This window comes from Erinaceus europaeus, chromosome 18, assembly GCF_950295315.1.
Source record: "Erinaceus europaeus chromosome 18, mEriEur2.1, whole genome shotgun sequence".
In the NCBI taxonomy this organism is placed as follows: Eukaryota; Metazoa; Chordata; class Mammalia; order Eulipotyphla; family Erinaceidae; genus Erinaceus; species Erinaceus europaeus.
The window spans coordinates 11,550,629-11,622,717 of NC_080179.1; positions in this window are offsets into that span (position 1 = coordinate 11,550,629).

Genomic DNA, 72,089 nt, shown 5'->3' on the forward strand with positions numbered 1-72,089 from the left:
CACTCAAGGGGGTCAGGCGGTGGCACAAGTTAAGCACACGTTTCACTATGCACAAGGACCCAGGTTCGAGTACCTGCTCCCCACCTGCAGAGGGAAAGCTCTGCAGGTGATGAAGCAGGCCTACAAGTGTCTACCTTTCTCTCCTCTTTTCTTTTTTTAAATTTTTTAATTTTTATTTATTTATTTTTTTAAATAGGTCCAAGAAGGATGACAGAGGCCCTAGTGGGGGTTGTATAGTTATATGGGAAACTGGGGAATGTTATGCATGTACAAACTATTGTATTTACTGTTGAATGTAAAACATTAATTTGCCTGTTCCAAGTTCTTAACCACTAGTTTATACCACTTTCTCACATCCACAGATTTTTTTTATTTATAAAATGGAAATATTGACAAGACTATAGGATAAGAGGGGTAACCACACAGTGACTACTCCCAGAGCTCCATATCCAATTCCCTCCCTTGATAGCTTCTCTATTCTTTATCCTTCTGGGAGTATGGACCCAGGATCATTATGGGGTGCAGAAGGTGGAAGGTCTGGCTTCTGTAATTGCTTCTCCACTGAACATGGGCATTGACAGGTTGATCCATACTCCCAGACTGTCTCTCTCTCTCCCCCAGCAGGACAGGGATTGGGGAGGTGGGGCTCCAAGACACATGCTGGGGTCCACTGCGCAAGGCTATTTTAAGAAGTTTCATCCAACTATAAAGACTGTGTATTCCCAAGAAAATTTTTTCTGTCATAAATTTTACTAATTTTTTAATACAAACCATTCAGAAACTGCTACATAAAAATAATTATTTAGTTTATTATTTTTAATATTTATTTATTCCCTTTTGTTGCCCTTGTTGTTTTATTGTTGTTGTTATTGGATTCAACAGAGAGAAATAGAGAGAGGAGAGGAACACAGAGAAGGAGAGAGAAAGACAGACACCTGCAGACCTGCTTCACCGCTTGTGAAGCGACTCCTGGAGCTCGAACCAGAATCCTTACACAAGGATGCTGGTCCTTGTGCTTTGTGCCCTGTGCGCTTAACTGGCTGCGGCTACCACCCAACTCCCTTTAGATTATTTTTTAAACTAAACAGCCTTCCATGAAGACAGACTCTGCAAAGCCTGGGTTAAATTTAAATTCAACCCAAGTTGAAAAGGGTTTGTCATTCTCCTGAGTGCTACCATTTCTATGGAGTTGCTGACCTAGTTCCAAAGTAAGGGATAAATTCGCATAGCATAAATGTGGTCTTCAGAGAAGGGGTTGAGTCATTGTGCAGGTTCAACTTGTACAGAATGCTGAACTTTCAAAATGATTCATTTCTTTTATAAAGTTTAAAGAATAAAATAACTGTGCTTATACTTTAATGATAATTCCTGCTACATCTACCTTGATTTTGTATGTTATGGTTAGTATATTCTAATTTGGGATCAGTTTTAGACGACATAACTATATTTCATGTTATAGAAGGTAAAATATCACAGACCTAACCTATATGCCTTTAATGTGAAGGATATAATGGGCAGAGAATAATATAGCTCTCTCTACTTATACTAACTCTAATAATTATAACCTATGAGACAAGTTTCAGAATATGCCTTCAAGCTTCATATTGTTTTATAGTATTTATAAAGAAAGAACATTTAAAGGAACATTATAGAATTTAAGGATTGTCAGACATGGGTTGTCAACCCTTCACCCTCATTACTTGGTGAGACCTTTCCTTTCATAGGATTCTCTAATTCCATTCCAGGTGGTTCACTTCCTAACAAATTCCCGAAACCTAGATATATACCAGGTCCCGTGAGATAGAGCATATGTTCACATGTATCCATAAATTAGGACAAAATATATACCTGAAAGCAAAAAAACACAATAGTCTGCAGTGAATCAGTATGAAGTTCATAATGAAATAGTTTCTACTTAGACTTAGATACCCTCCTCACCTACTTCCTATTATAGTTCCCTCACTCACTCCAAAGCTAACCTTATCAAAGTAATGACTGCAAAAGCTGAATAAGGGCAAGAGACTGGCATACTTTAATGATGACTCTTTAGTCACTATCGAGCACACATCCCCCGGGCTCTACATATAGGGGGAAAGCTTTGCAAGTGGTAAGGCAGTACTGCAGGTGTCTCTCTGTCTCTCTCTTTCTCTGTCTCTCCCTTCCTCTTCTCTCCCTTCCTCTTGATTTCTGGCTATCTCTATCCAATAAATAAAGATAATAAAATTTTTACTAAAAAAAGAATATCTCCCCATTATATTTCTAGTATTCAACTATTAAACTATTATATAAAGTACCTCACAATACTATTTTTAAAAAAATAGGTACTATTAATTTTTATTCATTATAGAAGTCCTTCTTTAAATTTTCTGTATACTATCTATAAATTATTTTCTATGTCCTGTAAAATGCTTAGTTTACAGGAAGTAATTTTTCACAAAGGAATCATTTTAAATTCACTGATTTTAATTTTAATTTAGCTCTCCTCTATCTTTCAGCCTATATGTTGTATTAAGTGGCCATTTTGTAAAAAGCACCATCCATAGAAATGCAATCTCATTTTAGACTGATTGTAAATAGTGATTAACTTTCTATTTTACTCTTTTTTTTCTACAATTGCCTATCAGATGAAGAAATACGTACATGGATTGCTAAGTCCTTAGATAATTGAAGATTGATTACATTTCTGATTAATTTATCTATGTTAATTGTTTCTCCTCTGCTTCTATAGTCATTTGCTTATGGAATTCCTTTAGCAGGCTTTCTTTGTGTAATTTGAAATAGAAAAAGGAAAAAACCTAACATTTTAATGTAATTAATCACTAGAGTCATCTTGAATTGATATTCTCGCTTTAAATGAGATTAATTAAAGGAATTTGGATTTTTTATTTTCAGATTTTGTGAAACCTAATTTACTGTTATTTTAATTAACAGTGTTTCTGTGGGTGAAAAGACTACCAACAAATATTTAGACAATAGTAATAAGCAGTTAGTGGATTTCAAATTAAGCGTGTCCTTTCTCTAAATAGATTATTAAGAGTTGTTTTATTTATTAAACAAAGTTAATTATTTATCTGGAATTTTGACCCATTTTCTTCAAAAATACTTATTAATACTTAGCTACTCTGACTTTCCTTCTAGAAATATTAGAAATAATATTCATTTAACATTACCACATTTTGAAAATTTATTCACAATATTTACTACAAAAATGATGACCACTTGTAACACAAAACTAAAACATTCCTGCCTTCAACTTCAGATGTTAAAACCTCTGGTGGTGGAAACTATATGGAACTTTGTATCTGTTATCTTACAATCTTGTTAATCATTATTAAACCACCAATAAAAATTTTAAAAGGGGGAAAAAGCAATAATATGAAAACTGTTGAGTCAAAACTTGTAGGGCCTTATGCCAGCCCCCCCCCCCGACTCTGCTCCATCCTCCATTGCTGATACTATGGTCTATTTACATAATCATTGTTTTGCCTGAGACCCGCCCTGCCTGCAGGGTATTAATTAATCCCACCAGTTAAAACCTTCACAACTGTTGTTATGGAAGTTTTCTACCTTCCAGCTCTTTCCTTTTCTCCACCCCCTTTCCTAGCCATTTCCTTTTCCAACTTGCCACTTCCAGTTCAAAATATATAAAAGTGTGGTATCTGATCAATAAAGACACATTGTGTTCTCACTCCACCACGAGTTCCTGGTGTCTCTTCCATGTTGCTGAGTAAGCAGCAGCCCAGCTTGGCTCCAGTCGAGTTCGCTCAAACTCAGAGACCATGTGCCCAGGAAGAAACACCCTCACGCTAGCCTGGCATCTGAAACCAGAGTATGTGCGTAAAGAATAGAAAATATATAGACTAACACTATAGATATAGAACTAACTTGGAAAGTTGGGGGAAGACAAAACAGTTGCTAAGATGTCAGGACCCAATATTCTTGTTCAGGAGGGAGCAGGTTGAGGATATTAAGAATTGGAAGTGAGGGGCCAGGTGGTAGTGAATCAGGTTTACCACACATGTTACCATGCACAGGGACCTGGGTTCAAATCTCTAGTCCTCACATGCAAAAGTGGAAACTTCATGAACAGTGAAGCAGTGCTGCGGGTATTTCTTCTTCTCTCTTCTTCTCTATCCCCCTCTTTTCCCAGTTCCTCTTCTGTCTTATCAAATAAAAATAAATCCAAAACATTTTTAAAGATGGGTTTTTTTATGTGGTGGTCTGGGAGGTGGCACAGTGGATAAAGAATTGGACTCTCAAGCATGAGGTCCTAAGTTCAGTCCCTGGCAGCACATGTACCAGAGTGATGTGTGGTTCTTTCTCTCTCTCCTATCATTTCTCATGAATCAATAAATAAAATCTTTAAAAAAAATAATAAATAAGTAAGTAAAAAGAGTTGAGGCAGTCAGACAGTAGTGCATTGGGTTAAGCACACATAGTATGAAACACAAGGGCCCACACAAGGATACCGATTCAACCTCCCCACCAGCAGGAGGGTCACTTCACAAGTGATGAAACAGGTCTGCAGGTGTCTCTCTGTCTCTCTCCTTCTCTATCTCTCTCTCCCCTCTCAATTTCTCTCTGTCCTATCCAAAAATGAAAAATGGCTATCAGGAGCAGTGAATTTGTAGTGCCAGCAACAAGCCCCAGCAATAACCCTGGAGGCAAGAAAAAAAAGAGTTGAATGTGGAATGATGGTGGCTGTCCCAGTCTGGACTACATAGTGTACTGAAAATAATATAGATAAAAATGCCTATCTGTTGGGGAATTCTGAATTAGCTGTGAGGTATTAATGAAGATAAGGAAATGTACCATATCTCCTTCATCAACAACAATAAAGCACTTCTGCTTCCAAAAACATGTAATACACATTATTTTCCCTATTCCACCTTGCTACAATCTGGAGTGGTGTGTGTGTGTGTGTGTGTGTGTGTGTGTGTGTGTGTGTGTGTGTGTGTGTTTTCTCTGAAAGTTAGAGAGAAGAAGCCTGGCCAACTAGGGACATTAGGATTCAAGGAATGATGTGGTGGTGAATTTTCTAAGTTTTATTTCAACCTTCTACATGTCTACATCCTTGACTTGGAGTAAAAGATGCTGACAACTTGGAATTTTTCCCAAAGACACAGAGAAAAAAAAAAACAATAAAATTCTTCCTTCTCTAAAAAATAGCTATAAAGAGACAGAAAGAAAACAGAGAAGGGACAAGGCCTCTCTAAAAAGACAGAAAACTATTAAATACAACTGTTGTACTCTAGACAAATATGGAGTGGGGGTGAAAATCCTATGGCCACACTCCCACATCATTGCAGAAAAGACTGGGCAGAGTATAGACTTCCAGCTTCATCAGGTGTAATGAGGAGGTGATTCTTGCTAGAATGTGTCAGAGAAAGTCAAAGAAAGAGCAAAGGCTTTCTATTTCCCTGCAGCCAACCTTTCCACATCTAAGTGAACTTCCACTTCCACCTGGAAGTAATAAGGTATCTCACCACATCTCTCCTAGAGTCCCGGGAGGCCTGCTTGAGGGAGTTGAGTGTGCAACATTGCCAAGCGGTTTCAAGGCAATGCCTCAATACAGCACCAATGGAAAGCACATGAAGAACCAGAACTCACACCCTCACCTCAGTCTTAGTGCAGATATGATGAAGACTTAAATTTCTACCTCAACCAGAAATTCATGCACCAGCATTCTAGTCTCCATTCCCAAGCCAAAGCAATGTTAGGATAACCAGACAGTTTTAAATAAAAGTCAGATATTTATAATAATGAGAACTAACAAATTTCTAGTAAGACTGTCAAAGGACAAACAGACAAGACACAAACTACCAAAGCGTTATCTTCCTGTACCATAGGACACTTCAGTGATAGATGAGGGGTGTTGGCACAAGGTTGAGGGAGATGTGAAGTTGTGACCCCAAGACAGCTTTCTTATAAAAACACTTTCCCAATAAAAACAAAGCAAGTTTAAAAAGATACAAATTATAAATAACAGGGTGAAACACAGAATGTCACCACAGGCTTTCTAGACATTAAAATGATAAAAGTACACTTGTACTATGAACAATTCAATACACAAATATGACCACTTAGATAACAGGGACTAATTCCTTGAAAAAAAAATACCATTAGATCCAGAGCAATAAAAGGAATAACTCAGCCGGCAGAGAACAGATCTGTGTGACTGATGCTCCTGGTTCATGCAGTGCCGTGCTGGTGCTCCGTCTTCCCTCTCTCTCATAGGAAACTTTCTGTCTCATATAAAATTAACCATTCCACACCCTGTGACCTCTGCTGGGTAACAGGCACTCAGGAGTTGAAGGACTGGGAAGGAAGGCCGATACGGAAATAGTGTGCGTTCATGCACTGACCAGAAACAGCAGAAACGTGATCGTTTGGCTCCTGGCTAGGTGGGAGCTCTCTCTGCTGAGACAATGGAGTTTGAAATCTATGGGGGGTTGGGGAAGGCTTGATTTACTTTAAATACTGTGAACTCTAATCTAATATTTTTAAACTTTAATTTCCTTAAGTCTGTTATTTAAGTCTTTGTTTTGCATATTTCATAGAACATGCATCTTTAAGCTTTATCATTGCCAATATGTACAGAGAGAGAATAAAAATCTAAGTTTATGAATGAAAAAAAAATTAATCTAAAGAAAAAGGCTACTAGAACTCATTCAATGTGAAATAGGTCATTTCAGCAGTCCAGTAATATCAGTAATATTAAATGGTCAAAATGAGCATTTCCAAGAGAAGTGTCTTCAATTGTTTCTGTCAGATGTTTAAAGAAAATGACATCAATTCTGCATCTCTTCCAGGAAGTAGAAGAGAGACACTTCCCAATAGTGTTTCTATATACATACTTTATTTTATATTTTATTTTATTTTATTTTATTTTATTTTGCCTTCATGGTTATTTCTGGGGCTCGGTGCCTGCACCACAAATACACTGCTCCTGGAGGCTATTTTTTTCCCTTTTGTTGTCCTTGTTGTTTTATGATTGTTGTGATTATTGTTATTGTTATTGATGTCATTGTTGTTGGATAGGACAGAGAGAAATCGAGAGGAGGGGAGACAGAGTGGGAGAGAAAGATAGATACCTGCAGACCTGCTTCACCGCTTGTGAAGCAACCCCCCTGCAGGTGAGGAGCCTGAGGCTCGAAGTGGGATCCTTAAGCCAGTCCTTGCACTTTGTGCCATGTACATTTAACCTGCTGCACTACCGCCCGACCCCATATATATATATACTTTTAAAAATAGATTTTAATGAAAGAAATAGAGAAAGATACAGAGAGAGACCAAAGCACTGCTCAACTCTGTCTAATAATGATGCTAGATATTGATCTTAGAAACTCAAAGCATCAAGCATGAAAGTCTTTTTTTTTATTTTATTAGAAGCTTAATGGTTTACAGTACAGTCTTTGACACATGATTATAGTTTCTTTTATATATATATATTTATTTATTTTATTTATTTTTTCCCTTTTGTTGCCCTTGTTGTTTTATTGTTGTAGTTATTATTGTTGTTGTTGTTGTTGGATAGGACAGAGAGAAATGGAGAGAGGGAGGGGAAGACAGAGAGGAGGAGAGAAAGACAGACACCTGCAGACCTGCTTCACCGCCTGTGAAGCGACTCCCCTGCAGGTGGGGAGCCGGGGTTCGAACCGGGATCCTTATGCTGGTCCTTGTGCTTTGTGCCACCTGCGCTTAACCCGCTGCGCTACAGCCCGACTCCCATGAGTATAGTTTCTTATCTTCTCATGATAATTGTCTACAAAATATTCTTACCCCAAACTTAAGTTTTATGAAGCAGATGTGAAAGTCTTATCCTGTGACCTTGTGACCAGGGCACTGAGCTCTGTAAGGGAGAGATCAATACATTTAGCACATCTTTTTCTCCTCTCCCATGCTCCTTATGTTTCTCCGACTCTGTCTTTGTGCTTTCTGTGTTTTAAAGAATTATTTCTATAATTGTGGGTTCCCGTAGCTTTTTGTAATTGCCGCCATCTTGAATCTCTGTCTTCAGGACAGTTACCCCAGAGCTGTTAGTGTTAGACATATGCCATCTTGAGTCTCTGTCTTCAGGACAGTTACCCCAGAGCTGTTAGTGTTAGACATATGCCATCTTGAATCTACTCTCAAAGATACCTTTTCAACCAGTGATGCTGGAAATACTAAATATCCATTTACAAAACAAAAACAAAAACCTCAATGTAATTATTATGCCTTGGACAGAAAATTCACTCAAAATAGGCCATGGATTTAAATGTATAATGTAAATCTTTAGAAAAGAAAAAAGCACAGAATACCTTAGAGTGCTAGGCTAAGCATAGCTTTTAGATTCAATGCCAAAAGCATGAAGCATAAATATGAAAATTTATACTTCAGACTTCATCAAAATTTAAAAATTTCACTCTATAAAAAAACTAGATAAGATTGAAAAAAGATACAAGGGGAGAGAAAACATTTGCAAACCACGTATCTCCCACAAGACTAGACTCTAGAATATATATATATATATATATATATATATTTTTTTTTTTCCTCCTCCAGGGTTATTGCTGGGCTCGGTGCCTGCACCATGAATCCACCACTCCTGGAGGCCATTTTTATCCCCCTTTTGTTGCCCTTGTTGTAGCTTCGTTGTGGTTATTATTATTGCCCTTGTTGACGCAATTCGTTGTTGGATAGGACAGAGGGAAATGCAGAGAGGAGGGGAAGACAGAGAAGGGGAGAGAAAGATAAACACCTGCAGACCTGCTTCACCGCCTGTGAAGTGACTCCCCTGCAGGTGGGGAGCCGGGGGCTCGAACCGGGTTCCTTACGCCGGTCCCTGCGCTTTGCTCCACATGCGCTTAACCCACTGCGCCACCGCCCGACCCCCCTAGAATATATTTTTAAGAATTCAAAATTTAACATTAAATAGCAAGCAAGCCAATTAGAAAACATGAAGATGTATACAAAAGTAAAATATGCAGATATCAATGAACAAATGAGAAGTTACTTAACCTCATTAGTCATTAGAGGAATGTAAATTAAACTATAAAGATATGTCTATACACAAAGGCAGAGGAGGCATCATAATGGTTATGCAAAAAACCTTCATGCCTGAGATTCTAGAGTCCCAGGCAGCACCATATGACAGAGCTGAGCACTGCTCAGGGTAAGAAAAAGAAACAATGACTAAAATACTAGTGGAGATAAGAAAGGCTCGAACCCTTCATACTCACTGGTGGCAATGCACATTAGTGTTGTTCCTCTGGTAAAGAGTTTTATATTTCTTTAAATGTTGAATATTCTAACTGCTTCACATACACAGAGGTCATCTAAAGGCCAAAGAAAGGAAGAGGCAAAGGAAGCTAGCATAGAAATCTTGTTTTGGATGGCTGCAAGAAAGGCAGATCTTCACAACTGCCCACCAAATCTTTAAAATTTACAGAGACCTTGACTGAGTTCTGCCATGTATACTGTCTAGATAGTTTCAACACTACCTTACTGTCTCAAGGCTGTGTCCTGGCAAGCAGAAGGCACATTCCAGGGGTGGGGGAGGTGATTTCTCTGATTGCCAAACCTAAGTTTTCATGTCAACTGACAGTCATGCCATTGTGATGACCTCCTTGAACATTGAACACCCAGCAATCACACTCCTGAGTGCTTATCCTAAAGAAATGGAAGATATATTCATGAACAAACATGCTCATGACTGCTTAGCACAAGTTTATTAATAATAATCAAACCCAGAAACAATCTAAATGTCTTTCAATAGTGAATGCTAGAACACACTGGTATGTTTATACCATGAAACACTACCCTGTAATAACACACAACACAAGATCAACACACCACAACAACTTAGATGAATACACAGAGGCTTTTACAAGGAAAGAAAAATGAAAAATACCATCCCTAAAAGTTTACAAAATATGTGACTTTTTTAAGGAGGTAAATTTTTTTGGAAATCATAAAATCATAGAAAGTAGAAAGTAGATAAAGACAAGGGAAGATAAAGTTAATGTAGATGTGATTGTAAATGGGTAGTATGAAGGAAGGATCTTTTGGTAATAAAAATGTTCTGTCTCCTAGAGTATCAGATACAGTTCTGATATGTTGAGTAATTTCATAATACATTACCTTAGGAGGAAACATTATAATACATTATAATAAAACATTATAATACATTACATGAGGTCATTCTGTATTACTTTGTATACCTCTATGTGCACCTACGATCAACTCAAAATAAAAAAATTTAATTGAAAAATTACATATAAAAAAATAGCACACTGGGGGTCAGGTGGTAGTGCAGTCAGTTAAGCACGCGGTGCAGAGGGCAAGGACTGGCGTAAGGATCCCGGTTCGAGCCCCCGGTTCCCCACCTGCAGGGGAGTCGCTTCACAGGTAGTGAAGCAGGTCTGCAGGTGTCTGTCTTTCTCTCCCCCTCTCTGTCTTCCCCTCCTCTCTCCATTTCTCTCTGTCCTATCCAACAACGAATGACATCAACAATGGCAATAACCACGAGGCTACAACAACAAGGGCAACAAAAGGGGGGGGAAAATGGCCTCCAGGAGCAGTGGATTCATGGTGCAGGCATTGGCCCAGCAATAACCCTGGAGAGGAAAAAAAAATAGCACACAAGAAATATTCTATGTCTGATTAATGAACAAGGGGTTGTCTTGAAACTGAGGTTTCCTGATATTTTTTATTGCTAGATGTATTTTATAGTAGATCACACAGAGGAATAAAAAAAACTTTATTTTTGTAAAGGATAAAACTGGGATGAAGATCTTAACTTAGAAGACTATAGATGGGGAGTCGGGCTGTAGCACAGCGGGTTAAGCGCAGGTGGCGCAAAGCACAAGGACCAGCATAAGGATCCCGGTTTGAACCGGGGTCCCCACCTGCAGGGGAGTCGCTTCACAGGCGGTGAAGCAGGTCTGCAGGTGTCTATCTTTCTCTCCTCCTCTCTGTCTTCCCCTCCTCTCTCCATTTCTCTCTGTCCTATTCAACAACGACAACAACAATAATAACTACAACAATAAAACAACAAGGGCAACAAAAGGGAATAAATAAATAAAATAAATATTAAAAAAAGAAGAAGACTATAGATGAAGTTTCAATACAGAGAAAGAGCTTTTCATTTACAGACTAAAATGTGTCCAAGACTGGAATGGGCTGTATAGAAAAGAAATGAAGTTCCATGTAATGTATTCAAATAGGAAGAATACTTGCATTTGGCAGAGGCTGTACACCATCAGAAATCACAAATTCAAATGTCAACAGGGACTCAGTTCCATAATAAACTAAATAATGGCGTCTAAAGCATACTGGGAAGAACTCAGTATTTCTTAGAAACTATGACTTTAAGAAAAACTGCAGATGGTATATGTAGGTCTTTGAATAACATCACTTTTTTTTTTTCAGTATAAGCTGGGATTTCTTTTTCTCATCAACATTGTAATGAAACTGTTGATTGAAGTATTATTTCTATCTTCATACAAAATATACAGCGATATATTGTGTTTCATTGCTCAAACTGTTTTCATGACCTCACAGAGTCTTTTCTCCTGCTATGACTAGAACTTTATCAAAAATATCAAGTCCTACTTTGTGTGTCATATTGCCATATGAAGGAGCCAAGTTCAAGTACCCACTTCCCACCTGCAGTGGGAACTTCATTAAGTGATGAAACAGTGCTACAGGTGTTTCTCTTTCTCCCTTTTTATCTCCCTCTCCCCTCTCAAAGTTTGTGTGTCAACAATAAAAGGTGTAAAGGTGTAGTGCTTTGATCAGCATGCACTAGTTAAGTAAGACTACTGAGTTTTCAAGACTACTTAGCTTTCATTGCACTATTGCCTGAGCTGGTTGTATCATGTCCTGTCTTTCCTCAAAAAAAAAAAAAAATGCTACTTTTAACTTATTTCATAGCCTCCTTAAATTTCTCTTTTTTAAAAAAATTTTTTAGATGTTTTTAATATTTATTCCTTTTTGTTGCCCTTCTTTTATTGTTGTACTTATATTTGTCGTCATTGTTGGATAGGACAGAGAAGAATGGAGAGAGGAGGGGAAGACAGAGAGGGGGAGAGAAAGATAGACACCTGCAGACCTGCTTCACTGCTTGTAAAGCGACTTTCCTACAGGTGGGGAGCCAAGGGCTGAAACCCGGATCCTTACACAGGTCCTTGTGCCACCTGCGCTTAACCCGCTGCCCTACCACCCGACTCCTGCCTCCTTAAACTTCTTTACACTTACTGTATTCCTTTGCCTAACTGTTCCTCCAACTAGAACAAATAAATATCTTCCTTCTCTGCTAATGTTTTAACTGTATTTAGTCTTCATTAATATACATTTTACAAGAAGAAAACAAAAAGGTCTTTATCCTACTGAGTATTTCAGCTTTAAAAATGAGTTCTAAGGACACATGCTGTTTTAGAATTGACTGACCAAAATTCTAGGCATTGTAGTATGTAAACCTTAATATTAAACGTGTTCTCAGATCCTGAAATTCTACAAATAATTCAAAGGAGAGAGACATGTTTTCTATTTCATGTAACCTTTGAGTCCTGAAAGGAAAAAAAAGTTTTTTCAGACAGTAGATCATCTTTTCAAAGTACAACTCCCTTGCTGACTTTTGAGTATTAGATCTACGTCCAATAAAAGCAAGTAGGAGCAGTGTTACTTGGGATTTCCAGTTTTGTTCAGTTTACAGCAAAAAAAAGATAATGTCTTATTTACTTAGATTACAAGATTAATCTCTTTCTTAAATTTTTATTTGGGGTTTAATAGTTTACAGTTGACAGTAAAACACAACAGTATGTACATGCATAATATCTCCCAGTTTTCCACATAACAACCCCCACTAGGTCCTCCTCTGCCATCATGTTCTAGGATCTGAACCCTCCCCCCCCAGTGCAAAATGCCAACTCCAGTCCAAGTTCTGCCTTGTGTTTTCCCTTCTGATCACAAGATTAATTTCTTAACTGTTCATCAACTTCTTCCCCAGCTTCCTTTGTATCCTCCCATCTGTTCTCTAAAAGCAGCTAGGGTGAACTTTATTCACTCAAAACTGCAACAGCTCTGCCTTTCAGTTGGGGGTTCAAGCCCAAATTCTATTCAATGCACTTGCATTCCCACTTACTGTGTTGTCCTCAGCTCTACCCCCACAGCTCCCCTACTCCAACATACACACCCATTACCCATCTCCATCCAGCTCTTGCTGTATGTGGAAAAGGCAAGGCAAGCTCTGGAAGCAGAGCATCCGTCTTAGCTAATTCTTCTGCTGGGACCACATTCATAGATGTCACTGCCTTTAAGATTTGCTTAAATAGCCACATCTCAAACTTGGTGATATCACTAAAAAATCAAAGTCTAGAGCCAAGAACTAGTTCACTAGGTATTTTGTGAACTTCCTAATGTGAGTGATCCAGGCTTGAGGTCAGGCACTACAGCACTAGGGGGAAACTGATAGATATAGTCATGGAGGGGAGTCGGGCGGTAGCCCAGCGGGTTAAGCGCATGTGGCGCGAAGAGCAAGAACCAGCATAAGGACCTTGGTTCGAGCCCCCGGCTTCCCACCTGCAGGGGAGTCGCTTCACAGGCGGTGAAGCAGGTCTGCAGGTGTCTGTCTTTCCCCCCTCTCTGTCTTTCCCTCCTCTCTCCATTTCTCTCTGTCCTATCTAACAACAATGACATCAATAACAATGATAATAACTACAACAACAATAAAAAAAACAAGGGCAACAAAAGGGAAACTAAATAAATATTTAAAAAAATAAAATAAAAATAAAAAAATTTTTAAAAGTCATGGCATATTTTTCTATGTTCTTATATGCAAAAATGAATCATGAATTCTCTCTCTCTCTCTCTCACACACACACAGTGAAAAAAATCAGCCTGAGAGTGGTAAAATTACACAGGTAGGAAGAAATGGTATAAAAGATAAGAAAGTTCTTTTTTTTAAATCTAATTTATTACCTTTCCATTCCTTTAGTCCTTACATACTTTTCATTTGTCCCTACTACTTATTAGATATGACTTATTTTATCCTTGTATTTTATTCTTGTATTGTCAGCTTAAATGGAAATCTACAAATGCAAGTAACTTTCTTTTATTTACCCATTTAATTCAACCACTTAAGGCAATATTATATATATATATATATATGTATATGTATATATATATATAATAAACAGTTAATTATATTTGTTGAACATTGCAGCCAAGAAGTAGCACAAGGGCCAGAGAAATGAATGTGAGGTTCAGAGTTTGACATACGGCACTTCATGTGTCAGAGTGATGTTCTGGTTCACTCTGTGTGTATGTGTGTTGGTGTGTCCCTCTTTATTTCTCTTTCATTTATAAATACATCTTTTTAAGAAAATGAACAATTAATGGTGAACTGACTTTTGTTCTTTGAAGATAATTGAAGTACTAGCCTGGAAACATATTGGTAACAAAGTCATTGAAATTCAAAATGATTGAGTAATCAAAAACAAAACTTAAATCTGAATTCAAACTTAAGGACTTTTGCTTTTCCCCAAAGACACATGGAAAAATCCAAACACCCCTAGGACAAAAGAAAGCTACCAAGCACTTGTTGATTCTGAATTAGCAAATGAGTTGAAAATCTGGAGAATATTTTAATTGCTTTAGCTATGAAAATTGGTTCCTCTTTATTCATAGATTAACAGTCCACCTTCATCAGTAAAAAGTATGGGAACTGGAATTTTGGTTATCTCCTAGAACTTTGGTTGAACATTAAGAATTTTTTCCAGCTGCTTAGTACATACTTCAATTAATCAACTTTCTTCTGGAATCTGAAACTTTTTCGGGCATGATTTCCCAGTCTAATATTGGGCTTGTGCCCTTGACCTATACTCTCTGAACTCCTGGTGATGTTTTGCTTTTTTTTTTTTAACCTTCAATTTTTCCTAATTTCCTTGTTATTTAAATCTCTTGATTCTGTAGACCCCCACCCCCTTGATTTTTTCCTTGATTTTCAGCTGACATGCCAGATACTGATCTATGGGATAGAAAACTACATCAACTAGATTTGCCTGCCCAGAAATACTAGTTAAGAGGGCCAGGTGGTGATGCACCTGGTTAAGCACACACATACCACAGTAAGCAAAGACCCAGAATCAAGCCCCACTCTATACCTGAAGGGCGGAGCTTCACAAGCCATGCAAGTGCGGCAGGTGTCTCCTCTTTCCTTGTCTCCCACCCCTTCCTTCTCAATTTCTCTGTCTCTATTCTAAATTAGTTCATTTTAAAAAGAAAGTTTTAAAAAATATTTTCTGACAAGCTTTGAATCATATGGTCAGTAGATAGTTCCAACCTCCCAGACACATGAGGAACTTCTTGGGTTCTAGTAACTGACTGGCCTAGGTTTTTCCCTTTCTTGAGTACGTGCCCAATGATAAGCCTCTAAGAAGTAGATCTTAGTCCAGAGGACGCTATACATTGTTCAGAGCCTTGCCAGGCAATTACTGCTATCCAACCTCCTTCTGTTCTGTTTTGCTTTTACTTCTTTCCTTTATACATACAGATCTTTTCCAAACACTACTTCTGGAGAACTCACTAGGAACTACTTCAACAATGAATAGAGATTTCAAAAATGTGGAACTTAAACTGGCAGAAAGTGAGGCAGAGTCTATGTGAGCAGCACTCAGGGAGCAACATATAGTGCACAAGAGACATATCTACAACGAAAGCAATGCTAGTAACACTGATGAGTCTTCATATTATATGTTCGACATGAACTAATTAAAGAGCTTAGCTTTTAACACTTGAGTCAAAACTGTCTTCTAACTTAGCCTCCGGAGTAATCTTCATTCTAAGTTAATTCTTCTACAAAAGAAAGAAAGAAAGAAAGAAAGAAAGAAAGAAAGAAAGAAAGAAAGAAAGAAAGAAAGAAAGAAAGAAAGAAAGAAAATTCTGTAGATACGGAACTAGGAGAACCGAACATTCTGTGTTACAGAACACATAAGAGTGGGGGTCGGACAGTAGTACAGTGGGTTAAGCGCACTTGGCGCAAAGTGCAAGGACCGGCCTAAGGAACTGGGTTAGAGGCCCTGGCTCCCACCTGCAAGGAGGTCGCCTCAAAGGCTGTGAAGCAAGTCTGCAAGTTTCTGTCTTTCTCTCCCCCTCTGTCTTCCCCTCTTCTCTCCATTTCTCTCTGTCTTATCCAACAACGAACGACATCAACAACAACAATAATAACCACAACAAGGGCAACAAAAGGGGGGGGGGATGGCCTCCAGGAGCAGTGGATTCATGATGCAGGCACCGAGCCCCAGCAATAACCCTGGAGGCAAAAAAAAAAAAAAAAGAACACATAAGAGTTTAAAGCGGTAATTTATACATATAAATGTTCATCAGAAATTCACTTATACCTACAGATATTTTCTAGTTTTAAAATACTTCATGGGCTTGGCAGAGTTTGGTGTATTGCACAAAAGCAAAGGACTCTGGAAAAGAAGGTTAGGGAGGGGCCAGGGGGAGGATAGACTGGGCTTCAGAGTCCTTATGCATGATGGTGTAAAAGGACACAAGTTGAAGTGTGAGCGTTTTGAAGACACCTATCTCGGTAAGATGAGAAATTGTACCCAGGTGAGAACAACTGTCCATAAACTATCAACCCCCCACTAGCATGATAAACTAACACTTCTAGCATCTGTGGATATGGCTCAGCTGGCAGCGTACCAGTCTGAAGTTTACAGTTCAATCCACAGTGTCATATATGCTCCAGGGATGTTCTGACTTACCTCACTCATCTTCTCTCTGTCTCATATGAAACTCTCTCCCTCGTATGTTGCCGGGATAGCCTGAGGGTACTTCTTCCCGAGCTAGTGCTCTCTGGGTTGGAGATCACTCAACTGGAGCTGATCTAGGCTGCTGTGTGGGAGAGGGATCAGGAACTCGTGCTGCACCAACTTCCGCAGGAGATACACTCTGGAACTCTCGGAGCCGGAAAGCAATTTCCAAGTGTCTTTAATCAGAAGAGCAGCTGTTTTTATACTCTCCAAGTAGGGTGGAAACAGGATGTGATATAGAGAGGGTGGAGAGAAAAGTGACTGGTGAAAATCAGAGTGTGACAAAGAAAGGATCAGTGTGTGACAAGGAGGGGGTGGAGCAGGAGAGAATCCTATCATAGAACCACCAATGCCCTGGAGTGCTTTATGTAAAAGTGATTTATGTAAATAGACCAAAGCTTTGGATCAGTAAAATCCCTATATAGGCATATGGTTAAGCAGAAGCCAGGGGGAGATGGCAACTACCCAACAGTATGTAATAAATAAGGTGTTAATAACATTAAGAAAACAGTTCTTGGGTAGTGTTTGGGTCTTCTGTATGTCTAAGATACAATACATTTATTAATATTTCTGTTGCTGATTGGTCTTTTAGTATCACTATTTTGACTGGAGTACTACCTACTTTATTATTTAACTTCCTGTGCTACCCAAGGTAAATTTACCTTTGATCCAGTCCATTTAATATCTAGGAGACATCTTAACTAGATCCACAACTAAGTATCAGCGCTGCCTCCCTTTTGGTTGAGAATGAATATACCTTGTTCTATCTAAAGTCCCTCGAGTTACCATGAGATCATTCTGAGTGGCTCATGTCGTCTATGCCAAGCCTGTTTCGTTTGGCTCCTTATGCATGGTTCTGAATTCCAAAGACTGCTTGTTTGAAAATTCATGAGCTTTTCAATGATGCCATTCCTTTTTTTGGCTGCCCCACTGCTCAGTTAGTTCAGACGACAAGCTGCTTAGGGATGGATAATTTTTCCTGTCAACTGCCAAAACTTTGGGTGGGGGAGGGGCTATATTTTACTACTACTGTGGAATTTTCAGAAGTTTGGAAAACAGAGGGTTTTATTTTTTGTTTTGTTTTGATATAGGACATTTTGACAATGGCTTTGGCAGGGATACAAAAATCTCCATGCTTGTAAACCAGAATAACATTTGCAGCCATCTGGCTTGCATGCAGCAGTCTACGAGTGGGAAAAATATAAAAATGGTTAGCAATTACGAGGTTTAAAATGACTTTCTCATTAGTTTCCAAACTTAACTATCCCATTATAAAGAGATAGTAGGCAATGAAAGGGGTGCAGATTCCTGTCAGCATTCTTTCCATCATGATAAGATGTGTCCGATGCCTCTATTCTTTAATTTCTCAGTTTCCTCCACTGCTCACCACCATTTGCTCAGATTCCTGAACTCAATCTTTTTTTTTTTTCCTTAAGTATAGCTTCACAAATAAAACTGCAAAATCCATTAAAAATTCACTAAATGCCAAGTTAGGTTAATTATTAATTTTGATTAAGATATGAGTCCAAAGAACACAGGAAAACTCCTAAGACTGCATAACAAAATAACTATCTCGTAATTCTTAAATGTCAAAGTTTAATTTTATACAGTAAATGTTAGCTATTTTATTATGATACTTTTAGGGTAAAACATAGAAGAAAGTTTTAATTTTTGAAGCTGAAAAGACATTATTCCTGTGAGTCGATCATTTGAAGTAAAGTGAATCAGAAAAGAGGAGAGTACCAGATGATCTCACTCACTGGTGGAAATGGCAAAAAAAAGAGAAAAAAAGGAAAACACATGCTGAAACTTGAAGCGGATATGGTGTATTAAAGTAGAGGAAAAGATGAAGGAGTGAGGTGAGATGGGAAGGAAGGGCAGGGGGTGTTGGGTATCCAGTACGAAATGGTGGAGAACTTGGGTGGTTAATGCATATCACAGAGAACTGAGTGATTCTGCCCAGGTGTCAACAACTGCCTTGGTAACTATGATTTCCCCTAATACAATATGTTTTTTAAATGAATCTTATCTTTAACTTCCTAAAATTATTCAAGGCATTTAATTCACTTCTTAGGGCATGTAAATAGCATTACAAACTACAAGTCTTATCAATGTCTGATCACACAATAGATCTTTTTTTAATATGAATTTTATTTTTAACTTTTGCAGCCAAAGCTTTGCAAGGGCAAGTAGCTCAGAGACTGTTTTTCATTTAGATACAGACAGCCAGATCTTTCCCCTCTAGCTCTAAGTAGCAATAGAAAAAGGAAGAGGCACTGTTGCACTGTGGCTTCACCTGGTGCCATAGAATCTCCCCCATATAGTCAGGGCTCAAATCCAGGCCATGCACAGTGCAAAGCGCATGCCCCACCAGGTGATATAGCTCTCTGGCCTGAGACCAAAATTTCCCAATGGACTGGAAGCGACATTACAGAGGATGAGCTGAAATAGTATAGTCAAGTGAGCTAAAGATTTGGAAATTCCCCGTCCACATGGTTCCTCAGTCTCCAGCTCTGTTGAGGATGTAAGATTTGCTAGTCATCTGCAGCAGAAACTTTGTGCTGTCAGTCACTTCACACCTTTTACATATTCTTATCCAAGGCTTTCAGAAATTTCTCACTTAGTTGTCAGGTTCAGAAAACCCTGAGCTGGAAGAGATTAGATGGGAATTTTCCCAAACAAATTAGCACATTGAAGGAGTCTGATGTAAATGGCACCTGAATTCTCCCTATGCTTGAGCACGCCTTGCAGTACATCCAAGACATTAACAAGTGATGGTTTCATGCACTTGGGCTAGTGATTTACGAAGTTGCTTCTTTATTTAATAGTGTGCCAGAAAGGATTGTTGTTATACCAACTAAAGAATCATAAAATGGTAATAAATGTTATGAAACTTCATGAATATTTCATCAGAAGATAGGATGTCAAATTTATTTTGAGGTTAAAGAGCACATAAGCCTTAAATCAGGCCCAATATGAAGTCACTTGGAGTTCATAGTTGGTGAGAACTTTTTTACATCTTGGGCAAGGTTATTCATATGGGTCTATCACTTTAGTCACTAGCCATAATCTAGTTCACTTAAGATAAAAAAACAATTCAGTTTAAAAAAACATGTCGCTTTAAAATCATCAGTTTCTAGGGGACCATCAGCAGTATTTTTTCACAAAACAATGATTATCGGGATTTTTCTCGATAGATGTATGAAGTATTCAAATTTACACTCAATAGCCAATAAATAAGGTATAGCAAGACTACAGAACTAGTGTCATAAAGTGTCATGATGAATAAGTATGACCTCATTCTTTACGACCATTGTTTACATGAAACCATTTCCATGTCATCAGCCCCAGGGAAATTTCTCATTTGGAATATTTATAGTCATTTCAAAACTCACTAGTTATTTTGTTAATAGGTATATTTTACTTCAACCACTAGAATCTCCTAAGATTATCTTTCTATTTCACTTTATTTCAGTGACTATGAGATTTTCCCTTTAATTCGTAAGCCTTTCAATTTAAACATTTCTCCTTTCCTTTGCTTTTCAGATAATATGATATGATATATGATATGATATATGACATGATATGATATAAAAGTAATAATATAATAAGGTGAGATAAAAGGTTATATTTCAGAGGTGGATGGTTGAGCACCTGGTTGATTTGTATGTTACAGTGCTTAAGGACCTGGGTTTGAGCCCCGGTCCCCACCTGCAAGGGGAAAGCTTTGTGAATGGTGAAGTAGGGCTGCAAGTGTCTCTCTCTGTCTCTCTTCCTATCACCCCCTTCCCTCTTAATTTCTGGCTGTCTCTATCAAATAAATAAAGATAAAAAAATTAAACCTTTTAAAAAAAAGGTTTTATTTCTGGAAAAAAAATCTCTTCAAATGGAACTTAAAACTAAGCATTCATTCGTTTTTTGATTATTCACTGCTAAGAGACAGAATGACATTATATAATGATGTAAGAGTTAATATATTAATGTAATATTAATATATAATTAATATATGCACCAAGCATAGAAGTACCAACATATACGCAACAAATATTAACAGAACTAAAGGGAGACTTTGATGGCAACAAATTAATAGTCGGGATTTATTATACCCATTTGCATCAATAGGCAAAAAAAAAGTCAACAAGGAAACAAACCATTAAATAACAAATTAGACAAGACAGACCTCATAGATTTACAAAGAACTCTATCCCAAAACAGTATAATGCACATTATTCTCAAGTGTATATGGAACATTTTCAAAAATGGAACCCTACAGTAGGAAAAATATAAGTCTCAGTAAGACTTAAACCATATCAACCATCTTTTCTGATCCTAGTGGCATAAAACTGAAAAAAAGAAAAGAAAAAAATCACACGTATGTGGAGACAAACAACATAAACAAACTGAGAAATTAAAGGAGAGAGTTAAAAATACACAAGATAAACGAAAATTAGCACACGTGTTACCAAAACTTAAAGGATACAGCCAAGTGTGCTAAGAGAGAAGTTTATAACAAATGTTAAGAAACAAGACCTCATGTAAACAAGAATGAAGACAAAAAAAAAAAAAAAACCCAAACGTCAGAAGGAAGGAAATAAAAATTAAAACAGAGACCAAATAGATAATATCAGGGGAGGGGGAGGGATGTGGAGATCGGTTATGGGAAGTGTGCGGAATTGTACCCCTCTTACTCTATGGTTTTGTTAATGTCTCCTTTCTTAAATAAATTTAAAAAAAAAGAAAGAAAGTACCAATAAAACCAAGAATTGGTTCTTTGAATAACTCAAAAAAACTGGCCTTTATCAGATTCAGAAAAAAAAAATATCAGACTCAGAAACAAAAAGGAAGTTGCAACAGATACTAGAAAATAAATTAATTTCTAGTTTATTCTGTCACAATATTTGCAATCTGATCACCCTAATCTGTTCCATTTAGAAATTTTCTATCTATATTTAAAACTAAATACAACTATATCCTGTGAAAGGGTTTCTCTGACCTTCTCAATACTGTTAACCTTCCAGAGTTAATCACTCTGTATTCTTATTTTTGGATAAAGAAATTACTACAATATTAACAACTTTCTTGTATATTATGTATATATAATTTGTATATAATAGTAAATTAAATTTTTACCAAAAAAGTAAAATAAATTTAATTTAGTGAATAAAGGATTTGAAAGTAATTTTATAAAATAGGCAAGTGAGGAAAAAGGAAACTTTATATAGAACTTATTACATATCATAAATGATTTTGTATAAATGAGGAAGACCTAGTGGGGGTTGAATTGTTATGTAGAAATGTTATGCATGGACAAACTATTGTATTTTACTGTCAGCTGTAAGCCATTAATCCCCCAATAAAGAAATTTAAAAATAAAATGTTTATCAGCAGTGTGTCATATATTCTACTGTAATTAAAACAGAAAAAATAAGGGAGTCGGGCAGTAGCACAGTGGGTTAAGCGCACCTGGCGCCAAGCGCACGGCCCAGCCTAAGGATCCTAGTTCAGCCCCCCCCCCCCCCGGGTCCCTACCTGCAGGGGAGTCGCTTCACAGGTGGTGAAGCAGGTCTGCAGGTGTCTTTCTCTCCCTCTGTCTTCCCCTCCTCTCTGTCCTATCCAACAACGATGACATCAGTAACAACAATAACTACAACAATAAAACAACAAGGGCAACAAAAGGGAATAAATAAATAATAGAAAAGATAAATTATATTATAGGTTGCAAATAAAATAGAAATATGAAAACAAAAAAATGATAGTACAGTGAACACTAACCAACTGTGGGGGCAAGACTGAAATTGAGAAAAGTAATGTGAAATGCTTGAAGCTGAGCCTCTGAGCTACCATTTTCCATTATCAAAGTCCTCCTCCATTGCCACAATACCACTACTGAGCTGATTGCAATTTTGAGTGTTGGATAAACAAGTAGGTCACTAAGCTAAGAATAACTGTAATGTGTAGATCTCTAAGTTAAAAAAGAAAAATTTCCATCAAGTACAAAAAACTGTTGGCATTTATCCTTGAATATTATTGTATGTGTCTTTACAGGAGTTCAGTAAGAAGAAAATCCGAATTTGATTTTGTGAGGCAGGAATACTTTTACAATTTGACACTCGTAGCATTGTAGGTGGTGCTGATGACTGATGAATGAACTCTGATTGTGTTCTTACTTTCGTACTCAAGTACAGCAAATGCACTAAAAGCGTAATACCACTTACATGGGAATAAATAATGTATAAAGCTGTTCTTCACAGAATATATCATACAGAATTATTACTTGTACCACCCTAAACTGAATTATAATATACACATTACATAGTATAATAAACTCAGATACTACATATATAATTATAATATATATATTACATCAGTAGATGTCACATCAGTCATTCAAAATGGAAATCATGTTTTTTGAATCCTAGAAGAAAGCAACCTACATATTTAAGCAATGTATAGGGCATAATACGAAAGCCTTCCAATACAGAGTTATTTGTTCAATTTTCTGACCTGCTCTGGGCTAAATAATGAGAACACAGAGTGATAAAAAGGTTTCCAGCAGAAGCAGATTTATAATCAGAATCAGTTTCTTCTGTTTTCATTCAATTTGAATGAATTCAAAGAATAATCTTAAGGCTAATACAAATGCAGGAAACTGAGCTATTGAATTGGCAGTGTGATCTACCCCACTTCACACTGCTTTATAAGCAAAATGTATCATTTGTAGGGAGCTTTCTCCTGGTTAAGTAATTGCAAGAAATACATCTCTTGCCATTACTTTTATTGATAAAACACAGCATGTCATCTTAATATATCCTTTCACTGCTCTATTTCATCATCTTCTACTGAATGATTGAGATTCTGATCACCCTACATTCTGCTCTGAGATTGAAAGCTTCTATTTACTCATCTGTTTCCTTCCTGAAGCAAAACTGTGGTAAACATCTGTCTTCTCATTAAATCTTGGCCAGATTCAGTTGCCAGCAAGTAATAACCTTAGGGTTCTCATAGAAATACTCAATGGTCCCTGCTATATAAGACTTTAAAGTAACAGAATTAATGGACAATGAATGCTTATTTGAATTTAACTTGTGAATTTGATTTCTGGTACATGAGTTTGGTGGAGTAATAACATTTTACTGGTCTCTGAAGCTAGTCATCACTTAAAGAAAGGTTTCAAAACTTGGACAGCGTATTCCAAACTTTATCCTTCACTGACATTCAAACTAAACTCACATCTTACTTTAATTGCAGAACATGGGGAACATTGCACTATGAATAGTTTTATGAAATGTCTCATAGCTACTAACCAATAGTGATTTACATTTCAAGTTTGAAATTGGTATCAGTTTGCTCTTTTTTCTTTAATTTCTTGATATTTTCTGAGTATTTGTTACCTACTTAGCATGAATCATCGAAAAAGGTTTTAAATAAATTTAATCCATATCAGATCTGGGTAGAGGCAAGGCAAAATATAGTGTAGAAAAATTATAGATGTTTATCACTACTATAATTACTGATTGCATATTAAAAATAAAAAATATTTTAAACTTATGTGTATTTATCAACACAAACACATGCATAAATATTTATATATCATGCTAGTAAGATTTTTCAGGTATAATTGACATCATGACTATTGATATACAGACACGTTAAAAGGATTTCTCCTATTTGACTACAACTTCATCACCTCACATATCTATCTCTGTTGGTGTGTGTGGGAACATTTAAGTTCTACTCCTATATCAAATTTCAATTATACAAAATGGACTTTATACCCTGCCACTCAAGAAAGATGGTCCTGAAAGGAGTGCAGCCTGCAATCTTCCCAACTGTGGCCATGAACTGTAAATTTAGACCAACAGGGACTCAGAAATTACACAGTCTTCTGTGCTCAATATAAATATATATGGGCCCTGGGTCAGGTGGGTAGGTTTAACAGTTAATTTTATTCATGTTTTATTTTCAAAATTGGGAGCTACTCTCTGCTCTAATACAACTTTCTACCCCTTTTCTCTACTCCTGACATCATCTTCTCAGACAATACTGTTGTCCACCTCTATGTGAACTATCAAATTCAAGCAAAAACTACAATAGTTGTGGGCCCTTAGGAACATGCCTAAAATGGACTTCCCAGTTTCTTTCCACCTTAAGGTCCCTATTTTCATCTGCTCTGTTCCTATTTTTTGGTTCCTAATTATTAAGCACTTTACACTGCTTTCTATCTTGCCGCCTTTCAGCCACCAAGTTGCAGAAACTATCATGATCCCATCTTGACTTCCCTGGGCAGACCACCTGACCAATGTGTCCCAGAGCTCCATCTCTCCAGAGCTCCACCCCACGAGGGAAAGACAGAAACAGGCTGGGTTTATGGCTCAACCTCCTAACAACCGTGTCCAGCAGAGAAGCAATTACAGAAGCCAGAACTCCCACCTCCTACACACCCCATAAAGCACTTTGGTCCATATTTCCAACAGAGGAAAAATGATAAGCAGAAGATGAACAGAGGGCTCTGAACTCCAACTCCTTCAAGACAGGAAGAGAGAGGAGGAATAGGGAAGAGATATTTGGATGTAGTAACAGATGTGTGTGACTTGGAAAGGAAGAGAAGATGGGACCATAGAGAAAAAAATAAGCAAATATATACAAATACAGACAGATGCTTGTAGAAACGATAGTTAATCCACATTTACAACCTTAAGAGAACTGCTGTCACTTACAATGGAGGGGCTGGGAATTCAGAACTCTGGTGCTGGGAACAGTGCAGAGTGGTACCCCTGTTATCTTGTAATTTTGTAAATTAATATTAAATCATTAATAAAAAATTATGGGCCCAGGTGCTGGTGCACCTGGTTATGTGTACACATTACAGTGCTCAAGGACTGAGGTTCAAGCTCCCAGTCCCCTCCTGCAGGAGGAAAGCTTTGCTAGTGGTGAAGCAGGGCCGCAGATGTCTCTCTGTCTCTCTCCCTCTCTATATCCCCCTCTCCTCTCAATTTCTCTGTCTTTATTAAATAAATAGATAATATTTTAAATTTATTATTATTAAAATATTACAGCACTATTTAATTTATTTATTATTTCCACAATCTCTCTCTCTCTCTTTTATTCATTTTTGCCACCAGGGTTATTGCTGGGCCTCCGTGCCTGCATCATGAATCCACTGCTCCTGGAGGCCCCTTTTTCCCTTTTGTTGCCCTTGTTTTATCACTGTTGCGGTTATTATTGTTGTTGCTTTTAATGCCATTCTTGGATAGGACAAAGAGAAACAGAGAGAGGAGGGAATGACAGAGAGGAGGAGAGAAAGATAGACACCTGCAGACCTGCTTCACCGTTTGTGAAGCTGCCCTCTCTCCCCACCCCCATAGGTAGGGAGCCGGGGCTCAAACTAGAATCCTAACTCTGGTCCTTGCACTTGGAGCCATGTGTGCTTAACCTGCTGCACTACCGCCCGACCCCCTACAGCATTATTTTAAATAGGACTGTAAAATCAATATTAGAAACAATGATTCACCTACTGTTTCTTTATACAGTCTATCCAAAATGTAGCACTATAAAATAATTCACTATTTTTCACATCTTTTTGTTGACTAGATTTAGCAGAAATGTTATTCTGCTTCATATCCTATACTTCCTGTTCTTAATTATTTGTAGTGTGAGACTAAGCTTATTTGGAAGTTCCAAGAAAAATGTATTCCTGTATCCCATCACATGGTATATACTCTAGTATTGCCACCTCCGAGACTACTGTTCACTGGCCAGTGGTGTCTAAATCAATTCATTTGACCCAAGGTTTACATTGGAAACCTTGAAACCCAGCAAAGGAGGCCTAGGATACCAAAGAGAAAGGAGAGTCTTTTCAACAGATAGTGCAGGGAAAAGTTGGGCTGAAATATGCAGAAGAGTGAAACACAACCACCACATACCACAATGCATAAAAATCAACTGCAAATGAATCAAAGACATCGATATTAAACCAGAAACCATCACATACATTAGCAAAACACTCTATGATGTTTGCTTCAAAAAAATTAAACTAATGGGATTACATCAAACTGAAAAGCTTTTTCACAGCAAAAAGGACTATCATCAAAACAGAAAGGTGCCCCACCGAATGGGAGAAGATCATCACATGCCATACATCAGACAAGGGCTTAATCCCAAAATATATAAAAACCTCACAAAACACAGTAAAAATGGAAAGAAATCATTTTAAAATGAGGAGAGGACATAAGCAGAATCTTCACCAAAGTAGATATCCAGATGGGCAACATCACATGAAAAAATGCCCAAAGTCACTGATGATCAGAGAAATGCAAATGTAGGCAATAATGAGAATAAATACCTGTGATAATGGTATTTATCACAAAGGACAGAAACAAGTGTTAATAAGGATGTGGGGAAAAACAAACAGAAAAGCCTTATTTCTATACTGCTAGTGGAAATGTAAATTGGTCCAATCTCTGTAGAAAACAGTCTGGAAATTTCTCAGAATACTGGAAATGGGTCTTTCGATGATCTGCAATCCCTCTCCTAGGAATCTAAAGAAATAAAAAAAACTATCAAAATAAATCTCTATCCACCTAATTCATAGCAACACTATTTGTAATACCGGTTCACACATGGAGGAAATCCAGATGCCCAACCATGGATGAGTGGTTAAGAAAACTGAGGTATGTATACACAATGAAATGGTACTCAGCTATCAAAAATGAGGAAATCACCTCCTTGCCTCGTCTTGGATGGCACTTGAAATCTTGTTAAGTGAGATCAGTAAGAAGGATGACTACTAGATGATTTCACTTATAGGTGGAACTTGAGTAACAAAAAGGGGGACAGGTGGTAGCATACTTGGTAGAGCACACATGTTACAATGTGTGAGGTGGCCGGAGTTCAAGCACTCGGACCCCACCTGCAGGAGGAAAGCTTTGCGAGTGGTGAAGCAGGGCTGCAGGTGTCTCTCTGTCTCTCTCCTTCTCCATCTCCCCTTTCCTTCTCAATTTCCGGCTGTCTTTATCCAATAAATAAATAAAGGTAATTAAGAAAAGAATGAAATAAATAAAAAGCAAGAAGCACGACACAGGGTGAAATTAGAATTCGACCTGTTCTGCGACAGTGTGGCCAAGGACAGTTGGGAGAAAAGGCTGAGTGGGCAGTAGAAGCCCAGTGCACAGCACTAGCGGAGTACCTGGGTTGTTTGTGGGAATGGTGTACAGACACCTATCTCAGAAAGATGAGGACTTCTGGGACAGGCAGGGGCACAGCAGGTTAAGCACCCATAGTACAAAGTGTAAGGACCTGTTCAAGGACGCCAGTTCAAGCCCCATACTCCTCACCTACAGGGTGGTGTAGAGGGGTCGCTTTGCAAGTGGTAAAGCAGGTCTGCAGGTGTCTATCTTTCTTTTCTTCTATCTTCCCCTCCCCTCTCAATTTCTCTCTGTCCTAATCAATTAAAAAAAAAAAAAAGGAGTGGTCCGGGATATGGCACAGTGGATAAAACATTGGATTCTCAAGCATGAGGTCCCAAGTTCAATCCTCAGTAGTACATGTACCAGAATGATGTATGGTTCTCTTTCTTCTCCTATCTTCCCCATGAATAAATAAATAAATTCTTTAAAAAAGGAAAAGGAAAAAAATGGCCACATTCTTAGTGCAGGCACTGAGTCCAGTGACCCCGGACAAACAAACAAACAAATGAGAAATTATATCCATGTGACAAGTCTTATACATCATAATTTTGCTGATAAAGCAAATTTGAAAAAACCTGTGTCTCATTCAGGTGACATACTATTTTTAACATATTGATAGTCTACCTGGAGGAAAAGAAATTGTGTGGATAAACTCAGGTCCCCTTAGGTACGCCTGTTATCACGAAGCCCTTGAAATACAGCTCTCTTTTCACTGCCTAGACTATAGAGCTGAAACAAAGCTGTCTGTTGTAGGAAAAAATGGCAGTGAAGTAACATCACTCCTATCAGTTTCCTTTAGATCTGGTTGGTTTCTTCCTGTCTTCAGTCTACTAAGTCACACTCTTCATTTGGTGGGCTGATATACAGAAGTTAAGTCAGTGGAACAACTTTTTTTTTTTTTAATTCATTCAGGGAGCATCAGTCTGGGCAGTTTCAAATACCTGTGGTTTTGCTTTTTATTTTTATTTTTATTTATTTATTCCCTTTTGTTGCCCTTGTTGTTTTATTGTTGTAGTTATTATTGTTGTTGTCGTTGTTGGATAGGACAGAGAGAAATGGAGAGAGGAGGGGAAGACAGAGAGGAGGAGAGAAAGACAGACACCTGCAGACCTGCTTCACCGCTTGTGAAGCGACTCCTCTGCAGGTGGGGAGCCGGGGTTCGAACCGGGATCCTTATGCCGGTCCTTGTGCTTTGCGCCACCTGCGCTTTACCCGTGCTTTTTGTTTTTAACTTATTACAAGACTATACAAACAGTTATAGAAAATTTCTCATAAAAAATTGGTACTTTTGATCCTCACTAGAATAACTTAAAAGATAAATATGACAATCTTTTGTAGATTTAAGGCAGGAGAAAAGAACTATATGAATATTAATATTGATGTTCTCTTTGACACAGTCTACCAACCTCAACTGCTATTATCAGTACAATGTGCATGACAGCTGGCCTTTCTTTTTTCCCTGTGGTTCTGTTCCTAAAGTTGCAGTAAGAGGATGTGGAAATAGACCATGTAACCAAATACAAATCTTTGCTTTAGCTATGCCCAAGACTTGTTATAATAATCTTTGAAAATTGAATTGTTTGCCATGTAGAAACCTAAACTGTAAACTGATAATTAATAATTCAGACTGTTTGGTGATTTTATTATTCAATCTTAGCCCTAAGATACTTTTCATTAGATAACCGAGTGAGAGTTTCCTTAAAGCAAGCAAATTAAATTATGAATTTTGATGTTCTGAATATGCCAGGGGCTTCTGAATATCTGTGTGTGAGCTCAGACTTGCTTACTCACTTTCCATGTTGACTTTAAAGTCTTGAATTATAGAAAATGGCATAAACATAGCTCTTAGAGATTGAACTAGGAGGACAAAGCACTTTTTATTTTTATTGCTTTCTGAGGATGTGAATCACTCTTGCCATCTTTACTGCAGTTGTCACCAGATGCATTTATTCTCAGTGCATCTTCTGTGATCTCATCAAGGTGAAACATGAGTTTGTTTTCATGACTACTCTGAGGTTATAGTCCGAACCAAGTGATGGTCTTGTGGATGTGAGTTTGATAAGCAGAATTCACAAACAAGCCATGGAGAAAACACTGTGTGGCATGAGAAATGGGATATTGTGGACAGACAACTGGGAAGAATCTGTTAAAATGAGAAGAATCTTAAATTCTAATGATGTCTTCTTGACACTCATACTATATTGTAATTTCTTTCTTAAGATTGCTGTTAGAGGCACACCAATAGAGTAAACATTGGCATGTGCAAGGAGATTTATAAAACTGAGTATGTTTTTGGGGATACAACTTCACCTCTCATCAGATCATCAAATTGAGTGTTACCATATCACATCCCAACAAAAATAGAAATAGATTATTTGCTTATTTATTTATTTTATTGCTACCAGAGTTATAACTGGGGCTCCATGCCTGCAAAACGCATCAACCACTCTAGGTGACCGTGTTTCCCTTTCTTAAAAAATAAATTATATAGAACAGATAGAAATTCAGTGGGATAGAGGAGATAGACAAAGAGAGAAAGACACTTGTAGACCTGCTTCACCGCTCATGAAGCTTTCCCCCTGCAGGTGGGAAGCCAGGGCTTGAACCCAAGTCCTGGAGTGCATGGTGACATGAGCACTGAACCCAGTGAGCCACAGCACAGGCCCTGATCTCCCTCTTTAGTTGTTTCCCCTGAATTTTGAATTCATGTGTCAGCATGATACAGAGTATTAGCTATCACTGTGCAAGCACTCATTTTGCTACTGATTCATGGTTCTTTAAATTCTGCATTCTCATTTCAAGTATTTCTTGTGTCCTCATGATGTCTTTAGACTTTTGACAAGCTTTTACATCAATAAGAAAATACCCATATAAGAAAATTTTACAATAAGAAAATAACCCATATCAATGCAGTTATTTGTAGTTTACAAAATATTTAATACTTTTTTATATAACCTTCAGAATTATTCAGATAAAATTAGAAAGCTGTGGTTTCCTCTAACTCATGCCCAGCAGATGACAAATTGAAAGCCATGTTCAGGACTTTTAAATCTAAAGTTCTTGATCTTTACAATTTTAATAATTATTGTGAGACTGATATTTTAAATTTAAAAAAAATGGAGATCTACCATCTTTTTAAGACATTCCTTAGAGTAGCAACTATGATAATTTTATGTAACTGCAGCCTTGGATTTGTAATTTCTATCATTTCCTGAGACTATATAAACTCTGGGAAAATAATCTAGTATCATGAAGGAAGAAAGATAATATCTTAACAGATAAAATTACTGCATGTTGTCCCACATGCCTGTTTGGCTAATACTTCATTCATTTTCTTCCACATGGCCTAGATCTCAGGAGGAAAATTTTCTATTCCAGGTGAATTGATAAAGGTGTCCCTGTATTAGAGAGCATATTTGTTTATACAAGAACATCTACTTATACATGAAGAAATTTGAGAAGTCCATGAGAACATTCAGCCATCTCTGACACAAAATATATAACTATCACATCTTGCATACAAATTAAAATGTTTAATGCCAAGGCAATTGTATTTGAATTTTATGTGTTTGAAGAGATGAGTACCATGTGTGATTCTCTTTTGCTTTTAGAGAAGAAAAGAGTGGTGGTGGTGTGGTGGTGGTGGCAGTATGTGAGGGCAAGTATTATCAAATAAATTGGTCTTATCTCTTGGGCAGACACTTTAGAACACCTATGCAAATATCAAATGAATGTACTGTTTATCCAAGCAATTTATTATTGTGAAATTTTCCCTATATATACATACTTCCTTCACTGGCATTCTCCAATTATTTGCAGTGTATTTAGTGTGGCATTATTTTAATTGAGAAATGAAACAAAATTGGATACAGTCTACAGTGGCCACCAGTTGAGGGCAATTGTTTAATCATGTCTCATGCACATTGGAACAACCTGGTTCCTTTAAAGAAACAAAGTAAGGCCACATATCCTCTTTAGGAAAAGTCTTTGAGATATATTAAATTAAAAATAAAAATCAAAGAGTAATTGTTCTTATATTATTATTGTCTTTTTTTTTTTTTGCCTCTAGGGTTTTTGCTGGGGCTTGGTGCAGGCACTATGAGTCCACTGCTCCTGGGGGACATTTCCATTTTATTGAATATGGGCAAAGATAAGTTGAGAGGGGAGGGGGAAATAGAGAGAGAGAGAGAGGGAGGGAGAGGGAGAGGCAGAGGGAGAGGCAGAGGGAGAGGCAAAGGGAGAGGGAGAGGCAGAGGGAGAGGGAGAGGGAGAGGGAGAGGGAGAGGGAGAGGGAGAGAAAGAGGGAGACATACAGACCTGTTTCACAGTTTGTGAAGGGTCCCACCTACAGATTGTTGACACATGGATACAATTTCCCATCTCTTAATGAAAGGTGTCTGTAAACATACTCATCTGCAACTTGGGTCCTTTCTTCTTTTTTAAAAATATTTTTTATTTTAATGGATAGAGACAGAGAAAGCGAGACAGAAAGGGCAGATAAAGAGGGAGGGGAGTGAGAGCAAGAGTGAGAGAGACCTGCAGGACTGCTGATGCTCCCCAAGTCCTTCCCAGTGCTGTGGGGACCAGAGGCTTAGTCAGGTGGGGCACCACTGCACTCCCCAAATTAGATTCTTTTACCCCATCATGCACCAGGACTCATGCTAAGCAACTACTGCCAGTGTTCATCTTGCGGAAAGAGCATGCAAGTAGTGATGAACAGGTTTAGTTATATACCTCTCTGACAAATACTATGCTACTTGCATAGCTCAGTTTTCTGTTTTTAATGTCACCAGAATTTGTGTGCACTGTGGAATTGTGGACCATTTTATTTTTGCTTTTTTATAGTCTGTATCAAAGAGGAATTAATGAACATTAAATAAAAACAGAAAAAGACTCTTATCCTCATATTACAAGAAGTAAGATATTTTCTGTTGGCCATGGGCAAAGTATAACACTTGCTGGAGTATTGTAGCCCACAGTTAAGGATGCATGCACCATGACTATGGTATTACAATATGCATAGATATGGAGAGGAGTACTGAGTAGCAATGTAGTAACATCCTTGATAGCGTTGGAATTCTAGCTTGAAAAAATTACAGTTTGAAAGAGCTTGGTTATTTTGTAAAGCTAAAAAGCCTGTATTTATTATAAACCACTTTTATTTCAGGACAGAATCCAGTCACTGAAAAAAAAATGCAGTATTGTATGAACACATGAAAATGTGGTTGCTTTTACTGGCTGTTAAGTAGTCTGCTGTAAAATATATTCTTGTTTGCTGTGATGAGGCAGTTAACCCAACTTTCTATGTGGAAAACTGTTCAAGGTCAGTTGGTTTTCTTTTCTTGGTTATGTTAGTAAGTCCAGGACAGGCACAGTGAATTGGTTACACTCTTAGCACATAGGTGAAATGTGTTTAAGTCACATTACAGTTTAAATAATTTTAAGATACGGTGTTAATCATCTCTAAAGAAAAATAATGCAAAATAAAGAATTTGGTTGTATACCAAGAGTCTACCCATAGGGAACAGAAAAGTCATTTTATCCAGCTCATTTTACTTACTACAAGAACCCTGGCAAGTTACCAAGTTAGAAGTTGCCTGTGATATGCAAAATCACCTGATGATTTTTTCATTAATTGTAGGCATCTATTTAGTAGAAGGTTTAATCATTAAAGCATCTTCCAGAATAAACTACATCATCTTATATTTGAAACTTGTTTTCTTTTAAAATATAAGATGCTGAAGTCGTGAATTCAATTTAAGTTTGGGTTTTACCCATTGCTAAGGTGGGTACAATAACATTTATTCCTGAACAGGCAGATTTTTAGATCTCTCAAAGGCATTTTCTTGCAGAGTCAGGTAATTCCTAGCCATCTCTGTTGTCTGAGGAGGCCTGTGCAGGTGAATCTTTACAAAAGTTGATCTCTTAGCATTTCAAGTACTTTTAATAAACATATCATTTAAATTGTGTAAATAAAGGGTGGTGACATTTTTCTCATTTCTAAACACCAGGAAAATATCTGCTTAAATGCAAGATGATTAAAAAATGATGATGACCCCATCCAAAAATGGGCAGAGGAAATGAACAAAACATTCACCACAGAGGAGATCCAAAAGGCTAACAAACATATGAAAAACTGCTCTAGGTCACTGATTGTCAGAGAAATGCAAATTAAGACAACACTAAGATACCACCTCACTCCTGTAAGAATGGCATACATCAAAAAGGACAGCAGCAACAAATGCTGGAGAGGATGTGGGGACAGAGGAACCCTTTTGCATTGCTGATGGGAATATAAATTGTAACAGCCTCTGTGGAGAGCAGTCTGGAAAACTCTCAGAAGGCTAGACATGGACCTTCCATATGACCCAGTAATTCCTCTCCTGGGGTTATACCCCAAGGACTCCATAACACCCAACCAAAAAGAGGTGTGTACTCCTATGATCATAGCAGCACAATTCATAATAGCTAAAACCTGGAAGCAACCCAGGTGCCCAACAACAGATGAATGGCTGAGAAAGCTGTGGTATATATACACAATGGAATACTATGCAGCTATCGAGAACAATGAACCCACCTTCTCTGACCCATCTTGGACAGAGCTAGAAGGAATTATGTTAAGTGAACTAAGTCAGAAAGATAAAGATGAGTATGGGATGATCCCACTCATCAACAGAAGCTGACTAAGAAAATCTGAAAGGGAAACTAAAAGCAGGACCTGATCAAATTGTGAGTAGGGCACCAAAGTAAAAACCCAGTGGTGAGGGGTAGACATGTAGCTTCCTGGGCCAGTGGGGGGTGGGAGTGGGCGGGAGGGATGGGTCACAGTCCTTTGGTGGTGGGAATGGTGTTTATGTACACTCCTAGCAAAATGTAGACATATAAATCAGTAGTTAATTAATATGAGAGGGGGGAATCAATTGTATGTCTCAAAGTTTCTCAAAAGACAAACTGAATCTTTTAAATATATAGGCTATGTATTTGATATGCGGACTCTCTCAAAAGCCTAGACCAAGTAGATTAGAAGCTTCCAATAGCACAGCTATATACAAGATACTGGATACTGTACAGCAAACCATAACAAAGGGACTTTTCAAAGTTAACCCAATTAACAAATAATGTGATGATAATATTAACTATCCATTGTCTTTTTGAATCCTAAGACAGCAGGAACCTCACATCTCCACTATCTCCCTACTTCCCCCAGTCCTGGAACCCTTGGATAGGGCCCACTTTCCCGTATGCCTCTCCCAATCCAAACCAAATAATATTGCATCCGCCGATCACAACCTAACCAAAGCAACGATTGCCACCTCAACATGCTTCACCTCAGACTGTATCCAGAGACTTCACGTGTGGAATGACAACCCTTCAGCTTCATTACTCGGGTGAGACCTTTCCTTTTATAGTACACTCTAATTTCATCTCAGGTGGTTCACTTTCTAACAAAGTCCCAAAACCTAGATATACACCAGTTTCTGTGAGAGAGAGCTTATGTTCACATGTATCCATAAACTACTGCAAAATATATACCTGAAAGCAGAAGTACACTAGAGTTTGCAGTGAGTACCTCCCTAACACTTCCTCTCCACTATTCCAAGCTTGGGATCCATGATTGCTCAACAAATTGTTTGGCTTCATATGTTAACTCTCTTTTCAATCACCAGGTTCCAGATGCCACCTGGATGCTGGCTAGGCTTCCCTGGATTGAAGACCCCACCAATGTGTCCTGGAGCTCCGCTTCCCCAGAGACACACCCTACTAGGGAAAGAGAGAGGCAGACTGGGAGTATGGACCGACCAGTCAACGCCCATGTTCAGCGGGGAAGCAATTACAGAAGCCAGACCTTCTACCTTCTGCAACCCTCAACGACCCTGGGTCCATGCTCCCAGAGGGCTAGAAATGGGAAAGCTACCAGGGGAGGGGGTGGGTTATGGGGATTGGGTGGTGGGAATTGTGTGGAGTTGTACCCCTCCTACCTTATGTTTTTGTTCACTAATCCTTTCTTAAATAAAAAATTATAAAAAAAAATGATGATGACTTTTTCTGTAAAGAACAGCTTGTATTACTAATTCCTTTATCTCTCTACATCTTTATCTTTATTTTTATTGATGACATCATCTCCTTTTTAAAAAATTTTTTAAATATTCTTTATTTTCCCTTTATTTGCCCTTGTTTTTTATTGTTGTTGTAGTCATTATTGTTGTTGCTGTTGATGTCGTCGTTGTTGGATAGGACAGAGAGAAATGGAGAGAGGAGGGGAAAACAGAGAGGAGGAAAGAAAGAGAGACATTTGCAGACCTGTTTCACCACCTGTGAGGTGATTCCCCTGCAGGTGGGGAGTCGGGACTCAAACCGGGATCCTTAGGTCGGTCCTTGAGCTTTGCGCCACATGCGCTTAACCTGCTGCACTACTGCCCAACCCCCGACACCATAATAATTCATCATCCATCAATCAAGTATTGATTCTTAGCCCTAGATATCTTCCTCTCCAACCCCTACTTCACTTCCCTCACACTATCTATTCAAGTAACTATATAAGTGATAGTAAATAAGGTTTGTGTCTTTCCATTTCTTCCAACAGGATATCAATATTATTGTCACCACTTGCTGATCTTTAGATTGCTTTGACTATCCTGGGTACTTTTAGTCTGCAGATACATTTTTGTACCTTTTATTGTGCTCTCTGGAAGTATTTAGTGGGATCTTGATAGGGATTGCATTAAATCTGTATATAGCTCGGGGTAGAATGGTCATTTTGACAATATTCATTCTTCCAGCCCATGAGCATGGGGTGTCTTTCCATCTCTTTGCATCTTTTTCTGTTTCCTTGGGAAGTGTCTCAGTTTTCAGTATAATAGCCTTTCACTTAGTTTTATCCCAAAATATTTTATTGTTTTGCTGCTATGGTGAATGGAATTGATTTCTGATCTGGTGTTTGCATTGAGGAATACCACTGATATTTTGTGTGCTGATTTTGTAGCTTGTCACCTTACTATTTTGCTTGATAATTTCCAGAAGCTTACTTCTGGATTATGTTTAATTTTCTACGTATGCTATCATATTATCTAAACATAGTAGCAGTTTGACTTCCTTTTTTCCAATCTGTATCCCTGTAATCTCTTTCTCTTGTCTGATTGCTACGGCTAGAACTTCCAAAACCATGTTCCGTGGTAATCAAGACAGTGAACAGCCCTCTCTTGAGCCTGATTATAAACAGAAAGCTTTCAGTTATCTCCATTGAGTATAATGCTGGCTGTCTGAGTACTATATAGAGATTCTACCAGTTTTAGGAATTTTCCATCTATCCCCACTCTTTTTAATGTTTTAATTATGAAGGGATATTGGATTTTGTTGAAGGTCTTCTCTGCATCTATGGAGATCATCATATGGTTTTTGTATTTCCTTTTATTGATGTGGTGAATCACATTTACTGACTTACATATATTGAACCAGCCTTGGATCCTTGGGCGAATAACTTTTTTGATACACTGCTGTAGTTGGTTGCTTGACTTTTGTTTAGGGTCTTTTTTGTTTCCATGACCTGTTATCTAGATGGCCCCTCCTCAGGTCTATCCAGGTTTCTTTTTTTTTTTTTTTTTTTCATAGAGAAAGAGGGAGAAAGGGTTGGGTGACGGTTCACCTGGTTGAGAGGATACATTATCATTCTTTTTTTTTTTAAACTTGTTTTAATGTTATGCATGTACAAACTACTGTATTTACTGTCAAATGTAAAACATTAATCCCCCAATAAGGAAATTTTAAAAAAATAATAATTTTGCTTATGGTCTTAACATCTATGTTCATCAGGGATATTGATCTGTAGTTTTTAGGTTGGATCCATGTCTGCATTTAGTATCAGGGTGATGTTGGCTTCATAGGAGATAGAAGGAAGTATTCCTGTATCTTTGATATTTTGGAGGAGCTTGTAAAGTAGAGGTGTTAGCTCTTCCTTGAAGTTTTATAGAATTCATTTCTGAAAACATTCAGGCTTAGACTTCTGTTGTTGGGAAGGCTTTTGATGACTGCTTCAGTTTCTTTGTCTGTAACTAGTCTGTTTTTACTTTTTAAGTCTACCTGGTTCAGTCTTGGGAGGTTGTATACTTCAAGGAACTTCAAGGTTGTATCTCTTCTAGGAAAACCAATATTTTAATAAAATGGAATGTTCTTATTCAAGAGAATACAATTACTTTTAACATCAGCCCTTTTAAGCAATGACCTATTTGTTTTTTAATTTTAATTTAACCATTTCTTATTTCCCCTTAGATTTGTTTCTGTAAACTTGTAATTCCCCTTCTTTTTTTTTTTAACCAGAACACTGATTAGCTCTTGCTTATGATGGTGTTGGGGATTGAACCTGGGACCTTGGAGCTATAGGCATGGAAGTCTTTTTTGCATAATCATTATGCAATCCCGGCCCCTATAATTATTTAAATTAACTTTATGAAGAGAACTTTACATTGTCAACAGGTTATTACCAATGCAACTGACTGAAAGATCTATTACTTTAGATATGTAAATTGTATAAGTGACCTCTTATAGAACTTCCAAAGTCATAAACTTTTTTAGAGATTAATCTATTTGCCTTATGAGGAGAAAGAGATAGAAATACAAGAGTACTATTCCAGCATGTGTGATGTCAAGAATCAACCGGAGTCTTAAGCATACAAGTTTTGTATTCTACTCACTAAGTCACCTCTACACCCCCTAGAATAGTTTTTATGACAACACTCTTAAGACGGTTCCAGTTACAACCATATTATCTACAAACACTAATGCTTAACTCTTTTTCAGTATCTACTTTGCTTTTTTTATATATTTTATTTATTTATTTTTTCCTACAGTGCTTCATTGGGAGTAGGGATTGTACAATTCCACCACTCTTGGAAGACTTTTTTCTTTTCTTTTGTTTTTTGTTTTTACTTTCTTCTCAACAGAGAATGTGTGACAGGAAAGAGAGAAGACACACATCAGTACTGTTCTTCAGCCCCAAGCCACTGCATTGAATTCCCATGTGGTGACTTAGGGCTTAAACTCAGATCCTCAAGCATGATAAAGTATGTATTCTACTTGGATGTGAGGGCGATCTGGCTGAGACATCTGTCACCCCACTGATCGCCAGGGTTGATTCGGCTGATGTGCTGGCTAGGCGGATGTCCCCTTCCTCCCTCACCGCTCCATGTGCTTCACTCCCGAAGCTGCGCGCTGGGCCAAAGTGGGCAGCATTCCCGGAACAGAGACCGGTCTTTGGTCAAGGGTATATGAGTAGCTGCGCTCCGCTGCTAGAACCTCCAAACAAGCTCTCAAGTATGTATTCTACCAGATATGTGAGATATTTCACAGCCCCTTAGTTTTCTAATTTAATTGCATTAATTTTCACTGCTACTAAGCACTAAATAGTACTGCTGCTAGGTGTTATATTTTTCTTAATTCTGATACTAAAGAAATTACTATCAGTTTTGCCATTAAACTCTAACTCCAGGAAGAAAAATATATTCTAGCATTTGTGTCAAAGATTCCACAAGATTAAAATTAATTGTAAAACAGCTGCCTCATTCCTGCTATGAAAATAAAATTCTGATACACGTAATAGGCCTGAACCATGGCAAGCATTTAATAAATCTTATGCAATTGTCCACCCTAGATAATGCTTTTAATAACTCTAGATACCTAGTATATCTAGTTATTAAAAGTAGGTGAAAATACTGTTTTTATTTAAGTAGAAATTATCTGAACCAAAATATAAAGCAATAATTAAATTATCATATTTATTATGTTATTTTTATGAGAAAGCTACTCTAAAAGCACTTTCGCTGTCACTTCCACAAAGAGGTTTTCTTACCCCCCTCTGTAGACTACACTACTGCTGCCCCACTGCCCAAACTAGTGAGTGTTCATTTAGTCCTAATAACAATAGCGAGCACATTTATATAGCTTCTTACGTCCAGCAACGTTCTGAGTGCATGCAGGATATTAACCTTTAATTCCCATTCTCTAATCCCCATTTTACAGAAGAGAAAACTGTAATACAGAAATATTTCAAGATTTCTCAACCTGGAAGAGGTCAAGAGCTAAACCCAAGCAGTCTAAGGAGATCATACAAGTATTGAGGATCTACAGAGCCCATGCTTTTATTCCTCCACTCATTTAATATATGATGTTGATTCTCTTTTACATCTGTTTTCTCATTTCACACCTGTACTTTCCTTTATCAAAGACTCTAAAGTAAGACCCAATTAAATGCTTCTAATTGACTACAATTATCTCCTAATCTTTCTAAGTATTTTTTTTTTGCTTTGCATGCTATCCTTCATTTTATTTGACACTCCTCTGATGGATTAGTACCTTTAATATAAAGTTCAAGCACATATGTAATGTCTAGTAAATCAGATCCAAATCTTCAAGCCCCACTCTTTAAAGACTTATGTGCATTTTGTTTGTTTAAGCTGACTTTTTCCTATTCCTTTTTAAAAATTCATTTTCCAAACTCTCATTCAGCTTACGTACTATTTTCTTTAACAACAGGCTTTCTCCTTGGCATAGAAATCCCAAGTTATTTTTCAAGAAGCATTCAATGTTAATTATTCCAAGTAGTACTTTCATGACCCAAGCTGAAAGTGATTTCTCTCCACCCTAGTAATTAGATCCATGCTTGTGACATGAAACATATTATATCTTACAGATAGACATTTGTATGCCTATATGGTCATAGCTTGAAAAAAATCACAGAAGATACTACTAAATTAAAGCTGGGAAAGAGCTTAAGATTGGTTGAGTTTGGATAAATACAGAATGAGCTTAATAAGGGAGGGGAGGAAATGGGATAACCTGAAAGGAAAAAGTGTCCAAGGGAAGTTAGTAATAAGGCTGAAGAGGTGCATCAGGGTTAGACTATCAAACACATTTAATTTTGAATGCAAGGAAAAATGTCTAAGGGTTTCACATTCTGGAACAGGGTGTCTATAAGTGGTGTCCTGAGAAGGTTAATCTGGGGAAATGAACTGGATGAATTGACAGATGAGAAAACTGGAGGCAAAAGAACAGCCAACAGTGGAACCTGGATGAAAATGCAATTAGCCTTCTAGTTAAACTTGAATCAATTATTACATGTGATAAGCTAGAGTATATTACTGTAGCCAAGAAATTGTCCCAAAGCAGCTACTTAGCAGTAAAATCTTTCAGGTCAAAAGGACAGTATTCCCCTTGGTAAACTACTCTGTAGTCAAGTTTCCTCTAACAGTAAAGAGAGAGTTTCAGGGTTGATAGCTATCACTAATAAAGGCCTATACTTTGACAATTCTTGAATTTTATTCTAATCCTTAGAAACACATTTATGTAACCTTAATGGAGAAATGGAACCAATATTGTAGAGATATTAATAAGGCTTCACATTAAATCTCTACAACAGAACAGTGATTTGAATATTTTCACCATTGTTCAGTTGTTGCAAAGGAATCTGAAAAGGGTTGATAACTTATCCAAGATCATTTAACTATATGTAGCAAGAATAATATTTTGTTGTAATTCTGGCAAAAATCTCATTCCCTTTCAAATTCAGGCTGAGCTCTTCTCTACAATGAAGGCTTTTCTTAGATGCACTGGTTAGTATGTTCAATAGGACTTTTATAAGTTTTGGTATGATGCTTGTCTGAGGAAGCGAGTACCTGCATAACAATGTAACAAGAACCTTTATTCATTATTCATAAAGTTAAAGCATGGCTAATTAGTTTTGGAGTGCCTTGCTTCTCCATAAATGGATACTGAAAACTTGGCACTTGACTTCTCTTTGAGTAATTCACTACCAAAATTGGAATCATTCATTTTCAGGTAATTTATACTCTCCAGTTTTTAAAGGAATGTTGCCACAATCAGTGACATAGTGTTTTATGATGGCTCAAATATATCCTGAATTAATAAAAATTTCCATTAACAATGTGAATTCATGGTAGTCAAGGTCCAACATGACCTCCATTCATTTTCTATAGAATATGCTATCTCAATTGTGTGGAACTGTACCCCTCTTATCCTATGGTTTTGTTAATGTCTCCTTTCTTAAATAAATAAATTTAAAAAAAAAGAATATGCTCTGTCCAAGATGGGTCAGAGAAGGTGGGTTCATTGTTCTTGATAGCTGCATAGTATTCCATTGTGTATATATACCACAGCTTTCTCAGCCACTCATCTGTTGTTGGGCACCTGGGTTGCTTCCAGGTTTTAGCTATTATGAATTGTGCTGCTATGAACATAGGAGTACACACCTCTTTTTGGTTGGGTGTTATGGAGTCCTTGGGGTATAACCCCAGGAGAGGAATTACTGGGTCATATGGAAGGTCCATGTCTAGCCTTCTGAGAGTTTTCCAGACTGCTCTCCACAGAGGCTGTACCAATTTACATTCCCATCAGCAATGTAAAAGCTCTGTCCCCACATCCTCTCCAGCATTTGTTGCTGCTGTCCTTTTTGATGTTATGTTAAGTGAACTAAGTCAGAAAGATAAAGATGAGTATGGGATGATCCCACTCATCAACAGAAGTTGACTTGGAAGATCTGAAAGGGAAACTAAAAGCAGGACCTGATCAAATTGTAAGTAGGGCACCAAAGTAAAAACCCAGTGGTGAGGGGGTAGACATGTAGCTTCCTGGGCCAGTGGGGGGTGGGAGTGGGCGGGAGGGATGGGTCACAGTCCTTTGGTGGTGGGAATGGTGTTTATGTACACTCCTAGCAAAATGTAGACATATAAATCAATAGTTAATTAATATGAGAGGGGGAAATCAATTGTATGTCTCAAAGTTTCTCAAAAGACAAACTGAATCTTTTTAATATATAGGCTATGTATTTGATATGTGGACTCTCTCAAAAGCCTAGACCAAGTAGATTAGAAGCATCCAATAGCACAGCTATATACAAGATACTGGGTACTGTACAGCAAACCATAACAAAGGGACTTTTTTAACCCAATTAACAAATAAAGTGATGATAATATTAACTATCGATTGTCTTTTTGAACCCTAAAACAGCAGGAACCTCACATCTTTACTATAGAGCCCCTACTTCCCCCAGTCCTGGAACCCTTGGATAGGGCCCACTTTCCTGTATGCGTCTCCCAATCCAAACCAAATAATATTGCATCCGCCGATCACAACCTAACCAAAGCAACGATTGCCACCTCAATATGCTTCACCTCAGACTGTATCCAGAGACTTCACGTGTGGAATGACAACCCTTCAACTTCATTACTCGGGTGAGACCTTTCCTCTTATAGTACACTCTAATTTCATCTCAGGTAGTTCACTTTCTAACAAAGTCCCATAATCTAGATATACACCAGTTTCTATGAGAGAGAGCTTATGTGCACACGTATCCATAAACTACTGCAAAATATATACCTGAAAGCAGAAGTACACTAGAGTTTGCAGTGAGTACCTCCCTAACACTTCCTCTCCACTATTCCAAGCTTGGGGTCAATGATTGCTCAACAAATTGTTTGGCCTCATATATTAACTCTCTTTTCAATCACCAGGTTCCAGATGCCACCAGGATGCTGGCTAGGCTTCCCTGGATTGAAGACCCCACCAATGTGTCCTGGAGCGCAGCTTCCCCAGAGACACACCTTACTAGGGAAAGACAGAGGCAGACTGGGAGTATGGACCGACCCAGTCAACGCCCATGTTCAGCGGGGAAGCAATTACAGAAGCCAGACCTTCTACCTTCTGCAACCCACAATGACCCTGGGTCCATGCTCCCAGAGGGCTAGAGAATGGGAAAGCTACCATGGGAGGGGGGGGATTATGGGGATTGGGTGGTGGGAATTGTGTGGAGTTGTACCCCTTCTACCTTATGTTTTTGTTCACTAATCCTTTCTTAAATAAAAAAAAAAAGAAAAAAAAAAGAATATGCTATCTCGAAGCCCTCTCCCCACCTAAGGTCATCTAATATTCTTTTTATCATTTTTATTTATTTATTGGATTGAGATAGCCAGAAATCAAGTGGGAAGGGGGAGTTAGAAGGGGAGAGAGACAGAGAGACACCGACAGCTCTGCTTCACCACTCGCAAGTGGGGACCGGGGCCTCAAACCTGGCTCCTTGTGCACTGTAACAAGTGTGTTCAACCAGGTGCGCCACCACCTGGCCCTTGGTCATCTAATTTTTGACACGGGGGCCCAAACTACTAAATGGAGAAAGAAGAGGTTCTTCAACAAATGGTGTTGGGAAAATTGGGTTAAAATGTGCAGAAGAATGACGAAAATGAACCACTATATTTCACCGAACACGAAAGTAAACGCCAATGATCAAAGACTTGGACGTTAGACCATAAATTATCAAATACTTAAGAGAAAAATACTGGCAACACTCTTTTCCATCTAAATTTTATAGGTAATTTTATCTTCAGTGATACAAATCCAATTGCAAGGAAGGAAAACTCAAAAATAAATCCAGAGGACTATATCAAATTAAAAAGTTTCTGTACAGCAAAAGAAATTACTACCCAAACAAAAAGACTTCTTACAGAATGAGAGATCTTTAGATGCCATACATCAGACAAAAAAACTAAAAACCAAAATATACAAGTGCTTATCAAACTCACCAAAAAAAAAAAAAAGACACTATCCAAAAATGGGCTATGTGGCTATGGACAAAATATTCACCAAAATAGAGATCCAAAAGACCAACGGACATATAAAAAAATGCTCCAAGTCATTGATTGTCAGAGAAATGCAAATTAACACAACAATGAGATACCACTTCACCCCTGTGAGAATGTCATAAAGGATAATAAAGAGAATGTCAGAAAAGATAATAACAACAAATGCTGTAGAGTTTGTGAAGGACAAAGGAACCCTCTTGCATTGCAGGTGGAAACGTACATTGGTCCACCCTCTATTGAAAGCAGTATGGAGAACTCTCACAAGGCTAGAGAAGACACCCAACCTATGACCCGAAAATACCTCTCCTGGGAATAGATATATCCTAAGAAGTCAAATACACCCATCCAAAAAGATCTGTTTACACCTATGTTCATAAAGGTACAATTTGTAATAGCCAAAACTTGGAAGCAACCGGGTGTCCAACAACAGATAAGTGGTTGAGAAAGTCGTGGTATATATAGACACAATTCAATACTATTCAGCTATTAAAAATGGTGAATTCACTTTCTTCACCTCATCTTGGAAGGAGCTTGAGGTCAATCACGTTAAGTGAGATAAGCCAGATAGCTATTGTTGTGGTCTCTGGGCATTGCTTTGGTTATGTATTGTGGAAGAGTGGGAGCTGGGGCTAGGTTTTTGTTTTTTTATTATTGTTTCCTTGAGCTGTTCTATGCTCCATGTGGTGCATGTATATAGTTTCTCTGTATATGATTTCAATCTGAAACCAAGCCTCAGGGGTTTGCTGCTGGGCTGCAGCTGTGTTCACAGGAGTAGGACTCATTTTATTGTTTAGCCTCTGCCAGCTACCGCAAATTCCCTTTGTGTTTTGGCAATAGGCCAAACTTCTTTTGGTAACAGATGTTCCCTGCTTTTTTGGTGTATCCTTGCCTATAATTCAGTAGGCTAACACCTCTGAGGTCATAAATTAAAAGGTCAAAAATTCCCTTCTCTCACTGCCAAGCACTGTGTGTTGCCTTGACTACTGCTGTACAGAGGGAAAAATAGTGATGTGCTCTGCTCAAGATCTGAATTCTTTCTTTGGTTTTAGTCCCACATACCTTACCCCAACCACACATTTGAGCACCCACCAGATGCTGTGGTGTTTCTGCAAATGTCTTTGCTGTAGTTGGTGAATTTTGTTAAGCTCAATAGTGTAGATATTTATTGTTTGGGGGGAGAGTCTGATCTGGTCTCTGTTACTCCATGGCCATGTCTCCTGGAATGACATACTTATTTATGGGGCAGAGAGAGAGAGAGAGAGAGAGAGAGGGGACCAGAATATCATTCTAGTATTTGCAGTGTTGATGATCAAACTTGGGATCTCATTCATGTAAATTGAAGTGGTCTGCCAAGCCAACTTCCCGGCCTCAAAAATACTTTTTAATATTTTATAATTTGTGTGTGTCTAATTGAGTTCATTATTAGGACCATAATTTCCAAGACCCGATTAAAATGGTAATATGAGCACCCTTGTTGAAAAATTTCAAAATAATAATAGCAGAGCACTAAACCAAAGCAAAAGATATGGTTTGTGAACAAGGAGTCATGTATGACTACATATATAACATGTTCATGTCTATTTATGTGTTTAATAGCCATAGCTAATATTTATAAAATAATTACAAAGCTAATATTTATGAAATACTTACAATATCAGTCATTCCACAATGACCAATATTCTACTTATTCTGACACACCTCTTTGAGATAGATCTTATAAATAATTTCCATTTCAAATGAAGAAAATAAAGTTCAGGAGTGTCAATTAAGTGGATGAAGTTCAAACATGTATTAAATAACAAGTGAGATTCAAAAAAAAGGGTAGAAACCTTTGAGTGCACACTTATAACTATAACATCAAAGGGTTTTAGGTCTACTGTTCTGATCACTATTATAGTATAAAAAATATTCTGAGAGTTAGAAATTAAAATGGCCATTTTTTCATGCATGTTCATAAATTATAAGGCTCACACAAGTTGCACTTGTCATCACTCATATGTGTTAGTCAGATAATGGCTGGGGCTCTAAGTCATCTGACGATATGACTGGGTTGAACATCTGAGACATCAGTTCATATGGCTGTCAGCAAATGCAGACTGTTGGCTAGGACTGGAATTTCTACACATGAACAGTTCCAGTATGTCAGTTTCAGGAGTAGTTTTCTTTTTTTTTTAATTTTTTTAAATATTTATTTTATTTATTTATTCCCTTTTGTTGCCCTTGTTTTATTGTTGTAGTTATTATTGTTGTTGTCATTGTTGGATAGGACAGAGAGAAATGGAGAGAGGAGGGGAAGACAGAGAGGAGGAGAGAAAGATAGACACCTGCAGACCTGCTTCACCGCCTGTGAAGCGACTCCCCTGCAGGTGGGGAGCCGGGGTTCGAACCGGGATCCTTATTCCCGTCCTTGTGCTTTGCGCCACCTGCGCTTAACCCGCTGCGCTACCGCCCGACTCCCTCAGAAGTAGTTTTCTATATGGCATTCTTTTTCTTTTCCCAGAGGGGGTGGTATCCCAAGGTTATAAGTGAATGACTAAAAAGCTCTGTATTCAAGGAAAGAAGACATAAACCTATGTAGTGAAAAAAGCATCAAAGGACCTGTAGTTAGGCATAAGCATACCACAGAAAGTATTTGTAGGTTTACCTGGATTCAATGTATCCATTCGAAACTTTCTGCTGGGAGTATGGTTCGACCTACCAACTGGCATGTTCAGCTGAGAAGCAATTACAGAAACCAGACCTTTCATTTTCTGTACCCCATAATGACCTTGGGTCCATGCTCCCAGAGGGATAAAGAATAGAAAAGCTTTCAAGGAAGGGGAAGGGATACAGAACTCTGGTAGTGAGAATTGTGTGGAATTATACTCCTCTTATCCTATGGTCTTGTCAATATTTTTATTTTATAAACTAGTATTCTGGCAGGTCACAGTAGTGACTAGACACCATTTTTATAAAGATTAATTAAGACAGAGAGGTTTTGAAAAAATATGAAATCAGAGAGATTCTGAAAAGAGAATACAGTAAAACAGACATAAAATTAATTTCTGCTGTCTTCATTGATTAGATCTTCCTCTTAAGAGAGATATTTACATATAAACATCCTTCAAAGGCAATCTCTTTTTTGACTTTAGGGCCTTCCCATGAAACTTAGTTTTATTTGGGGGGTGACAGATGCTTGTTCTCCTACGAATCATAAAAATACCCTATCAAACACTAATCTAAGAGTTTATAGCAGAATGAGAGAATTCAACTACTCCCCATAAGAACAAGTAGGGAAAAACAACCAAATCTGGAAAACAAGACAGAATGATCTGTGAGAGTCTAACGCGGAAACAAGTAGGTTTTACAATCTTTAAATGCAATCTTTAAATGTGGCATAGACATTAATAAAATATCAGAAACTACAATACAGAAAACTCAATGTCCGTGACTTTTGAGCCCTCACTCTCTCTATTCTGTTTGCAAATTTTACCTATTCTTCTTCCTGATAATCTTATGGGACCATATAGGATTTTATTTATTTCTGTTTTTTTTTTTTTTTTTTTGAAGAAAATTGTTCATTGTATTGATCAGTGAATCAACTGATAAATTAGTTCGTTTATATTGATGCAACATTAGTTTGATAATGTTAAATTTGAGAACTACATTTTTATTATGTATTTTAACTTAGGAGTACAATTATAAATAGGATTGTTTCACCAATTTTTAGTCCCTCTAAATAACTGCACTTCAAATGAGCAAGGAACCAGGTTCGGGCCCCCAGGCCCCAACTGCAGGGGCAAAGCTTTGAGAGTGGTGAAGCAGGACTGCAGGTATCTTTCTTTCTCTATTTCCCCTACTCTCTCAATTTCCCACTGTTTCTATCCAATAAATAATGATAATAAAAATAAAAAATAACTTGATTAATTAGCTAATTAATTAGTATAACAGACTAGCTCAATAGTAATAGACAGTAAAACAAGGGCAATTTGGTGAGAATGCTTAAGATGTAGCAAAGGCTTCAAGTCTATATTTTGGATGTTTGGAATGGACTTTTAACAAGTTCTTAAGTAGCTGTAACAAGTAAATTACATACTATTTTGTTAACCTAAAATACCTATTTCATTTTTATATTAACATTTATTTGCTCTTTATATTATTAAAATGCTCGTAAATGGCATCTTTTTCCAGAATTACTTAGTGCCTAAAAAGTAGCTAGCACATACCAGAATGAAGAAAAGTTTGTAAGGCTAAGAGCATAATACTGATGAAAATACGGACATGTAGATGAAAAATATACACAGCTTGTATAACTTAATTTCCATCTCTCATAAAAGAATATCTATGAAACGTGATAACACAAAAATAAAAAATTAACATCAGTTAATTATATTCTTAAAAGGAAGATGAGAAAGGGAACCAAAAAAAATCACTTAACAAAACCTTTCAGTAAAGCATGTAATAGGAAACAGGAAATACTCAGGTACTACACACTATCAGTTATATCCATATAACTTTCTACTTGTGATGCCTTGGAAAATATCAACTCATATTCCTGGGAGACATCATTATTGAAGGTTGTTTTACGTGTCATCTCATTTTCTTTTAAAGCTATTAAACTTTAGAACTATTCTTTACAACTATTCTGTAGACTATTAAATTATCCAACAATGGTATTAAAATAAAATATGCAATATGTACAAGAGTCAACGGTGCAGACAAGGAGTTAAAGCAATCTTCAGCCCACAACCACCATGACTAAAAGGAGAAACTGTGCCCCTACACCCTCATCTCAGTGATGCTACCCCCAAAATGTGCATTAGATGCTCAGAAACAGACCTGAAAGCCAAAAGAACCAGCCACCAGAAACTAAAGGAAAGTATCCAAGCAAGAAAACCAACAAGCACGTTCTCCAAAAACAGAACGCCCATAGCACAAGAAGCTACAACTGGTAAGAGATCTCGAAGGTATGGAACTTTACTCCATTGATCAGGGGAACATGCTGAAGGCAAACCCTTAGCACCCAATCCTATATACACAACACTGGAACAGGGGGTTATAAACTGCATGGAAGTTATGACAAACAGTCACCTTCCTAAGAACCTCCTCTGCTGCCTTGCTGAGAGCAGAGTTGGTGGAAACCGCATCAGAATTTAATCAACATAGTAACAGACCCTGGAGACAGATCCCAGGAGGAGTGCCCCACTCACCCCGAGCTAGTAGCCAAGTTAGGGGAGGAAATCAGAGGTATATTAAGAATGCTCATTTCTGATATAAACAGACCCAACCCTCACCAATCCATCCCTGTATGTTAGCGTCCACGGTACATTTTTGCATCCTACAGTGCACGCTGTGATCCCCAAACATAGCCAGTTAGCAAAGGGTCTGCATTACAACTGTGCTGTCTTGCTGGCCCACAACTTGCCAGACGCTGCCTTCTGTGAGTCTCACAGTATGTGCTCCTTCAGGACCTGGAACTGAGTACCTAAATCTCATCACACAGATTTGCTTGACTTCAGTGCTATAGCCTCTGACGGGCACTGGTAAAGGCAAATCCTGGGTTCTCTCCAGAACTGGTCTAAGATAGATCCCCAGTCCAGGTCCTCACAGAACACCAAATATAAGAAAGTAGAGGAAATTATCCATCTGATGTATCAAGACAAACAACTGAAAATTTTTAAACAAAACTAAGGAAATTTCCTAAAGATTTCAAGTAAGAGTTCTAGCAATTCTCACTAAAATTAGATCAATGGGAGAAAACTTACAGTCAGAAAAACAACCAAAAAATATTTATGGTAATCATATAATTAAAGAATGCAATAGGCAAATTCGGTGGTGGCACACCTAGTCGAGCTCACATGTTACAATGTTCAAGGACCTGAGTTCGAGCCCTTGGTCCCTACCTGCAGGAGCAAAGCTTTGTGAGTGGTGAAGCAGGGTTGCAGGTGTCCCTCTGCCTCCATCCTTCTCTATCACCCCCTTCCCTCTAGATTTCTGGCTGTCTCTATCCAATAAATAAATAAAGATAATAGAGAGTCGGGCGGTGGTGCAGCGGGTTAAGCGCACGTGGCACAAAGCACAAGGACCGGCATAAGGATCCCAGTTTGAGCCTCCAGCTCCCCACCTGCAGGGGAGTCGCTTCACAGGCGGTGAAGCAACTCTGCAGGTGTCTGTCTGTCTTTCCCCCTCTCTGTCTTCCCTTCCTCTCTCCATTTCTCTCTGTCCTATCCAACAACAACGACATCAATAACCACAACAATTTTAAACAACAAGGGCAACAAAAGGAAAACTAAATAAATAAATATAAAAAAGATAAAGATAATAAAAATAAGAGTGTAATAGGTGAACTACAGTAGCTGAACTGAAAGATATATTAGAGGAGCTCACGAGGAGGAAAAAAAAAAAGACAATGGTCAAACCAGTTATCTCAAACAAAAATTAGAGCAAACCATAAAAAAGACTAAGGAAAGAAAAAAAGAGTGAAAATAAATAAAATGAGCATAAGGCCTATATGGTATAGCATCAGAGGGAACAACATTCACATCATAAAGCTTTCAAAAGAAGAGTAGAAAGAGATTTTATATTTTACGAGATAATAGCTGGAAGGTTTCTCAAAGTAAAGGAGACAAGCATTCAGATTCAGAAAGATCAAAATGGTTCAAATAAAATAAAGCCAAACAGATGCATACTGAGACACCATAAGTATAATGGCAAATATCAAAGACAAAGTGGGAATTCTAAAATTGGCAAGAGAAAAGCAGTCACATATAATAGAACACCCATAAAATGTAACAAATTTCTCAAAAGGAACCCTGAATGTCAGAAAGAAATGAGAAACCATATTCAAAATGGTGAATGAAGCAGTACATGTTTAAGAATATTCTCCCCAGGTAGGCTCTCACTCATATTTGAAGAAGTGATAGAACTCTTCAAACAACTCTCAAAGAAGTGTATTACCACTAAACCACAGGAAATGCTGAAGAAGAAACTTCTATAAAAGGAATACACTGTATTATCACCCATATGTGGAACGCAAGGAAACAAAGTGAGAAAGCAAAACACAGTCAGATAAAAACAAATGCTCAGAACTTGATGAAAAACTAAGGTCACCAAATTCAGAGGAAGGAATGGGCTGAAAGTATTAATGGGGCCCAATAAATGTACATGGAGTGACTGGCTCTCTGGTGGTGGCTGTGGTGTGGAAAAATATTTTAAGAAAGCATGAAATTGTATTTCTAAAGCCACATAACCTTGTAAACCAACATTATCTCCATTTAAAAAGAGGGGGGAGTAGTTCATTTTTAAAAAAGCAAAATAGTCTGAAGAAACACCCCTCCCCCCGCCTTACTCTGATAAATAGGTCTTTTGTTCTACTCATCCTTTAAAAATTTTTTTGTAATACTTTTTATTTATTTACTGGATGGAGACAGCCAGAAATTGAGAGATAGGGAAGTTAGAGAGGTAGAGAGACAGAGAGATACCTGCAGCCCTGCTTCACCACTCATGAAGCTTTTGCCCTATAAGTAGGGACCTGGGGTTCGAACCTGGGACTTTGCTCACTATAACCTGTGCGCTCAACCAGGTGCATCACCACCGGCCCTTCTACTCATTCTTTCAACAGGGTAGCTACATTATGAAGTGCAATGTGCTTTACTCAGATTTCACTGATTTAAATATTAACCTCATCCAAATATGTCTTCCCAAATTAAAATATAAAAGCAAGCACCATATAGTACCTTCAGTAAATATCTTCCCAGTGATAATTTTGTCAATGCTACTTGCTGTGTTAGATTTAAGCAGCAGGCAAAGCGTAGTTTTTTGTTTTGTTTTGTCTGTAGTGGATATACAAAAGGCTTAAAAGAAAGCAATGATAAACATACCAAATACCCAGGAAGAAATAAAACAAAGCAGGTGTGGAAATTCAGCAAATAAAAATAAAACAAAGCAAAATGTGATAAACTTCAAAGAAATAACTATCTTCAAAAGCCAGATAATTTCCTATCCCAATGAGTAGTTTACAGCAAATGTGCCAAATATGTAAATTATCACACTCCTCCATGGTAGATGTAACTATATTTGGAATCACAGTATGTGATAAATATCATATTCATAGAGCCAATAAGATTGCCAGGTTTGTTAGTAGTAAAATGATCAAGATAATATAATTTTATCTTCTTTTCAGGTCAAAAACAGTTCTCCTTCAGACAAGTAACATGAAAATTCGGTGGTGAAAACAATGAAGGTCACTGAAAGCTGAAAAGTTTGAATATTAACAGAGAAATTTTTACACAGGGAAAAAGAAAAGAAAAGAGAATTTCACACAGGGTGCTAAAAACGTATCTACCTTAAGAAGGAATGAAGGAAACTTTTTGCTCAAGTCTCAAAGTAGAGACAGGACAAACTTGAAAGATACCAAAATTAAACCACAGTAATTCTGAGAAGAATTTGACATTAATGACAATGAAATTATTAAGAATCAGAATTACTTTTGCCAGAGAAGTGGCTTTTAGCAGAACGCAGGACTTGTGTGCAAGAAATCACAAGTTCAATTCCCAGTCTGTAGCTGATTCTCTCTACCATTAAATAATATATATATAATCTTCCATTCCTACCTTCTGGTTCCTTTGGTTTTCTACTCTGTAATCGCAAGCAATAAGTTTACTTTGACTACAATTCAAAGATAATATTTCATTGCAAAATGACTCAAATGTGAAACTAGTCTTTTCAGGGGCACCATCTGCTGTTCAAGGCACTTTAAATAAAGGAGATTTTAGTTGCTAAATATTCCAAAGAAACATATGAAGAAAATTCAGAAGCTTTAGGTTTATAAGAAAATGCAATATCCCAACATGGTGTAAATCCCTTTTTATTTTTTTCAAAATGTTTGCAATATAAAAATGTGTTTAAAAATATTTGATAGGCACTGATCTCCATTAGGATAAAAAGAATCACATATGAATTACAGCAAATGGAATGATGTAAAGTAATTATATTCTTATTTATAACCAAGTAAGGACAGATACAAATGGAAGTAAAGCAACTTCACCAACGTCAAATGGTTCTGAAAGGCTACCTGATTCGTTCATATTTACTCAAGACAAAAATACGAGTCACTGTCCAAGGACAGAATTGAACTTGAGAGGTCAAGTGGGAGGGGTCAATCACACTGTACAGGATTTAGCAATTCATTTTTAAATGACTCGAATATGTCAAAACTTCTCACTGGAGTAACTAATGAATACTAATTAAAATTTCAAATCCTTTGCAAATAAGAAATTATCACACAAATGTTTAGACATTAGAGTACCTGTTAGTGATATTCTGAACTCTTCAAGTGGAGAATTTTCAAGAACAGCTCAGTCAAGCTATTATAGAAGAATAGGACCTGTCATCTTCTGCGAACCACTCTTATCTATAATAATCTATCCTGTCAATAAACCCAGTTAAACTGTGGCTTTGTCAGAGAGTTGGGGTCAGAAAGTATTATCATAGATTGTCATTCTTGCTCTCTCCACGGTGCACTACATATCATTTTTAAATGATATGCTGTGTTCAATATTTTATATGACTGAAGGATAACTATAGACTTGAATTTATTGCTACATAACTTGCAGCCAAATCATATATTACTTCAAACACTATTTTCAAGATATCATCTAGTATAACTGATGACAAACTATATAGAAATCTATTTTTTCTCTTTTATTTGCTCTGTTTATGCTTTATAGTTATATACAATATTTTACACCTGAAAATTTCTTTGAAGTATCTTATTTCCCAATTACATGTTTATTTGTAGTTGCCCTATACGGAATAAACTTCTCAAGAAAAAATTGGCCAAAATGAGTTTCTGTAACTACCCTAAAAAATATAGTTTAGCAGTTACTTTAAGATGCAGACAGATCTCATGTACACTTTTACTTGCAAATTATATCTCTATGGTAAGGGGGGTGAGGAAGAGGGGAAAGAATGCAGAAGGAAGAACTAGAGGCAAATTAACCTCCAGGAATAACATGCTTACATAATTTAATTATTTGCATATATTGAGATGGGAAATATGCAAAATAATAGACTTCAGGCAGGTTTTCAAAGAATCAAAATTTTCCAGTAATATAGTATGCTAAAATATGATAATAATGGCAATAATGATTAAAATCAGATCAAGTCAAATACACAAATAGCATATGAGGAAATACTCTATTTTTAAGTAAGAGCACAATTTTTTAAATATTTATTTATTCCCTTTTGTTGCCCCTATTGTTTTATTGTTGTAGTTATTTTTCTTGTCATCGGTATTGGATAGAACAGAGAGAAATGGAGTGAGGAGGGGGAGAGAAAGATAGACACCTGAAGACCTGCTTCACCACCTGTGAAGCGACTCCCCTGCAGGTGGGGAGCCAGGGGCTGGAACCCGAATGCTTACAGGGTCCTTGTGCTTTGCGTCACGTGCGCTTAACTACTGCACTACCGCTGGGCTCTCGAAGAGCACAATTTTCAATTGCAAAGTATATGACTAAGATTTTTTCATTAGCATATTTTCATTAGTGAGCTAATATTAATTTACCAAGTTATGAGATAATAGGAGTATAATTCTACACCGTTATGATGATATTCCTGATGGAAGTAGTCAGTGATGGTAGAGAGAGGGATCAGATTTTTAAGAGAATTTCAGTTCTAATGAATAGATTCATAGATCTGACATTATTAATTGATAGATGTTTCAAGTCATCTTTAACTCCACAATAGGTAAATCATCTATCAAATTATCTTTCATCCCTATATTTTTAACTTCAGCATTATTTACTATATGAGATTAGGGATAGTCAGAAATCACTTACATAAAATTATCACCTAAAGATCTTAAACTAGTCCAAAGCAGTCAGTTCTTCTTGGATCAACAGAGAATTCAAAACTGGACTTGAGCCAAGAGAAGTTTTTCATTGACCATGAATTTCTGAATTCAAATATAATTTAGAGTACTTCTTCATAGATCACTCCAGTGACACAGCAAAGTGATGATGTTTTTGCCCAAGTTATTTCAGGGCCTGGTACTGCTGGATGAAACTATCACTCTTGGTGACTCTCTCCCCCCATTTTTTTATTTTGCAGAGAAAGAACCAGAGAGGGAGCATATAGAGAAACAGAAAGTAACCAGTAGTATTACTCCACTGCTAATGAAGACACACACACACACACACACACACACACACACAAACACACACACTTATAAACAAAAGTAGTTTGAATTTGTCAGATAGTCTGACTAGGTCCATATAATATACAATAGCAGTTACACTAATGATTATTAAGAAATAATAAAAGAGCAGACACAAAAGTCTTTTTTTTATAAACTTCTAGGAATGCACCAAAGTGTAAATTCTTGTGTCTGATGTCATGAGTGCATGTCAATTCCATAGCTCTAATGTTTACATAAATATGAGAGAGAAGAGGCAGTTCATTCTTGCTTAGTGAGTGGACTAAGAGAGTAAATTAGGAAATGTTAATGAACTGCTTCAATGTTTGAACTTTAAGACCTCTGAAAAATTTCAAATATGAATGGGATGAGTATTCCAGAGAGAAAGGAGATGCTCTTAATATGCACAGGTCAAGGTAAGATGTAGTCATAAGGAGTCGCAAGGCAGCGATGGAAGTTGTTAGAACAGTAATTTTATATCATTTCTAGTGTGTCCACTATTCTGTAAATTGCTGCCAAAATTTCAAATGCTTGATTGACGTAGATGTTCTTTAAATGGTACACTGAGGAATATGGAAGATAACTTGGTCATTCAGCCACAAAGTCAAGTAGAAATAAAATAACAGCTTCAAGGGAGCATTTAAGAAGCAAGAACTAAACATTCAAAATAAAATCCACACAAAGAGGTAGTGGGGAGATAATAGACATACCCAAGGCTGGGGAAGTGGCTCACAGACAGAGCAACTGTTTTTACATGTTTGAGGTTCTGGGTTTGAGCCCCAGCATCAGATAGGAGCAGCAAAGAGAAAGAGAAATCTACAGATGGCAGAACTGTGTCTTGTTCTATCCTTTTCTCTCTCTCTCTCTTTCTCTCTCTCTCTCTCTCAAGAAGGTAGGTCAGGTAGTAGCTCAGTCTAATGCACATGCTTGAGACTCTAGGCTGAATCTCTGACACTGACTATGCCACCTATTCCACATGTGAACCACCTACTTACCACAAAACAACCAAATTCATTCCTGGTATGTTTGCATAAAAATACATGGCTGAATTGTCTGTTATTTCCAGATATACCAAGTATCACTTTTTAGCTAGTCATCTGAAATTGGCAGTCAGGGGGGCAGGGTATAGCACAGTGAGTTGCTCACATGGTGAAAATACAAGGACCCAGTAAAGATTCCGGTTTGAGCCCCAGCTCCCCACTTGCAGGGGGGTCGCTTCGCAAGCAGTGAAGCAGATCTACAAGTGTCTGGCTTTCTCTCTCCCCTCTCCCTGTCTTTCCCTTCTCTCTTTATTTCTCTCTGTCCTGTACAACACCAATAGCAATGGCAACAAAAGGGAAAAAATGGCCTCCAGGAGCAGTGGATTCATAGTGCAGGCACTGAGCTCCAGCAATAACCCTTGAGGCAAAAAAAAAAAAAAAAAGAGGGATTTCAGTCGTTCTCAATTACAAATTAACAGTCAATCTTCATCATTTAAGTTGTCCCAGGAGCTATCAGCTATCCCCATAATGTTAGCAGCATTTATGAGGTATATCTTTTTAATAACCAAATTTTAGAATGTAGGATTGATAGGTATTACAACTCAAATACACAATTATCCTTACTTTTGTTTTTAAAGCAGATAAGGATGTAATAACCCAACAAAAACATACCTCTGTAGTGAAAATACCATATTTTCCCTCCAACAAACATGGGAAAAGAAAAAGTGAGTGAGGTTTTACTTGTAGTCAAAGAAATACTGTGTACAAGTGCCCTTTAGATATGTCAGATATGTGATTCCAATTGAAACAAAAGCTATCATATTCCTATGTGATGAGTGACAGTAAGCTATGCCTAAGTTTGAAGCATGATATTCTAACTGGTACTTGCCAAGTGAGTGTTATATATGATAAAGTTTAGAAAAAGAGAATTACAGCTGTCATTCTACTGAATAAAATAGATCCACTGCCTGAACTGTCCTCTTTCATTTATAGCTGCTACATCAGATCTCATTTAAAATTAACTTTCATGACTCAACTAGAATAAGATAATGAAGTAAGAACTATTTCACTATGCAATTGATGATCCTTGTACAACTCTCCTGTAAAATTATATTTCCATTAGAGAGAAAACATTGAAAACTAACAGTAATAATCTCTTACCACAATATTTTTCTTATACTTCAAACAGTTCCCTGATAACCAAAAGGCACATTCAAATCCAGGTGTTTAATATCAAATAATAGAGAATGCACAGTCATACTTATACCTCCTATACATATCAGACAATGATATAGTAGAAACAGATGTTACATATATCTTCCTTTTTGTAAATATTTATTTATTCCCTTTTGTTGCCCTTGTTTTTTTTCTATTGTTGTAGTTGTTATTGATGTCGTTGTTGTTGGATAGGACAGAGAGAAATAGAGGAAGGGAAGACAGAGAGGGGGAGAGAAAGATAAACACCTGCAGACCTGCTTCACCTTCTGTGAAGCGACTCCCCTGCAGGTGGGGAGCCAGGGCCTTGAACCGGGATCCTTACACTAGTCCTTGTGCTTTGCACCAGGTGAGCTTAACCTGCTGCGCTACCTCCAGACCCTCCAGGAGTAACTTCTTAATCTTTTTAATAGACTGCTGTATCCAGTTGGCTAGAATTTTGTTCAGTTTTTTAGCATCTATGTTCATCTATGTGCAAAAGTTTTGCTTTGTGTTTTCCCTTGATGCCCTTGTTTCTTAATTCTTATGATTTTTAACTGAGTTGTATTAATCTGAGTTGTACTGCATTATGTATATATACCACAACTTTCTTAGCCACTCATCTGACCTTGGACATACGGGTTGCTTCAAACTTTGGATTATTATAAAGTGCGTTACTGTGAACATAGTACTTCTAGGTATTTTTGTTCATTTTGGGTAAATCCCCAGGAAAGAAATTCCTGTGACATTGAGTAAGTCAATTTCTCAAGTTCTGAGAAATCAAATCTCCTGGCAGTTTTCTTTTCTTTTCTTTTCTTTTCTTTTCTTTTCTTTTAATTATTGCCTCCACAGTTATCAGTGGAGCTCAAGGTCAGCACTACAAATCAACCACTCCCAGTGGCCATATTTTTCTTTTATCCTTTCTAATTTTTATTAGACAGGACAGAGAGAAATGGAGAGAGGACAGGGAGATAGAGAGAGGGAGAAAGAGATAGGCATTTTTTCCCTTTTGTTGTCCTGGTTGTTTAATTGTTGTTATGGTTATTAGTGTTGTTGTTATTGATGTCATTATTGTTGGATAGGACAGAGAGAAATGGAGAGAGGAGAGGAAGACAGAGAGGGGGAGAGAAAGACAGACACCTGCAGACCTGCTTCACCACTTGTGAAGTGACCCCTCTGCTGGTAGGGAACTGGGGGCTCAAACTGGGATCCTTACCATGGTCCTTGCACTTCATGCCACATGTGCTTAACCTGCTATGCTACCTCCAGACCCCCGACATTTTTTTTTACTACATCTGTGAGAAATCTGTAATGTTTTCTTTGGAAAAGTCTCCATTCAGATCTCTGGCCTACCTTTTTTTATTGGGTTGCTTGTATTTTCTGCTTGTCAAGTTGACTAATTTCTTTTTTTATTATTATTTCTTTATTGGGGAATTAATGTTTTACATTCAACAGCAAATACAATAGTGTGTACATGCATAACATTCCCCAGTTTCCCATATAACAATACAACCCCCACTAGGTCCTCTGTCATCCTTCTTGGACCTGTACTCTCCCCACCCACCCACCCACCCCCAGAGTCTTTTACTTTGGTGTGATATGCCAATTACATTTCAGGTTCTACTTGTTGTTGTTGTTTTTTTTCCTTCTGATCTTGTTTTTCAACTTCTGCCTGAGAGTGAGATCATCCCATATTCATCCTTCTGTTTCTGACTTATTTCACTTAACGAATTTTTTAAGGTCCATCCAAGATTGGCTGAAAACGGTGAAGTCACCATTTTTTACAGCTGAGTAGTATTCCATTGTGTATATAGACCACAACTTGCTCAGCCACTCATCTGTTGTTGGACACCTGGGTTGCTTCCAGGTTTTGGCTATTACAAATTGTGCTGCCAATAACATATGTGTACACAGATCTTTTTGGAAGGATGTGTTGGGTTCCTTAGGATATATCCCCAGGAGAGGAATTGCAGGATCATAGGGTAGGTCCATTTCTAGCCTTCTGAGAGTTCTCCAGACTGCTCTCCACAGAGGTTTTTCTCTTGCAGCCTTCAGGATCGTTTCTTTATCCTTATTCCTTTCCATTCTGTGTCTTGGTGTCTTTAAGTCTGGCTTAATTCTGTTTGGGTCCCTCTGGTCTTCTTGAATCTTTATGTCTTTGGTGTTGTCTAGACTAGAGAAGTTTTCAGCTATTATGGCCTGAAGAATGCTTTCTTTCTCTCCCTCTCTTTCTTCCTCTGGTAAGCCAGTAATGCATATATTGTTTCTTTTGAAGTCATCCCATAGGTCTCTGTTGTTATTTTCAGCATCTCTTAATCTCTTATTGAGATCTCTTCTTTTTTAGTTGTCTCTAATTCATCCTCGCTCTTGCTAATTCTGTCTTCAGCCTCATTGATTCTATTCTCTCTGCCCTCTACTGTTTTCTGGAGTTCATCTATTTTGTTACCCTGTTCTGATACTGTTTTAGCTTGTTCAGCTAGTTGTGTTCTTAGCTCAGCTATTTCAGCTTCCAGCTCTCTAATAACCTTGAGATAGTTAGTGTTTTCTTCCAGAGTCTCATTTGTTGTTCCTCTATTTCTGATTACAATTCTTTCAAACTCTTTATTCACGCCTGTGATTATTTCCTTAGCTATGTTTGGATGTTGAACTCGTTATTTTGTTCTTCACCCTTTGGGGGGTTTTTAGCTGGACTCTTGTCCTGGTTTGTTTCCCCATTATTTCTTCTTGTTGGTTTACCCATTTTATTTATTATGTTATGAGTTCCCTCTCTCAGTACTTTTCAAATTACTGATCACTATTGCCTGGATTGACTTGTGTCTAAGTAAGGTAATTAAAGGGCTCACAGTGGTGGAAGTTAACAGTTGTTTCAGTAGTATTTTATTCCCTGATTTAGAGCTGAGTGGTTTAAAAGCCTCTTTTTCTTTTTCTTCCCTGTAGGCTATGGGAGCCTGAGGGCTTTTAAACTACAAGTAGGCTTCTTAGCTTAATCACTGACTCCTGATCAAGAGATAAAGCAGGGTGTGGCAGAGATACTCCAGTGGTTATGCAAAGAGACTTTCACAGCCCCACCCTATACCACTGAGGTATAGATCTTCTCCTGAGTTTCCTGGCTAGACCTCTGTCCCCTGGTGTCCCTCCCTGCCGCTGCTCCAGACGCTGAGAGCAGTAGCAATGGAGACTCAGAGTTGCACTTGGTGAGTCTCCGGGGAGTCCTCTTCTCCCCTCAGCTGTCTCCTTGTTGGTGGAACAGACTGGAGGTGGTGTCTCAACTGACAAACTGCCGGACTGTTAGCAGCCACTTAATCTCTCCCTAGGCTCCTCTCTGTCACCAGCCACACATGTGTTTGCACTCACCAGTGACCTGGTGGGTTCCTGTAGGCATTCCAGTCCTGTCCTAGGTGGTCTCCTTTGGTATTCCTAGTGAGGAGAGGAGAGGAGAGGAGAGGAGAGGGGAGGGGAGGGGAGGGGAGGGGAGGGGAGGGGAGGGGAGGAGCAAAAGAGATCTGGTGCTGCTCGTAGCCCCGCCTCCAGCAGTCTCCCTAATCTCTCTACATATTTTCTACTAGTTCTTCCTCAGACCTGTGATGTCTTTCCATATTATATTTACTAGGTTGCCTTTTACTTTGTGGTGGTTTCTTCTGAAGTAATAAAAAAAGCTTTTTTCTTTGATATAGTCACTTTTGTTTACTTTTGCTTCAGTTTTTTGTTTGACAATGGGGTTTATATCCAAATATATCTTTTTTATTTTACTTTTATTTTATTTATTTATTGTTGGGTAGAGACCAAAATTGAGAGGGGAAGGAGAAATAGAGGAGAGAGACAGGGAGACACCTGCTGCCCTGCTTCACCACTCTTGGAGCTTCCCCCTGCAGATGGGGACCAAGGGCTTGAACCTATGACCTTACGCACTGTGCTGGGTGCATTTAACCAGGTGTCACCACCTGGCTCCCCCAAAAACTCAATTCAGTCAAGTGCAGTTCTGGATGGGAGACATTAAACAGTTTAACAATAAACCACAACTCTTGGACCAACTCAAATATATCTCTGATGTTAAGGTAGTTCCTAAGTTTTCTTCTATATATCTTATGGTGTCAGCTCTAATATTTAAGTTAGGATTTATTATGGGATTTTTTTTTACATGTGAATGCCTACTTCCCCAACACTTACATAGCCATCTTTATGGTGTCTCCTCTCATCTACCTTAAAAACCCTACATCATAGACTCATACTTCTTGTGAGCATAGCATTTGTTGACTTCATATTTCAATCAAATTTACTGATTTCAAGTGCTAACACAAGTACAATTAAACAAACAAGTAAAAAAAAAAATACTGCGGGAGTCGGGTGGTAGCACAGCAGGTTAAGCGCACCTAGAGTGAAGCTCAAGGACTGGCTTAAGGATCCCGGTTCAAGCCCTGGCTCCCCACCTGCAGGGGAGTAGCTTCACAGGTGGTGAAGCAGGTCTGCAGGTGTCTCTCTCTCTACCCCTCTGTCTTCCCCTCCCCTCTCCATATTTCTCTGTCCTATCCAACAACGACAACATGAACAACAACAATAAAACAAGGGCAACAGAAGGGAAAATAAATAATAATAATAATAAATTTTTAAATACTATGCTTATTTCTACCTAAGAAGGAAAACAGATTTATGCTACTAAAAGTACATTAATTGCTATGCCACACCTGGCACTTAGAAATATTTAGGGGGCCAAGATTCTAGGCAAATTAAAAATCCAGTGCCTTATTCATTTAGGCCACTGGGGTTTACAATTCTAGACAAATAGAACCTAGGTATCTAGCCCTATGCAAAACTATTTAATTTTATGGGAGAGATAAAATTTGCCATACTTTTTAGAAAATCACTATGGTTATTCATCTGACAGTGTGGTTTATAATTAACATGCTCAAAATGTTATCTGATTTTTAAGTAAAACATGAATAAAGCATAACAATTACAAGTAGTCACCCTTCAAAATGGAGACAAAGTGTTATATTTCGAGTTTGTAAGTAATGTAAGTATCAGAAAATGAGATTCTTTTAGTTTCAAAAAATTGGGTCAATTTCTGTCTTGTCAATATACTGTCAAGGCTTATAGGATAATATCATAAAGTGAGGACAAGACCAAAGGTCTCAGCACCACATGAATCATGGTTAAAACATTATGCAAAATCTCCTAGGGAATTCACTCAGTAGAAAGAATATGTTCCTTGAATGAATAAGGCCCTATTTGATTCACCCTTACTGCATGTAATCTGGTGGTCCTGTAGCCTTCTTCTCATAAAATAGGTCTTTTAAAAAATATGTAAATTCAGGGAGTGGGCAGTGGTGTACCGGGTTAAGTGCATATAGTACAAACCGCAAGGCCCCGGCTTGCACCTGCAGGGGACTCACTTCACGAGTGGTAAAGTAGGTCTGCAGGTATCTCTCTCCTCCTCTCTACCTTCCCCTCCTCTCTCAGTTTCTCTGTCCTGTCCATGGGGAAAAAAATGGCCACCAGGAGCAGATGATTCATAGTGCCAGCATCAAGCTTCAGGATTAATCCTGGAGGCAAAACAATAAATAAATAAAATATGAATTTCTTCCTATACCACCCTCCAGATCTGATGAAGCAGAATTTCTGGGGACAGAACTCTGGAATTTGGCATTTTAACAGGTGTCAAGTATTAATGATCCAGTATTACAGACTAAACTTTTCTCTGCATACATAATATATAGAGATAGGTAGATATGAATATGTATACATGTGAATATAAATATATCACCTCTATTGTCTCACTTCTCTTTGTTCTTTTGCCATATCTCCCAATACTCACTAATGTTAAACTAAGTATTAGTCATGAAGACATACAGGAAAAAGGTATTGCTTAACGGTTATCTTAAGAGTTTAACAAAAGGCAATCTTCCTAGCTCTGGTGATCCATACCAAATGACAGAGCTCTTTCCAGACAGAAAGGAAGTGTTATCATGGGAAACTTTGTACTGGGGTTAAATAGTCACATGACTGTATCCCTTCCTCCCATCTAACCCCAAACCCCAACCTGAGAATTAGATGGTTTTTTTTATCTTACCATCTTCTATAAAGAAGCCAGCTTTTTTGAACCCTAAGACAGCAGGAACCTCACATCTCCACTATAGAGCCTCTACTTCCCCATCCTGGAACCCTTGGATAGGGCCCACTTTCCCGTATGCCTCTCCCAATCCATATAAAATAATATTGCATCTGCCTATCACAATCTAATCAACGCAACGATTGTCACCTCAACATGCTTCACTTCAGACTGTGTCCAGAGACTTCACATGTGGAATGACAACCCTTCAGCTTCATTACTCGGGTGAGACCTTTCCTTTTATAGTATACTATAATTCCATCTCAGGTGGTTCACTTTCTAACAAAGTCCCAGAACCTAGATATACACCAGTTTCTGTGAGAGAGAGCATATTTTCACACGTATCTATAAACTACTGCAAAATATATACCTGAAAGCAGAAGTACACTAGAGTTTGCAGTGAGTATCCCCCTAACACTTCCTCTCCTCTATTCCAAGCTTTGGGTCCATGATTGCTCAACAATTTGTTTGGCTTTGTATGTTAACTCTCTTCTCAGTCACCAGGTTCCAGATGTCATCAGGATGCCGGCCAGGCTTCCCTGGATTGAAGACCCCACCAATGTGTCCTGGAGCTCAGCTTCCCCAGAGACCCACCCTACTAGGGAAAGAGAGAGGCAGACTGGGAGTATGGACCGACCAGTCAACACCCATGTTCAGCGGGGAAGCAATTACAAAAGCCAGACCTTCCACCTTCTACAACCCACAATGACCCTGGGTCCATGCTCCCAGAGAGATAAGAGAGTGGGGAGGGGGTGGGATATGGAGACTGGGTGGTGGGAATTGTGTGGAGTTGTACCCTTCCTACCCTATGGTTTTGTTAATTTATCCTTTCTTAAATTAAAAAAAAAAAAAAAAAGAAGCCAGCACTTTTCAAATTTGCTTTTCCTGAGGCAATTCTTGTCTCACACTTAACTGTCATTCTAGGAGGCAAGTAATTTTTCAGTAACAAAAGTATTCTACCTTATTTCTATTTTTTTATCATCTCCGGAATTCCATTTTTGACCCATGGTGACTTTTTCAAATAGAAAGAGTGCATAAGAGTGGGTAGATATATAAAAAGACAGCATCAAAACTTCCTTCAGTGTGCTGGAGCCTGGGCTCAAGCCTGAACTGAACATATGCCAAAACAGAACACTATCCAGTAAATTATTCTGCCAACCCAACAAAAATATTTTCAAGTAATAAACATATAAACTAAAGTAGCTGAGTGCTTAAATTACAATGAGGAAAACACTGTTTTGGAATCTTCACAGTAAAATTTTGTTTATAGTACAAACTAAAATGGATTTGTTCTCTAAATTTATAAATATAATCATCTACAGAAAACCACCTTGAGCAAAGTGCTGACCACAGAGGCCCTCAGGCCCGAGATAGCAGAGCTTCAGGTTCAAACCTCAGTCTCACCAAAAGACAGAGGTTTAGCCTTTGACAAAAAAATAAAATAAAATAAAATAAAAATGGGCCCTGACAGTAGTGCACTGGGTTAATCGCACATAGAATGAAGTGCAAGGACCCACACAAGGTTCCCGGTTCAAACCTCCCAACCCCCCACCTGGTGGGGCGTCGCTTCACAAGTGGTGAAGCAGTCTGTGGGTGTCTATCTTTCTCTCACCCTCTCTGTCTTCCTTTCCTCTCTCAATTTCTCTCTGTCCTATATATATTTAAAAAAAAAAGAAAAGGAGAAGAAAAAATGGCCACAGGAGCAGAAGATTCCTAGTGCAGGTACCAAGCCCCAGTGATAACCCTGGAGGCAAAAAAAAAGAAAGGAAGGGAGGGAGGGAGAGAGGAAGGAAGGAAGAAAAGCAACTTGACTTGATTATTAGAGCGCTGCACTAGAACTCAGCAAATGTTATATTCCCTGAATCATTTCCTCCTATGAATGACATCAATACATTCGTTCAATTCACTATAGTAAGTAAGATAAACAGTAATTTTATTTCCCTGCCTTAGAAGCATAGTGTAAGGTTAACAGCAGCAAAATACTTTTAGCTCCTTAGAGAAAGCCATTATACTACATACATATCTACTCAGCCCATGACAGGAGAGCAGCAACAATGACTCTAAGACGCGTTTTCACAAGCATTACACTAAGTATCTGGTCCAGTGGATGCTATGTTTCTCTTCTTTGCACAAAGACCTTTGGCATCTTATGGGAAAGTGTTGTTGTCTTAACCTTGTATTTCTGTTTGATTTCTGTGAAATGGACTTTCTTGCTATTCAGGATTTGTGACTTAAATCGCCTTAGTCTTCCTGAAGCATGTTATCTGTGGCACATGAGTAAGATGTGAGACAACCATGGAAGTCAGGTACCATTCATGGAGAACAAGTTGTTATTAACTAGGCATCACCCTAAAACTTTGAACTATACTTATCCCTTACATGGGAGTTACTATATAAACCTGTTTTTCTATTCCATTTTACTCGCAAATTAGGGCTTGAAAAAAAAGAGGGGGGGGTCGGGCGGTGGCACAGTGGGTTAAGCGCACGTGGCGCAAAGCGCAGGGACCGGTGTAAGGATCCCGGTTCGAGCCCCCGGCTCCCCACCTGCAGTGGAGTCGTTTCATGGGCGGTGAAGCAGGTCTGCAGGTGTCTATCTTTCTCTCCTCCTCTCTCTCTGTCTTCCCCTCCTCTCTCCATTTCTCTCTGTCCTATCCAACAACAAAGCAACGTCAACAATGGCAATAATAACCGCAACGAGGCTGCAACAACTAGGGCAACAAAAAGGGGTAAAAATGGCCTCCAGGAGCGGTGGATTCATGGTGCAGGCACCGAGCCCAGCAATAACCCTGGAGGGAAAAAAAAGAAAAAAAAGAGGGGAAAATAATTACTTGTGATTATTAAATTCAATGGTGATTGATCTGGGGGAAAATAACAGTTTATCTATTTGTCAAGAGAGAGAGAGACTGATTTCTTACAGAAAATAAGTGAAATAAGACCACCAAACAACCCTGAACCCTATGAAGTTAAATGAATAATTGTCAGATTTTGACAAACATTATAAAATTTTACATTTGTCCTACAAAAGAAATAGACTTCCACAAAAGTAATATTCCTTTATAATATTTCTCATATTTTGGGAGTTTAGAAAGATACTTAAAGGGGAGTCAGGCAGTAGCTCAGTGAATTAAGTGCACATGGCACAAAGCACAACGACCACTGTAAGGATCCTGTTCGAGCCCCAAGCTCCCCACCTACAGGGGAGTCACTTCACAAGCAGTGAAGCAGGTCTGCAGTTGTCTATCTTTCTATCCCCCTCTCTGTCATCCCCTCCTCTCTCCATTTCTCTCTCCTATCCAACAACAATAACTGCAACAATGAAACAATTATTATTATTATTATTATTATTATTATTATTCCAGAGTGCTGCTCAGCTTTGGTTATTTGTGTACCTGGATTGAACCTGGACTTCAATATTATCTCCACCATAGTCTTTTAAAATAAGAAAGAAAGGAAAATACTGCCTTTTCTTCCTCTAAAATAGATATCCCTTGAAAAATACATCTGGGATTTTTTTAAGTTGTATTTTTCATCTCTGTGGCTGAGTTAGTCTTAGATTTAAAATAAAGAAATATAAATAAATGAGACTTGTCTTTCACACACACACACACACCCATCTTCCCATTTCTACACTTTTACTTCATCTCCTTCAAATACCTTCCCTCAGTGGAGAATTGTCTACCTTTGACCCAAAGGCCTAATTTCTCCAGAAATCAGATGACTTAAATGTAAATATTAGTGATTAAAGAAGTCATTATCACCAAGAAGCAGGCACATTTCAGAGAATTACCGGTCATTACTTAAGTCAAAAAGTAAAGATGGGTTCTAGAAATGTGAACAGGAGAGAGATCAATACATTTCTTTCCTTGAATTCAAGATCTCATTATGTGGGAAGACATCTATTCAGTTCATTGATGTTTGAACATCCACAAGACAGATAAAATATGCTAGACCCTTCAAATAAAACACTATCTTCTTACCCGAGCCTCAAATTCTGTCTCAGCAAAGTGTTCCATCCAAAAGAAACAAAAATCAGATGACCTAAATTATCAAAGAATTATATGTAAACTTACCAGGATAGATGTCTTAAAGAAGAGGGGGAAGGGGAGGCATTAGGAATGCCACACATAATGCAAAGAAAAGCTCTTCTAGTCTTTCTTAAAGTTTCCCCACTGATTCCCATGAACTGAAGCAATTCCCTAAATTTTATATCATTGTGTTTTCCAAAAGCACCCCAACTTTTTGTTCTATGAATGTCTACAGCAAGAAACATGTATTTATGTATGCAGAGTTTTCCTGCTGCATTTCCAACTAGTGTCTTAATCAAAAGCCCAGAAATCTTGCAATGACAACAAAGAATTCCCCTAAAGACTAGAGAGAGGGACAAAGCCTATACACAAATAGCCTTCAATAATTTTGTTCTTTTAGCATAAGAGTAATATGACATTACCATAGGCTGAATCCTCTATGTACATACCTTTTTATCACAGTCAGGATGGTTCCTATTCAGTCCTCTGAAGAGTAATAAGTATGCAAATAACTGATGTACAGGAATTTGCTCAGGTAACTTAATCACTTAATGAATGCACTTGTTCTGTAGGATTATTCCCATGCTGTTGGTCTAGCAAATTCTAATTCATGCTTAAAGATCCTTCTGTTAATTCATATATTAATGTGAATTCTCTAGCAGAGATTGCTTGATTACTCTGTCAATAACACTTAAACTATAGCTGAAAGCATGGCCACCCAAAAGAAAAAAATAAACTTTCAATTTCTCATCTTTTAGTCAGTTATTCAGAAAATGAAGTCCAGGCCAATGAGCTTAAAAGATGTGTTCACATTCTAAGCCGTGCTCTTCAGATGGTTCTCAGCAGCTTCAACACAGCCACAAGCCCCTCTCCTACTTGTTGGAATGAACATGTGGATGGGAACATCATTGACCAAAGAAATGAAGTACCACTCTGAAGATGGCAGAGCCACCAAATAGGAGGAAATCAGAGCCTTGCTACGGTGGAACCACTGTACTAGCACCTGGACTTGAAGCACAGAAGGTCAGTTATGAAGAAAACCACTTCATTTGCGTGGAGTCTTACTATACAAACTCAGAAACTCTCCATCATTTCCCATAATATCTTGTGTAGGAGTCTCTTGACACACTGACCTATCTGCATGCAGTAAATGTTGGTTTTCGCATCTATTGACTAATTATTAGCTAGCTAGATAAATGGGTGAATGGACTAATGAGTAAATGAATGAAACAGACAACTGATTTGTTTGTATTCACTCAGTTTCAGAATTTTTAACTTATAACTCAATGGAGCTTGCCAACTTGGTATATGGAATTTAATAATTAATTTAAAAGATAAAAGGAACACTACAAAGTAAAAACCATGTAATGGGTAGTACCTGTGGTTTTCTAAAATGATTGATGTGAACACATAATTAAGTGTAATATTTATTCCTCAGGTGGGATTCCCTTCTAACAGTGTCAGTATGCAAACTGTTTTACTTTCTTTCTCTCATCAAGGTAGTTTGCATGGATCAAGGCATAAGCACTACCTATAACAAGTTGTACATTTCTCAGGTTTGATTTGTACATTTTTGTCGGGCTGAGCTTCACTGACGGGAGACAGACGACCCGGGACTCATGGTTGGGCAGTATCTCTTTATTCATGCAGGATGCAGCACAATCTAAGCAGAGCTAAACAAAACTAAAAAAACTAAAACTAAAAATGAACAATGCTGTCCTTATATATACTTTCCAAATAGGGTGTGAACAGAATGTGACGTAGAGAGGGTGGAGAGAAAAATGACTGGTGAAAATCAGACAAGGAGAGGGGGAGGAGCAGGCAAGAATTCTACCACTGAACCACCAATGCCCTGGAGGGAGGGTGGTGCTTGTTAACAGTGGTTATGTAAATAGAATGCAGTGGTTATGTAAACAGAATGCAGTGGTTATGTAAATAGAGTACAGTGGTTATGTAAATAGAATGCAGTGGTTATGTAAATAGAATGCAGTGGTTATGTAAATAGAGTGCAGTGGTTATGTAAATAGAGTGCAGTGGTTATGTAAATAGAATGCAGTGGTTATGTAAATAGAGTACAGTGGTTATGTAAATAGAATGCAGTGGTTATGTAAATAGAATACAGTGGTTATGTAAATAGAGTACAGTGGTTATGTAAATAGAATGCAGTGGTTATGTAAATAGAATACAGTGGTTATATAAATAGAATGCAGTGATTATGTAAATAGAATACAGTGTTAGCAGGGGGGATTAAACCAAATGAAACAGAAGAGGATTTTAGAAGCAGAATTAGAAGTATACCAACACATTTTCAATGTTCCAGACTTCTGAACTCAACTGTTGCTACTACTACATTCTTAAAATACATCTATTTAATCATCACTCCTTTGCACTGCCACATTCATGCACTGTCTGTATTGCTACGAGGCGAATCTTCCTGAAGGACTAGAAAAACTAAGTTCTTCGTTTATTTATTTCTGTATGCATTTGATACAAAGCATTTTTCTGGACTGAAAGGATTTACTTACTCTCTGACATCATCTTACTCTTCTGCTACTGCCTGCAGATATTTCTACAGACTGCAGCTTAAATGACCCAAAAAAATACCTCTCCTATTTCAAGAATGCACAAGTGACCAAATTTTCCTGATCTTTCTGACCACCAGCAACTATGCCACACACTCTAGCTTCACAGTCCTCAGGTTTGTTTATGCTATTGAATCTGCTTTTCCCTGGGGGGGGGAGGGGATGTTATTAACCTTCATATTCCACTGATCTCTCTGTTCATTCTCTTTTTAGCAATTTAGATAGTTACTTAGCCCACATAAAAGATCCATAAATAAAGAATGAGTCAGTAACAACCCTGAAAGCAAAAAAAAAAAATAGGGGGAGGAAGTATATATGTGTAGATAGACAGACAGACAGACAGACAGACATAGATTCAGCCCATATTGCTAACTCTGGGAGAACTCCTGCAGTTACCAATGGAGAGAAAGAGGACACAGAACTCTGGTGATGGGAACCATATGGAATCATACCCCTATTATAATTTTGTAAATCAATATTAAATTACTAATAAAAATTAATTAAAAGAATAACAGGAGAAATAGCTATGGAAGTATTTCTTCTCATTTTCACTACACACACACACGCACACGCACACGCACACACACACCCCTCTCCATGACCTTTCCACATTCTCCTTTCCAAATGTCTCCCTTCCACAACTACTATAACTACTATGACACAGGGTCAAAGGTTCGTGCTTATTTTGCAAACTTGCAGCTGGCATTCAAACAGTTGCTGAAGTTGCAGGGGGAAAAAATCATTTAAAATACGTGTTCTACTTTAAGTCTTTCACAATTCATTTAATGTGCTTTGCTCTAAGTCTTAAACAAGACTTAGAAGGAAAAAAAAATGATCCCATTGGTGAGAGGTAAGAGAAAAAAATCATGAAAGCCATGTAATGTTTTCTGTTGCTGTGCCTTAAGGTTTCTGGTTATCTATCAAATGCTATCACCATGTTAAGTCATTTTAACTTGTTTCACTGAATGTACATCGTAAAAACATGGATTAAATGCAGTTTTGAACAGACTATGTTCCATTCTATTTTGAACAGACAATACATTTCAGATACACCTTCTTCTATATACAAATTCCACAATTCCTTGTGACCAGGCCATGTTTAACTTTCCATGTTGCAATTTTTTTTCACTTTTTCACTAATGTCAGTAGAATTCACTTTAAACATGAACTTAAACATACTGAATCAGCTATTAAAATAATTTATGCCCCTCACATAGACACACAAGTAGCCCCATACACATTAACACTCGTTTTTACTCAGCTAACCCACATATTCTTAGCATCAAATTCTGATAACTCAGCTTTCTTGCTGACGTCTGTACCATAATGTGTCAGACTTACTGCTTTCTTGTTCCATTAGTTCACCTCAAATACTGTTTCTTCTGCTTCACTCAG